General features: G+C 45.8%; 1 protein-coding gene across 1 annotated transcript; it reads left to right on the forward strand.

Moving 5' to 3' along the window:
• Positions 1 to 7,584: 7,584 nt before the first annotated feature.
• On the forward strand, positions 7,585 to 28,432 carry PRPS1 (phosphoribosyl pyrophosphate synthetase 1). Its single transcript, XM_082864337.1, has 7 exons — positions 7,585 to 7,819; positions 17,971 to 18,154; positions 19,596 to 19,694; positions 20,815 to 20,939; positions 23,957 to 24,130; positions 26,230 to 26,389; positions 27,499 to 28,432. Exons 1-7 carry the CDS (start codon positions 7,698 to 7,700, stop codon positions 27,589 to 27,591), a joined length of 957 nt encoding a protein of 318 aa, XP_082720463.1. The 5' UTR covers positions 7,585 to 7,697; the 3' UTR covers positions 27,592 to 28,432.
• The last annotated feature ends 43,468 nt before the right edge of the window (positions 28,433 to 71,900 follow it).

Here is a 71,900-nt window from a genome sequence, read left to right on the forward strand (position 1 = left end):
CTTTGTGGCCAAAAAAACAAAACATAAAACAGAAGCAATATTGTAATGAATTCAATAAAGCCTTTAAAAATGGTTCACATCAAAAAAAACCTTTTAAAAAACTCCCACAAGTGAAAATAAATAAATAAAATAAAATAAAATGCATCTACTCTGAGGGTCTGTGCAAGAGGCTGTGGGAAATGCAGGGTCTCTGGCCTCAAAGAGCTTGCATGCTTGCTGAAGACACAGAGAACATAAGTTTGGGAGTCCAGGTCCTAATGCAAGGGCTGACTCCTGAGAGCTGGTGCTCTCAGCGTGGGCTGCAGCACACTGGGCTGTCTCTACAGATGTGATGTGCTTTCTGGTGGCCTGAAAGCCCTCTGATGTGCTTACAAAAGAGAGACACCCACCTGCCATCAATTTGGCATTGAATTAGGAGTTGGCTGAAAATTCGAAGCTGAGGATATGAATAATGACAGGCCACACTGGCCTCCAGAGGGAAAAATCTGAACATAGGCAGTAGACAGAAAAGAGAAAATGTCTTGAAAGAAATGCTAATACCCAGAAGGAGCAGGAAAGGTTGCTTGAAGATGACAAGGAGGTCCAGCTAGTCAAAGGTGACGCTAGAAGGAGCCTTGCGTGAACTTCCCTGGCGGTCCGGTGGTCAAGACTCTCTGCTTCCCCTGCAGGGGGCGAGGGTTCAGTCCCTGGTCGGGGAAGATCTCAGAAGCCCGCGCGGTGCAGCCAAAAAAAAAAAAAAAGTCCTGTGCGCTGGGATTGAAGTGGCAGGCCCAGGAAAGATTCTGCTGCAACTCCTTCCTTCTAGTCCTACAGGTGGAATTCTTTCTCTCCGCCTGCTGTTAAAGTAGTCATTTATGAGTCTGTAAAGCTTCTCAAGGAAAAGGTCGTGTTTTATTCATTCCTGTAATCCAAAGGCTGAGCACTGTTATTTTGCCCATAGTTGCTGCCGAAGAAATACCTACAGAAGAAGTGACTGATTGAATAAATGGATGAATTTAGACCCTCCTATAATGCCTAGAATTTCAAAAGGAAGCAAAGCCATACCTACCCTATGTGGGGAGGGGAAGGGAGGGGGCCCTTCCAAGGAGGTGGGTGTTTACAAAATTCTCCCAGTGGTCTGAGCTTTGGAGTTAGTTGGAAATGTGAAATATGGACAAGAGGGCATTCCTCAGCCTTTTCTAGAACAAAATAGTCTGCTCCTGCTCCTCCCTTCCTCTCCAATTTGGGGATCAGGATTCCAGCCCTTTACCTTCAGCACCCGGAAACCGGTATTCAAAGCTCTCCACAGGCCTTCCCTGGTGGAGCAGTGGTTGAGAGTCCGCCTGCCGATGCAGGGGACACGGGTTCGTGCCCCGATCCGGGAAGATCCCACATGCCGCAGAGCGGCTGGGCCCGTGAGCCACGGCCGCTGGGCCTGCGCGTCCGGAGCCTGTGCTCCGCAACGGGAGAGGCCACAGCAGTGAGAGGCCCGCGTACAGAAAAAAAAAAAAAAGCTCTCCACAGTCTGGTTTTGTATAGGTCAGGGTCAACCAGAGAAAAAGACCCAGTAGGAAGTGTATATTAAGGGATTTCTTGTAAGGAATTGGCTTATACCTTTGTGGGGCTGGCTCAGCAAGTCTGAAATCTGTGGGCAGGCCATCAGGAAGGGCAGGCTGCAATTCCTTTTTCCTCAGAAAAACTGCAGTTCTGCTCTTAAGACCTTTCAACTGATTGAATCAGACCCACCCAAATTGTCTAGGAAAATCTCCTCTACTTAAAGACAAGCATTAGGAATATTAATCACATCTACAAAATACCGGGACTTCCCCGGTGGTCCAGTGGTTAGAAATCCACCTTCCAACGCAGGTTCGATCCCTGGTCGGGGAACTAAGATCCCACATGCCTCGGGGCAAATATAAGCCCACGCACCGCAACTACTGAGTGTGCTGTAGAGTCTATGTGCCTCAACTAGAGAAGCCTCATACCTTCACAGCAACCCCCAGATTAGTGTTTGATTCAGGAACTGGGACCACAGCCTAGACAAGTTGATACATAAAAGGCTTCTAGTTGCCTTTCTTGCCTCAGCTCCCAACACACCTTCCCTCACCTCACCTCACCCCACTTGTGCATTCGCCTTCCCCAGGGCCTTTGATAAACCTGAGTCAGGAAGGGGGCAGGGCACAACCTTTAAAAGAACGACATAGCCGTTGAGGACACAACATAAACTGGTTAGAACCAACTACGCCGATGGTGGAAGATGCTATTTCCACTAGAAGTTGAGCCTCATTATATGCTCATTGTAATACGTCAGCATGCTAAATGACACACCCAGGAATTCCCTGGTGGTCCAGTGTTTAGGACTCCACGTTTCCATTGCAGGGGGCACGGTTCAATCCCTGGTTGGGGAAGTAAGATCCTGCGTGATCCCTCATGCCGTGCAGCGAGGCCAAAAAAATAAAAAGACACACCCACGAGCGCCCTGACCATAAAAGAACAAAAAGTGGGCGGTGACCCAATTCCTGGAAATCTCCACCCCTTCCCCAAAATAGTTGGAATAATCCTCCCACTCATTAGCCTAGAAGTTAACCAGCCCATAAAACTAACCACCCCATATTTCAGGGCCCACACTCTGTCTGTCAAGTATGTTTCTTCCAAGGCTGCTCTCACTTTCTGAGACGGGCTGCATTCTGTCAATGTGTATCTCTCTAAATAAACCTGCTTTCACTTTACTATGGCTTGAATTCTTTCCTGCGCAAAGCCAAGAACCCATACTTGGCAGCTCGTCCCAGGGATTCACCTGCGACCTGGGACATGACCATCCTTTTGCACCCCTTCTTTCTCTGCAACAACCCTCTTCTCAAGGTTGCAATCCTTGGTCTTAGGAGCCCATTTCCTGCAAGACCCTTCGCACATCCTCTCAATTTGATTGCAATTTCTCACGCCCCACCCCCCATACTTAACCTTATTTCTGTAACTATCTGTCTTGCCTGCTAGGGGGAAAGGATTGTGTACTGTTCATTCTCTGTATACCCACCCTCCAGAGGCCCTGGCATATAGAAGGATCTCAGCACATTTCTTTTTTTTAATAAATTAATTTAATTTAATTTATTTATTTTTGGCTGTGTTGGGTCTTCGTTGCTGCACGCAGGGTTTCTCTAGTTGCGGCGAGCGGGGGCTACTCTTCCTTGCGGTGCGTGGGCTTCTCATTGCGGTGGCCTCTCTCGTTGTGGAGCACGGGCTCTAGGCACGCGGGCTTCAGTAGTTGTGGCACGCGGGCTCTCGAGGGCAGGCTCAGCAGTTGTGGTTCACGGGCTCTAGAGCTCAGGCTCAGTAGTTGTGGCGCATGGGCTTAGTTGCTCTGTGGGATCTTCCAGACCAGGGCTCGAACACGTATCCCCTGCATTGGCAGGCGGGTTCTTAACCACTGCGCCACCAAGGAAGCCCCACAGCACATTTCTTTTGAATGATATCAAACTTACAGAACCCATCACCATTTACATATAACTCAGCATACTCTTTTCAAAACCTCACATCTTAGGATCCTTATGCCAGCTTCGCACACATTGTTCCTATTCTGATGGCCTAATTTGTCCACGTTCATCCATCCCTAAAGGTCTGAGGACATTTTTTTCCTAGATGACTTTAACTCAAGTCTCCTTTAAACTTTCTCCTCAGGACTACCTTACCTTAGATATGGACTAAGACACCTATCTCCCATGCCCTAACATTGCTTACCTTTCTAGATAGAGACAAAAGGAACAAAGACAACAGCATTTTTCCCACATACATTTATATTCCCGAATTCTCTGATTAGATTACTTAGTTTTTGCCCTAATGGGATTATTAGTTTTAATCTAATGAGCACAGGGCTCTTTGATCACTTATCTGGAGAGAAGGTCCCTTGTGCTCATAAAGTTCTCAAAGGGGTCTATGATTTCCAAAAGGTTGAGATTCACATCTCTCATCCCTCTTCTTAAACCCTACAGCTACTGGCCCAATTAAGGACATTACTAACTTACCCTCCCAACCTGATTTGCCTGCCTCCAATCTCTTCCCTATTATTAATTCACACAGTTAAATTTACCAAAAGCACAATTATGATCATGTCATTCCCTTATTCCAGAGTAGTCAGTGGCTTCCCACCACGGGCAGAATAAAATCTCAACATGGTACCTGATACTCCAGCCAAAGCAGACTACTTCCCTTTCCTCAAAACCTCTACTTCTTCACCTTTGCTTCCTGCCAGGGGAGAACCACCTCCTGCCAATCACTGCCTGTTGTCAAAAAAATTTAATCCAACTAAGAAAGAAATGGAAAATTTTATTCAAGCCAACCTGAGGATTATAATGTGGGAGACAATATTTCAGAAAGCTGTGAGGACTGTTCAGCCCGTTAAAGGTCAAAGCACAGTTATATATAAGTTTTTGAGACATAGGGTTATACATCAAATCATATATTGACAGTTTACATAATCCTGATCTGTGCATACAAAGTGAGTAGTGGGTCATGGTGAACCCTTACAAGACTGAGAAGGAAGGTTATTTCCTAGGGAGGTCTGGTTAGTGCAGATACACAATACACACTAAAAGGGAGGGAGGAGGCCCAAACGGGCAGAGAAACATTTAGTCTTGCCACAATATATGCATTTTATTTCATCACTGTCAAAACCCTGCCCATCCTTCAAGGCCTAGCTCATGTGCTTCCACTGCCAGAAATACCTCCAGGATATCTGGACAGGATGTCCCAGGCAGAGGTGATATTTTTTACTGCTGAGTCTGCGTATGACTTTGTTTGGGTCGGATGTCTAGTTGTACCTCCAAAATCCCCTTTTCCTCTGCATCCTGAGTACAGGGCCACCTAACAAGACATTTCTTAGTCTTTCCTGCAGGTAGGTGTGACTTGCAACTAAGCTCTTGCCACGTGACTAAGCTCATTCCAAAGGGATGTGATGGAAAATGAAATGAGCAAATTCCACGTGACTTGTTTAAAAAGAAATCCCTTGCCTCTTCTCTTTCCTCCTTCCCATGGGCTGGAACATGGATGTGCTCATGACCTAGCATGGAGCAGAATTGTTGCATTGGCCTGGGAGCATGTTATGCAAGAGAGAAAGAATCTGTGTTATTTGAGCGACTGTGTTTTAGGGTCTGTGTTACAGCAGCTTACCCTTTACCCAAACACAGGGTTCTCTATGGTAGTGTATTAACTTGTGCCATGTCTTATAAATATTTGTATAAATGTCTCATCTCTACTAGGAAGCCATCTCCTAATTGGTCTCTCTGCTTCTTATCTTGCTGCCTACGCTCTATTCCTTTTAAGAGAGCAGTCAGATCATGTCATTCTTTGGTAAATACCCTTACTCAGTAATAGCAAAACTCCTTAAAATGACCTACAAGGTCCTACATGGTTGGCACCTTCCCACCAATTGCTCTTAGTTCACTGATCGTATTTTTTCTTACTGGTGTGTTCTACTCCTTCGGCCCCAACACTCACTCTGCACCAGACACATCAGCCTCCTTACTATTCCTCAAACAACTTAGATGCACTCCTGTCCTAGGGTTTTTGCTGTACCCTCTGCTTGTCCCAGATATCAACATGGCTCATTCCTTTAACTCCTTGAGGTCTTTGCTCAAATGTCACCTTCCCAGATAGGCCTTCTCTGACTATCCTATTTAAAATTAGACTCCTCCCCTTCACCACCATCATGGCACATTTTGCTACTTCCTTGCTTGATTTTTCTCCACATCGCTTATCACCACTTGATATATTATACAATTTCTTCATTTACATGTTTATTGTTTGAGAATGTAAACTCTATGAGAGCAGGGATTTCTGATTGTTTACTGCTGTATTCTCAGTGCCCACAACATGGCCCGGTGCATTAGAAGTATTCAATAAATATTTCATTAAATATTGAAAGAACAAATTCCTTGGAGGCAAATACTTTATAGTCCCCTCAGTGCCTAGTGTACTGCCTTGTATGCAATGAAGCACTCAGTAAATCTTTGATGAATGAAATATGATGGAAGACTACTAATATTCTGCCTTGCAGTCTACTTCCTTCTTCAAGTATCCCTATACACCTAGGCCTATGTTACCTTTCTGAACTCGTAAAATTATGACAAAAGGTCAGAAGGAGAGGTCCTCTGTGGACACTGCTGAAAATGGCAGGAAGGGAAAGCTAGGATGCTGCTTTAAATATTTTCTGCCTTTGCCACTTGGACAAATTCCTTCCCATCTCTGGTCTCAGTTTCAACCATATGTAAAATGAAGCCAGTAGACTAGATGATTTTTTTTTTTTTTTTTGCGGTACGCGGGCCTCTCACTGCTGTGGCCCCTCCCGTTGCGGAGCACAGGCTCCGGATGCGCAGGCTCAGCGGCCATGGCTCACGGGCCCAGCCGCTCCGTGGCATGTGGGGTCTTCCCGGACCGGGGCACGAACCCGTGTCCCCTGCATCGGCAGGCGGACCCCAACCACTGCGCCACCAGGGAAGCCCAGACTAGATGATTTTTGAAGTCCCTTTTATTTTTACAGCTTGTAGTTATGAGCATTATGGCACTCATAACTAAAATTGTATGATTCTAAAATTGTATGATTTTTCTCTTACTTCTAACCCATGGTTGGAATATGCTTAATGAAAATGTGGTGAGAATAAAGGCCCTCTTTGGTCCAATTAGCAGTTATCATCATAAAAATAATAAAATAGTGGTGTAAAAGGACATATTAGTAACACGCAGAATATGATGCTGAGGACAACATGAGGCAGACAGGACCAAAAACCAGGTTTTCTGATTCCTCCGGGGTTCTTTATCTGAAGTCCCATAAGTATTCTAAATTTTCTCTCCTTTCCAAGGGTCAGATAAATCAGAACTTTATTGCCCAGATATCGTGGAAAATCCATACTTCATCACTTGTTTGAACATACTTGGTTCCAGCGCTGAAAACAAAATGAGACTTCTCTTGCAGTGTCCCTGGATGACTCAGGTAGCCTGCCCTCAGTCACTTTCCCCTTGGGACTTGTCTGCCAGGCAAAGGCGACACTGAAATTGCTTGTTTGCCCTTTGGATGAGCCTGTGCTATGGGCGTCTGTCTGTGATGCAAACGTGCTTTAATTCAGCCCCATCCTTACAAAAAGACAAAAATCATGTTCAGAAACATGCAAACTCAATCACGTTGAGAAATCTCCCCTTCATTCAGACGAACTGTGGCTGCCATCCTGATAAACAGATATTTTTAAAAGAAACTGTAAACCAGAGCCAGGCTTGCTTTCAGGTGCTGAAGAAAAAAAAAAAGCGTGACTTGCGGGAAAGATCTGGCCCTACGCGTCACCAGCACCCCTCCACCCCCAGCCAAGCGCGGGTATCTCAGCGTTTTTTAGTCAGACCTCTCGGACTGCCTCGCTATAGGGGGCGGGGCGATTCCTTAGCCTCGCCCCCTTCAGGGCTTCCAGTCAATCCCTGAGACAGCCGGGGGTAGGCGGAACTACAACAAGGACCCGCCCCTCGCCGGCGCTCAGCTAATCGGAAAGGGCGGGGTGTAAACTTCCCCGCTGACTCCGCCTACCCGGCGCTAGGCAATTTAGAGCCGCGCGCCGGCGGGAATGTAAGATGGCGGAGTAGCAATGCGAAGTGCTTAGTACTGAGTCTCTGGGCCGACTCGGTTCGGGTCTCGGCGGCAGCAGCGATTACTAAGCAGAGAGTGCCTAGGGTAGTTGGCCAAGATGCCAAATATCAAAATCTTCAGCGGCAGCTCCCACCAGGACCTATCCCAGAAGATTGCCGACCGCCTGGGCCTGGAGCTGGGCAAGGTGGTGACTAAGAAATTCAGCAACCAGGAGACCTGGTGAGGATGAAGTTGGGACCCCGACCGGCCTCACCTGCCGGGGCGGCCAGGCGACACTTGGGCAGCAGAGGGTAGGGGGATGGGGCCACCGCGTGAGTTCTGAAGGGCCGGCTTTGGGGGGTGGGGTACGGGGCAGCTCTGTGGCAAGCGTGCCCCACGGGCTGTTTCCGTTATTTTACCTCTCGCGGGAGGGTCACGTTCATTCTCACCGTGCGGTTGGGTGGAGTCAAGATGGAGCAGGAGGCGAAGCTACTGGGTTTGAAGGCAAGGGCTGGAGGACCCAACGCTGCCTAGAGCGGCTAGAGGGAAAAGACGCCTAGGCTCGGCAGTGGGGACACGTGGCTTTGTCGCTTCGCTTTTGAGCCATCCAGACCAGATTGGGTTCTCTTCAGCTCTTAGACCAGCTTGCCTGGGAGATCCTACTGCGTACTGCGCCCTCGTAGTGCTTCTCCTAGAGTCTAAGAAGTAGCTTTTCAATTCGAAACGGTGTCGGTCGGATTTCCTGTTGAGGGAACTTGACATTATGTACTGAGGGCGCCAGAATTAATACTGAGGACTTCCCTTCGATTGGCAAGCGTTGGCTTTTCACATCTTTAGACTCGGAGCCATACTTAAGTTAAATCTAGTTGCTCGGATAAAATGATGCATTAACTGCATCCTGATTGCCAGCATCTCAGTTTGAGCCATCCAGAAAATCTTAGGGAACCTTAATTCTGGAATCCTTGATCTTCCCAAGTGTAGCTACTGGTCTAGACAATACAAAAGCATATTTTTCAGTACCAAAGTCTATCCTGAACTTGCCCACTTCTAACGTTGTGCAGGGGATTTAGGAAACAGTTTTATCCCTGAATATTAAGATAATCGAGAAAAGGTCAGGGAGTGGAAGGCCAGGAATGCATAGAGCATTGCAATGAATTGTTTTCATTGCTTTGCTAATTAAATTTGCACCTTCCCCCCAGTTCTACCGTGCTCCTGCACCTTGGGGCCATCTTAGAGATAGCTTGGTCACCTGATCCTTTCAATACCCCTTCCACCTAAACATAGCATGTTCTGGTTCTGTTAGGTGTTTTTTTGTGTTTCTCGTTGGTACCCTGTTGATCAAATCAGAGCAGTGCCCTTACAGTCTTACAGTCAGTCCTCTATTAAGGGGAAAGTTTACACCAAACCTAATGAATCAGTTAAATTAGTGAAGATTGCTTTGAACATTTTTTCCTAAATGCTTTTGTTCCCTTTTTTCTTTCTTTAAACTGTTTACCAAAGTGTAACTCCCCCTATCCTTTGTAGACTCTGCTAATAAGAGCATTCATCTGTAGTGGACAGCTTCCTTCTGGATTCTTGATCATTGTACCATTGGTTGTGATGCAAATGATAGTGCAAACACTGATGCCATTTGTAACCAGGCAGTACCTTAGTCGAAAGGCTAGCCGAGCTGCTGTCTTTAGCTTTAACCACAGCATTATGACTCATGGGCTGTAATAAAACAAAACAGGACCAGACTTTGCAAGTGGCACTATAGCTAGGGGACAAGAATGATTTTCATTTAGAGGTTTTTTTAGTTCCCCTTAGAGAACTGTGACTATTAAGTCCTTTTCCTATGCTTCATGAAAAAATACAAAGACTTTTTTTTCTTTGTGGACCCTCTGCCTAGTGCAACACATCAGGACCTGAGGCTATGTTGGGAGAGGGGAGGGGGAGAACACTTTAATGTTCTACTGATTGATTTATCGGAATTAGCAGGAGTCCCAATGTACTTCCCTGAGATAAAAAGCTGAATTCATTTTTTTTTTTTTTTTTTTGCGGTAAGCGGGCCTCTCACTGTTGTGGCCTCTCCCGTTGCGGAGCACAGGCTCTGGACGCGTAGGCTCAGCGGCCATGGCTCACGGGCCTAGCCGCTCCGCGGGATGTGGGATCTTCCCGGACCGGGGCACGAACCTGTGTCCCCTGCATCGGCAGGCGGACTCTCAACCACTGCGCCACCAGGGAAGCCCCTGAATTCATTTTTAAACAATTGGACAGTAACATGCTTGGAAACATTGGATAAGATTAAGCCCAGGGCTTCCCTGGTGGCGCAGTGGTTGAGAATCTGCCTACCAATGCAGAGGACACGGGTTCGAGCCCCGGTCTGGGAAAATCCCACATGCCGCGGAGCAACTGGGCCCGTGAGCCACAATTACTGAGCCTGCGCATCTGGAGCCTGTGCTCCGCAACAAGAGAGGCCACAATAGTGAGAGGCCCACGCACAGCGATGAAGAGTGGCCCCCACTTGCCACAACTAGAGAAAGCCCTCGCACAGAAACGAAGACCCAACACAACCATAAATAAATAAAATTTAAAAAAAAAAAAAAAAAAAAAGATCTGCCCCTGATGCTTGTCTGAAAAAAAAAAAAAAAAAAAAAAAGATTAAGCCCAATGTGGAAAATTGCTGACTGGTTAAGTTGCCTTGTTTCTGGCTTAATCATTAGCTTTTTGGTTCCTTAGATGTTCTGAAATCTTCATTGAACATAATCGAATATGTTGCTTATGGAGCTTCCCCTTACCTCCCTCCCCCAACCTTTGGCTTTTCTGCACTGCATAAGTGGTAACTGCTGCCCCGTGTGACTCTTGGGATCTAAAGGTCATGGACAGGGCAGCTCAGTAGGTGCTTTGGGTCATCAGATGGGGAACTGCAGAGCCCATCCTCAATGAGACTGTTTTGCAGCAATTTGGCTGAATCTCAGGGGTTGATGCTCTCTTGAGTAGCTTTCTTCTGAAGTCAGGATCATCCTTTGCTGTCCAGTTTTTTAGTTTTTGTTTTTTCATATATATATAGATTTAATTAATTAATGTATTTATTGGCTGCGTTGGGTCTTCCTTTGCTGTGCGCAGGCTTTCTCTAGTTGCTGCCAGCGGGGGCTACTCTTCGTTGCCATGCGAGGGCTTCTCATTGAGGTGGCTTCTCTTGTTGCAGAGCACAGGGTCTAGGCGCGCAGGCTTCGGTAGTTGTGGCTCGCGCACTCTAGAGCACAGGCTCAGTAGTTGTGGCGCACAGGCTCAGTTGCTCCAAGGCATGGGGGATCTTCCTGGACCAGTGCTCGGACCAGGGCTCAAACCGGTGTCCCCCGCATTGGCAGGCAGATTCTTAACCACTGCGCCACCAGGGAAGCCCCTGCTGTCCTGTTTTTGAGGAAACATACATACATATATGTGGGTGTATGACACACACAAATAACTATGAGAGGTTAAAGGTTCAGGCTCTGGAATCAGAGAAGCTGGGTTTGAATCCTAAGCCTTTCTTTGCCTCAGTAATCTCATCTCTAAAGTAGCATCTACCCAGAGTCTATTGTGACAATTAAATGAGATAGGAGTAAAGTTATTAGAAAATTGTCTAACAAATTCACAGTGTTGGTAAGGGGTGGTGATGGTATTGCAGAAAATGTGGAAAATATAGAAGAGGACAGAGGGGAGAAAAGACATCCCAAATAATTCCACCACCCAAGATAAACTTAACATTTGATTTATGAACTTCCAGATGTTTGCTTGTTTATGTACTTTTTAAAAAAAGTAAGATAGGTTGTTTATAGCTTTCTTCACTCAGCAATATATTTTGAGTAGTTTCTCTTAATATTTAGTCTACATGGTTTTAAATAGCTGTATAGTCTTGTCATGGTTTTACTATAATTTTAGATAAGCAAGTCTCTATTACATATTTAAAAGTTTTGATCTGATTCTTTTATGTGAAAACTCTTGAATGTAAATCTTTTGACTGTTTCTGATTATTTCCTTAGGATAAATATCTAGAAGGGGAATTACTAGGTTAAAGGGTATACACCACTTCTCAGGCTTTTTTATTTTTCGGCTGCGTTGGGTCTTCCTTGCTGCGTGCGGGCTTGCTCTAGTTGCGGTGAGCGGGGGCTACTCGTTGCGGTGCACGGGCTTCTCACTGCGGTGGCTTCTCTTGTTGTGGAGCATGGTCTCTAGGCACGCGGGCTTCAGTAGTTGTGGCACATGGGCTCAGTAGTTGTGGCTCACGGGCTCTAGAGCGCAGGCTCTATAGTTGTGGTGCACGGGCTTAGTTGCTCTGTGGCATGTGGGATCTTCCTGGCCCAGGGTTCGAACCCGTGTCCCCTGCATTGGCAGGCGGATTCTTAACCCCTGTGCCACCAGGGAAGTCCCTCTCAGGCTTTTTAATACCTATTGCCAAATTTGCTTTCTAGAAAAGTTGAACGAGTTCTGCTATCAGCAATGATGATATTAATAATTAATAAATAGTGAATGCTTAAAATGTGCTAGTTCCTATGCTGTGCACTTTATACACATCTAATATTTAATCCCCTCAACACTGCTCTGAGGGGGTACTCTTACTATCCCCATTTTATGGATGAAGGAACTAAGATTCAGAGGTTAAGTAACTTGCCCAACTCTGAGTATTTTCTTTAAATTTTTTGCTGTTACAGTATTCATCTGGCTTTTGAAACTTCTGAATGTACTAAATTTTTTTTTATTGAGGTATAGTTGATGTACAATATTATATGCTTCATGTGTACAACAAAGTGGTTCACAATTTTTAAAGGTTATATTCCGTTTATAGTTATTATAAAATATTGGCTGTATTCCCTGTGTTGTACAATATATCCTTATAACTTATTTATTTTATACATGGTAGTTTGTACCTCTTAAATCCCCTACCCTTATCTTCCCCTTCCCCCTTCCCTCTCCCCACTGGTAACCTCTGGTTTGTTCTCTATATCTGTGAGTCTGTTTCTTTCTTGTTTTATGTACTAAATTTTTGGACTCAATTCTCTTCAATATTGTTAAATAACTTTGGTTTATTTGGTTACTCTGGATAGGCTGAGAGGGGGATGACTTTAACCTTGGTTGCCTAGGATTTTCCTAAGAACTATAACCTTTGTTAGTTAATCCCATATATTTTGCATGTGCCAACATCCATCTAAATTCTTGAGATTTTCTTAAGAATACCACCAATCAAAAGGCACTTTTAGATTCACTTTATTTCCATTTTATGTTTAACATTTTGTGCTTGTCAGATGCAATTATGTCTGATGCTAAAGGAAAGGGTAAAGGAGAAGCCAGTTTTTCTCACTGGATGGACATAGCCAGTCATCTGGCCTCCCCAGAACAGCTGGGAGAATCATTGGCCCAAAGCCATTTGGAGGGCATACCATTGGCTAGAGGGAAAGAACAAGGATTGTTACCCTTTCAATTGCTAAACCAGGTCTTTCCACCTGGTAGATGATTTATATATATATATATATATATAAATTAATTAATTAATTAATTAATTAATTAATTTATGGCTGTGTTTGCACGCTGGCTGGCGCTACTCTTCGTTGCGGTGGTAGATGATATTAAGAGCAAACAGGTTTCAGAAACACCATCAATTCTTCTACCATCCATCACTGCCTAACTTATCATCTCTTTGAGGAAACCATAAGAATAATATTAAGGTTTTTCGGGATTCACTGAACTGTTTATTGACCGAGCTGTATAATCTAAGTGTACTTCATGGGCTTTTTTAAAGGCTTTATGCAAGTCTGTACGTCATAGCACTAACTGGAGGGAAAGATTGGTCTTGATTAGTGGGATTAGAATTATGTACAGTAAAACAAGGCAGTGTCCTAGTTTATGTGTACCACTTTATTTTTAATATAGTTAAATAATTTTTTAAGTTATTAGATACATGTCTGGTCATAACATCCTTTGCTTGAGGGTACGTGCTAGTCCTAAGTGTGGCTTTGGGAAACGGCTGCACTGTTGGTTGCTTATTAGGTGATATAATACAAAAATGGTACTGGTGATTGTTAGGTGGTGAGCTGGTGACTTTTTTTAAGAATTACTTTTCAAACCTTATGTGATGTTAGAATATACTTTTTAAAAATATCACTTCTACTAAAGTTATGTATTTAGCAAATGCTCTCTGATGTTTAAGTTGGCAGTGAAAATTTAATTTTGTAATTAATACCTTACCTGCTTTCAAGAAAGGATTTAAAGTGTTTCATGATAGTCACAGGTACAAAAAGTTTAAGTAGATACATCAGAAGCCTGTTAGAACAAAGGACTATAGTAATTGTGCCAAGAATTTGGCGTAAAGTGATTACTGAATTTGATTTAGTGTTACTTTAACTGTATCCCTTGGCTTCCCGGCAGCCAAAGGGATAAAGGCATATGCAATGGATTATGTAGTTTTCATTTTCATAAAACTCTTTAGATACTTCCAGGCACAAAATTCTACAAATTTTATGGGTGGAATCCTTAAATAGTGATACCGAGTAACATAATGAACAATGTAAGCAATTTTGTGAATATTTTTTATATTGACTTTGGTAGTTGAGGCATTTGTAAAAAGAGATAAGCCACCATGGTCTTAAATATACTGTTTTCTGGTCTTACTTGATAATAAGACAGCTTTACAGTAGATAATTAGCCCATCCCTTATACTGTCTTGGATCAATTATCAAACTGCTCTTCCCTGGCTCCTAATCAAACAGTCTGACTGGTGAGTGAATGTCTGGAGCACAGATGATATTCTGTGTTCTTGACTGGAACAAGAGCCATAGGTTTCCTACGCCAGGTGTAGAGGACACGATTGGCTTTTTATTGGCAATCAATATGCCTGACTTTCATTCTCCCCCAGAGAAGTGGAGAGCTTGGTCAAGGAGGTGAGGTGGCAGGGGGGGGCAGGGAGTGAAAAATAAAATAAAATAAAATGAAATTTTCTTGAAAAATAAAATAAAATTTTCTTGAAAAATAAAATAAAATTTCTTCAGTTTTGAAGTTGCTGGATATTTGAAGTACTCAGTCAGGGCCCTAGAGTTGTGCGCCATAAAATACAGAAGGGACTCAGCCTGGAACCTCTCAAAGGGCAGGCAGCGTTAGTAAAGGAGATCTGGAAGTCTCTTGAAACTCCCGCAGCCTCTTGTTTGGGCCCACCACAGTGAGGAACTTGCAGAGCAGGCTCACCACAAGGTGTTATTTAGTCCTGTCCATTTGAGTGGTTTTTTAAAAAACTTAACATGTAATTAATATAAAAAATCAATATATTTTTATTTTATTTATACCAGCTTCACAGTAAGGTGTGGTATTTCACACTTACTGCGCATCTCAGTTCACCTCGTCAGTCACACTAGCCACATTTCAAGTGCTCAACAACCACTTGAGGCCAGTGACTCCCTTACTGGACAGTGACGCTCTAGGGCCTACACTTTGGATAGCATGCAAGTTGCTCTCCCAGGAAGCCCTCCCTGGCCCTCTCGTGCCTGTCCATTTGAATTTAAAGCAATGTCTCCAGAAAGCAATTTTGGTATTAGCATAGTTGACATTGCTGACGGATTTACTTGTTTCCTAAGGCTGATCTTGGTGATTAATAGATGTCTGTTCAGCTGTGTCTTGGGGTCCACAGAATTGCTGTTCAGTTCATCGTGTTGCTCAGCATCACTATTTCAGGATCCTGCCATAAAATTCTTTGTAGCCATTGCATCCTGGTGGACCCATCAAGTTGTACTTCCACCCAAAATTAAATATCTGTCGGCTGGGTATCTGTAAAAGTGTATGAGCAGATCTGTCAAAACCTTTTGAAGAAACACGTTGGACCCACTTACCTCTAGTGTGAGGTGAGTTACTTTGTGAGGGACGATAAACCTCAGTCTTCTAAATTTTCACGATGGCAGGCCTGCAGAAGGTTCATAAGTGAGCAGATGCAAGAGGCAGCCTAATCCTGAGTGGTATTCATTCATTCATTCATTCATTCTTCCTGTTATAGAACATTTCAAACATGTACAGAAGTAGAGAGAATAGTAAATGATTTCCCTGCCATGCACCCGTCACCCAGTTCAGCAGTTATCAATTCACGGCTAATCTTGTTTCATTTATTATTCCCCCTCCCCCCGCCCCCCCCACAATTGGATTATTTTGAAGCAAACCTTGATATTATGTCATATCACCCATATACATTTCATTAACCACAATACCATTTTCTTGCCTGAAACAAATTAACAGTAATCTCTTAATATCAAATAATTAGCCAGTATTCACATTTGTCTCATAAATGTGGGATTTTTAAACAATTTGCTTGAATTGGTATGCAAATAAGGTCCATACAGTGCAATTGGTTGATTTTTTTTTTATGTATTTATTTGGCTGCATTGGGTCTTCGTTGCTGCACACGGGCTTTCTCTAGTTGCGGTGAGCGGGGGCTACTCATTGCGGGCTTCTCATTGCGGTGAGCGGTGGCTGCTCATGCAGGCTTCTCATTACAGTGGCTTCTCTTGTTGCGGAGCACGGGCTCTAGGCACGCGGGCTTCAGTAGTTGTGGCATGTGGCTCACTAGTTGTGGGTCGCAGGCTCTAGAGCGCAGGCTCGGTAGTTGTGGTGCACGGGCTTAGTTGCTCTGTGGCATGTGGGATCTTCCTGGACCAGGGCTTGAACCCGTGTCCCCTGCATTGGCAGGCAGATTCTTAACCGCTGCGCCACCAGGGAAGTCCCTCTCAGAATTTATTTATTATTTATTTATTTACTTATCTATTTGGCTATATTGGGTCTTAGTTGCAACATGTGGGATCTTCATTGCAGCATGCGAGATCTTTCATTGCAGCGCATGGGCTCTTCATTGTGGCACACGGACTTCTCTCTAGTTGTGGTGCGTGGGGTTCAGAGTGCAAGGGCTCAGTAGTTGTGGTGCACACGGGCTCTCTAGTTGTGCCACGCAGGCTCTAGAGTGCATGGGCTTAGTTGCCCTGCAGCATGTGGGATCTTAGTTCCCTGACCAGGGATTGAACCCACTTCCCCTGTGTTGGAAGGCAGATTCTTAACCACTGGACCACGAGGGGAGGCCCCAAGAGCTAGCTTTTTGTTTCAGTGGTTTTTCTCTATTGTTTTACTGTCTTTAACTTCATTGGTTTTTGCTCTTATGTTTATATTTTCTTCTGTTTACTTTGGGTTTATTTTGCCCATTTTTCAGTGCCTGAAGGTTTACCTCCAAACATCCCGACAAATGATTTTTCCTCTTTGTTCTGGCTACCAGGAATCTCAACTTCCCTGTTCTAATTGCTTTCTGGTTTGATTTTTACTCTTTGCTTTTATTTCTCTTGCTTTACAATATAAGCTAACCCCATTTTTTAAAAAGTAGGATCCTGGGATTGGAGACTCGGTGCTTTCACTGCCGAGGGCGTGGATTCAATCCCTAGTCGGGGAACTAAGTAACAATTGTTACTTGGATTGGAAAGGAATAAATTTTAAATAACAATTAGCTCTTATATCAGCTTCTGGCAATGGAATTACTTCCTGTTGAAGAAGTTTTTCTCTTCATCAGTACAGGTTATCAGCTGTTCTGGTCTACTTGCCTACCCACGCTACACATGCACGCATGCCCGTACACCCACACACACACCCCACCTCACCTAGAGGATTATTTGGGGAAATGGTGTTGCTTTGAGGTGTCACTGAGGTTATTATTTTTTAATAAGTTATTCTTGGTAAGGATCCAAGTATGAATATTAAAACTTTCATTTTATGGTAAAATATAGTGTTACTCCATAATCAGAGTAACTTCCTGTGGAATTTTTTAAAATAAGAATTACTAATTGGACCAGAGTACAGTTAGCATAGAATGAAGGCAGGGACCACATCTGTTCTCCATCGTATCCCTGGCACCAAGCAAAGTGATTGGCGATGAACATTTAATATTTGTTCAGTGAACTGCCAATGTGGTAGATGTAGTACTATCTTCTGTAGAAGGCATCATTATAGAATGGTAGTGATTCATTCCTTATATGAGCTTTCTACTTCTTTTGTTATATATGGATTGTGACAGTCATAGATGCTATATCAGATTTGCATTCAGTATATGAAATGAGATACAGCCTGCCTACTGAAATTATAGTCCAGTCACTTCTAAGTGCCTTAGCCAATCTTTTTCATGTCATGTCACCTATAAAAGCAGGTAATATCTGTATAGTACACTGGAGTAAACTGAGGCAGTAAATAGAGGGACTCCTGGGGAATCTCCTGAAGTCTGAGGGGGATCAAGACCACATGCAGCTGTAACCCATTCATAGCATACTAGTGGGGAAGCTGTGTTTTTTAGACCTTACTGTCTGTAGATATACATTATAGTGCTTTAAAATCTATTGTTTTTGTTGTCCTTCCTTTTCCTGTAGTGTGGAAATTGGCGAAAGTGTGCGTGGAGAGGATGTCTACATTGTTCAGAGTGGCTGCGGTGAAATCAACGACAATCTCATGGAACTTTTGATCATGATTAATGCCTGCAAGATTGCTTCAGCCAGTCGGGTTACTGCAGTCATCCCATGCTTCCCTTATGCCCGGCAGGATAAGAAGGATAAGGTAGGAGCGGAATCTTTTTTTTTTTCTTTAATTCTTTTTTTAAAATCAGGGGAAGCAGGAGCACTTGCCCAAAGTCAAAATCTTCCTTAATTATCAAATGTATATTTAGAGGATATTACTTTTTTTATCGTAGGCATTACCTGATTTTCACAGCAATTGGTGTGATTGGTTTGTATAAAGTAACACATTTGCAGTCTGTCTGTTTTATTCCAGTCATATGTATGTGACTTTTGGCTAACTCACTGCTATTTTTTCATTGTATCAGCAAGACTAAGCACCAGCTCCCATGGAGTAGAATATTTTTTTAAACTATGGTAGCTCCTCTGGGACCCTCTTGGTTCTAGTGGTGACCTCTTCATATAACTTGAAGTCAGTTACATGAATACTCGGTCTCATTACACGCACACGCGCGCACACACACGCACACACACTTCTCACCTTATTTGGAGTATTAGAGGATAAAGCATATATGTAAAACTTTGCAGGTCTGTTGTAATTGATGCCCAAATTTTACATACAATGCCTGGGAGAAGGCCAGATATTTTTATTTCAGTAAAATACAGTGCTCCCACAGAGTAGAGTAAAGGGCATGGGCCTTGCTATTTTATGGTGCAGCCAGGTGTGTTTACCTGTTACTAAAGGGGGTTGAGGTTACTGGAACATTGGCCTCCGGATGAGTAAGGGAGTGGTGTAATTTATAAAATAAAACTATAATTTCCATCCTGTGATGTGTCTTTAATTTTATTTATTTATTTATTTATTTTTGGCTGCGTTGGGTCTTCGTTTCTGTGCGAGGGCTTTCTCTAGTTGCAGCGAGAGGGGGCCACTCTTCATCGCGGTGCGCGGGCATCTCACTATCGCGGCCTCTCTTGTTGCGGAGCACAGGCTCCAGAGGCGCAGGCTCAGTAGTTGTGGCTCACGGGGCTAGTTGCTCCACGGCATGTGGTATCTTCCCAGACGAGGGCTCGAACCCATGTCCCCTGCATTAGCAGGCAGATTCTCAACCACTGTGCCACCAGGGAAGCCCCTAATGTGTCTTTAAATGTTGACACGTTAGATGTTACACAGGTTTGAGTATGTATGTGTTAAAAGAGATTTTAATAAAATTCTTTCAAAAAAGATTTTTAAAGTCTGCATAATTTAAATAATGGAGCATTGGAAACACTTGAATAGGCAGAAAATATGTACGTGAAGAAAAAGAAAGGTAGGGAAGGTATTTTCTTTTCTGAAATATGTATCTTGATTTGGAAAAATGATAATCCACTTCATATTTGTGCCAGATTGTGATCTACTCAAAGTCAGTGGCTATGTCACTTTTTATGAATTTCCTGGTAGCACAGTACCTTAAACACAGTAGGTGCACAGTAAATAAGTGCTTCTTGAGCAAATGAATTGTTTCTCAAATTGGCTTTTTTTTTTTTCTTTCCTCCCCTCCATTTAGAGCCGGGCTCCAATCTCAGCCAAGCTTGTCGCAAATATGCTCTCCGTAGCAGGCGCGGATCATATTATCACCATGGACCTGCATGCTTCTCAAATTCAGGTATCAGTGGAAGCTAAGTATTAGCTTAGGGATTATTAGGGATTAGAAAGTGGGTAGGAGAGGACTGAATGCTGAAAACCGTAGGGAAGCAAAAACTGCCCAAGTACAGCTCAAATAAACTAGACATTGATGACATTTTCAACATCCTCACCTTAAGCATAGATCATGATCTTAGCCACGTGGGGTGGTTGGACAGGGAGGCCGTCTGGGATTCTGGGAAGCATGTAGGCTTTGGCATCAGACTTAGTTTGAATACTGGCTCTGACACTAACTAGCTTTGTAACCTTGGGCAGGTTATTTAACTTCTCTGAACACACACTGCTTTGTTATTGTGAGTATCAAGTAAGATATTAAATTCATAGTATAACACCTGGCTCATGAAAGATACGAAATAAATGGGAGCTGTTATTGTCATCATTAAATTTAGAGCCATAGATATTGGAACCTACCTTCTATCCTAAACAGAGTTAGGGGAGCAGAATACCACCTTATAGTTTATACTTTTTAAAGAGACTTTGAAATCATTATCATTGGAGGCTTCTGGGAATTCAGTGAGATACAGGACAGGTGATTATACCCATTTTATAGAAGAGGAACAGATTAGTTGTGAAATACAACTAATATGTAGCAACTAGTGTTAGAACACAGATCTCCTGACTTCTAGTTACTGTGACCATTTATTGTAAATGGCTTCCATTAAGTTTATATACCATAGCATCTCTAACCTGTTTACCAGTTAGTTTTTGCTCCTTAACAAACCAGCCCAACATTTACTGGCATAAGGTAGTAAGCATTTATTACCTCGTGGGTCTGCACGTTGGCTGGGTAGTTCTGGTCTTGGCTGGACTTGGCCGTTTTTCCCAAGAGCTTGCTCATGTGCCTGTGGTCAGCTGTGGTGTAGCCGAGGCCTGGCTTTGCCCGTCGTGGCTGGGCTCTCTTACATAGCCCAGATTCGAGGAGGCTGTTTTTACAGTCTGCCACACCGGGCATGCCTTCTGATCAGTTTGAATGTTGCAGTAAAGTATTCTGTTGGCAAGTTACTATTCTCTTTGTGTTCATTATTTGTAAATGGAAGAGGAGGAAAACAAGCAAAACTGACCCAGCTTCTTTCTTTCTATAGGGCTTTTTTGATATCCCAGTGGACAATTTGTATGCAGAGCCAGCTGTCCTCAAGTGGATAAGGGAGAACATCTCGGAATGGAGGAACTGCACGATTGTTTCACCCGATGCTGGAGGAGCTAAGAGGTATGGTTGAAAGTCATGTTATTCCCAACGTACTGGGGAAAAGCTTTCAGACAGTTGCGTCAGAAAACGATGTTTCTCTATTGAAGTGAATTTTTCTCTTCTTGAAGTATAGTTGATTTACTATGTTGTGTTAGCATCAGGGGTACAGCAAAGTGATCTGAAAAAGACTATATATATATATATATATATATATATATATATATATATATACACACACATATATATATATATGTATGTATATGTGTATATATATATATGTATATGTGTATATATATACACATATATATATACACATATACATATATATATATAGTCTTTTTCAGATTCTTTTCCATTATAGGTTACTACAAGATACTGAGAAGTGACCGTTTTTAAGTACTTGGGTGTGCCGGTAGCTAGGACATGGGCTGGATATGGTTTTACTCACTCCTCTTCTACTGGCCTGAGTCACTACCTGAAAGACAGCAGAGGTGCACAAAATAGTCTGGCATCGTGGGCTTGACCATAACCCAACAGTGACTCAGCGCTGCAGGGCTAGCAACAGCGCTGTGACCCATCAGGAGGGGGAGGAATTTGGTTTTCTAATGAATGACACCTGCTATCGAAGCCCATGATAATAGTGAACAAGTAAGCTTTTACATACCTCCAAATGGTTGGTTAAACCGTTTTGATCCTTTAGATTAAAATATTAAGCAGGAAGGAAAAGAAAGTGTGGTGATTTTATTTAAGCCAAGCTCTGAACATTCTAAACAAACTGATTGCCAGGGATTGCCAGTTGCAGTGCTTCAGCTCACGTGGTGCAGACTAAGAGCTTTTCATTTCTTTAGCGGCTCACTCGTTAGTAATGCATTCAAAAGCGTGACACATGTTCTTGTTGTGGAAATAGAATGAAGAGCTACAAAACACAGATGATTAGGAAACGCGAATTCAGATCTTTGCAAAAGCCATTCAAACCTTCAATGACTGTTTCTCAACAACCTCTTTGTTTCAGGAACGTCAACAGAACTGATAAGCTGAGAGCTTGAGTTCTGTTCTCCAGCCAGATGTATGGCTTTGTGAGTCCCTTGTCGCTAGTTACCATCTGTAATACTAGAGACGGAGCCTAAAACACATCTCCCTCATGGTGGTTGTCATACTTGGGAAAATCATCTTCCACAGAGACTTAGAAAACAGTCACATTTGAAATAAGTAATCAAGCACGATTTTCTTTCCAAAGTTGGGTACAAAAAAACTGCCTTCAGTAGATGGTTTATTGCTAAATGATTTTGTTTGTTTGTTTATAATTTTCTTTTACTGATGAAAGATTTTCAAAGTGAATGGCTATCACGTCTGTCTTGGCAGGGTTTTTGGACTAGGTAGAGATTCCTGTGTGATTGTGACTTGCACGTAGTTCTACCATCAAGGATATCGGGAGTGGCTTTTTTGAGCCCTTTACACTTAGTCAGTCACTGAGTTTGTTGGCCATTGAGTGTGGACGGTTTGGGATGCTTGAACTAAGTGATCATGCATTTGCCTCGGCTAAATAATCATTCCAAGCAGATTGGTAACTTTTTTTTTTTTGGCTGCACCGTGCGGCATGTGGGATCCTAGTTCCCCAACCAGGGATCGAACCTGTGCTCCCCACTTTGGGAGCACAGAGTCTTAACCACTGGACCACCAGGGAAGTCCCAGGTTGGTAACTCATGTTGTTATGTGCCCATGCAGTAGGAAAGGAGAGCACAGGGTATGGGTTGTTTAGATCAGGTGTAAATGTTGCCTAGGTTGTGGTCCAAGTCTTGTTTGTTCTTTATTATATGGTCACAGGTTCTCCCTTATTCAGCACAAACTCGAGATATGTGACCATAGCCACAAGGGAAATAGGACATAATGCTCTGGTTGGATCAGTATTACATTAAAACACAAAGCGCAAAGCATAGGCCTCTTCACCCATAAGAAGGATGGCATGGTGGAGCGTGGTCGTATGTGTCACTGGGGCACCACAGTCATATACACTGAATGGATTGCTGTTTGAGTGATTACATGGTACTTTGTTGCCAGAAAGATTTGTTTTCTATCCCACCTTCTAGTCTGGTTTGTATTGCCTTGTAATTTTTTTCTTTTTTTTTTTTTGCGTTACGCGGGCCTCTCACTGTTGTGGCCTCTCCCATTGCGGAGCACAGGCTCCGGACGCTCAGGCTCAGCGGCCATGGCTCATGGGCCTAGCCACTCCGCGGCATGTGGGATCTTCCCGGACTGGGGCACGAACCTGTGTCCCCTGTATCGGCAGGCGGACTCTCAACCACTGTGCCACCAGGGAAGCCCTTGCCTTGTCATTTTAAAAAAAGGAATTTTGTTTTGATTTGGAGATGCTTTGCGCTGTACAGCAAGATGCCTGGTTTGCCCACTTAATTGGTAAAACTTTTTTTCTAGCAGTCCTTAAAGGAATTCCCAAGCTTGGTGTCCAGGTACAGTTGACATTGACAGTTGGTGGATCACTGAGGGGAGTGTGATGAGGGCGTGGGCATTGGAATGGGCTGGGTACTGCTCCTCTCCCACCAAGTTCAGGTTCACTTCTCACCACATCCGCATGTCAAATTGGGGTGATCTACACTCCCGGCATTAGTTAACCAAGTCATCTCTCTCTCCCCTTTCACTGCCAGTCTAGTAAACGAACATGCCCTAGCATTCATTATACCGCTTCCTGGGACTGGTGAGGGTGTCTGTCTTCCCCTACAGTAACCCAGAATGAATTGTAATCTAAGTTTGACTAATACATTCATAAACTGCTCTCAGGGTATGGAGGCATTAGTCTATGAAACCCAGTTTGTGATGCCAATCAATTCCGGTTGCTTTCTTCCAACCCTGGGAACTGTTGGGTTTCAAGGAGTCTTCTCCCCCAGAAAACAAGCCCATCCTTTATTTCCTTTCTTTGTCCTAAGACACACACACACACACACACACACACACGCACACGCACAGGCACACGCACATGCACAGGCACATGCACACGTTTTAACTGTGAATACCCTGTGTTGCAGAGTGACCTCCATCGCAGACCGGTTGAATGTGGACTTTGCCTTGATTCACAAAGAACGGAAGAAAGCTAATGAAGTGGACCGCATGGTGCTAGTGGGAGATGTGAAGGACCGGGTGGCCATCCTCGTGGATGACATGGCTGACACTTGTGGTACAATCTGCCACGCAGCTGACAAGTGAGTGCCTAGTGGTGGAGCTGGGGGTTAGAAGTAAAAAACTAACTGCTATCTGAATGCCCTAATCCTGCTGATTCTCTTTGGAACTGAATTGAGGAGATGACAACTAGCTTTCTTTTGTCACCCTAGGCTAAAATTGCAATGCATGTAAATTGATAAGTATTATGTTTTTCTCTAGATTTTCTTAGTTTTATTTTTCCTTGTTATTGTGCTAAACTTTATGTAACATGAAATTTGCTGTTTTAACCATTTTTAAGTGTGCAATTCAGTGGCATTAGTTGCATTCACAGTGTTGTGCAACTGTCACCACTATATTTCCAAAATTATCTCATCATTCTAAGTACTCTACTTTTGATAGTTTTTTTTTTAAGATTTATTTATTATTTATTTTTGGCTGCGTCGGGTCTTAGTTGTGGCACGCGGGATCTTCGTTGAGGCACACGGGATCTTTTGTTGTAGTGCATGGGCTCTTCATTGTGGTGCATGGGCTTCTCTCTAGTTGTGGTGTGCGGGTTTTCTCTTCTCTATTTGTGGCGTGTGGGGTCCAGAGCACATGGGCTCTGTAGTTTGCGGCATGCAGGCTCTAGTTGAGGCGCACGAGCTCAGTAGCTGTGGCACATGGGCTTAGTTGCCCCGTGGCATGTGGGATCTTAGTTCCCTGACCAGGGATTGAACCCATGTCCCCTGCATTGTAAGGGGGATTCTTTACCACTGGACCACCAGGGATGTCCCTTGATAGTTTTTTAAAACAAGTTAAGGTAAAAAAGTCCATATGCCTGAGGAGACAGAAATAGATTCTCATGTTTATATTTTACCTAAGCTAGAATCCCTGGCCTTACCTTTTGACTGTTCGTTTTCGCTGCTACTACCTTCATTCGTATTCCTTCTCATCGTTTGCCTGCACTGTTCTGAATTGGCTTCCCTCTGTTCTCTGCTGCCAGTCACCAGGCTCTTACCTCCCGAGTCCATCTTTCACATTGCCACCATACTCGCTTATCTTCCTAAAACTAAGACTAGATTCCCCTCATGCCTCCTTTAAAACCTTAAGTGGCTCCCCACTGCTTATAATCCAAGCCAGTATGGACAGCATTGTTTCTCATAATTTGTTTTTTAAATCTCCAGGTATCCGTGCCTTGCACAGTGCGTAGCATATATGTATAATAAATGCTTAAAAAAAAGACTTGTGTGCTCTCCTGGTTTGGATCCTGGAGTATACATTTATAAAACTCCTTTTATCATATTAGTAAGTTAATGCTAATTGCTCTTAACAGATCAACTCCCTGAACACGGTAAAGTTTCTTTCTTGTTCATGGTATGCTCCAACGCGAGTATTCCCCTTTCAGTCTCGTGGCGCTGCATCTTTAACATTTCCATTTTGTCCAGCCAGAAAGGGAAAGGAGCATGGAGGATCATCCATGGGAGATTTTACAAGCCTCTGTCCACATTTAGATAGCCAGAATTAAGTCACATGGCCACACCTAGCTATGCAAGGGAGGCTAGGAAATGTCCAGCTGTGTGCTAGGAAGAAGAGGAGACAGATTTTGTTGAGCATAGAAGTCTGTGCCACAGTCCTTCTACACTAATCCAAACCTATTCAGATAAGTTCTTAGTCTGTTTCTCTCTCCTTGCTATCAACTGAATTGTGTCACCCTAAAATTCAGCCCTAACCCCCAGTGTGATGGTGTTTGGAGATGGGATCTTTGGGAGGTTATTAGGTTTAGGTGAGGTCATGAGGGTGGGGCTCTTATGATGATATTGGTGCCCTTATGAGAAGAGACACCAGGGAGCTCCCTCTCAACCCCACCCCCCATTCTCCCTCTTGGTCTATGCACACAAAGAGGTCATGGAAGCATATAGTGAGATGGTGGCCACCACCAAACCAAGAGAAGAGGTCTCAGAATGAAACCTACCTTGCTGACACCTTGATCTTAGAACTCCCAACCTCCAGAAACGAGTGAGAAATAAAATTCTGTTTAAGCCATCCAGTCTGTGGTATTTTGTTGTGGCAGCCCAAGTTGACTAAGACATTCTTCTTCCCTAAGTCGGATTTTATAGTGACAAGTAAGATTATTCCTAATCAACTCTGCTTTTTCCTCTAGACTTCTCTCAGCTGGAGCCACCAGGGTTTATGCTATCCTGACTCATGGAATCTTTTCTGGCCCAGCCATTTCTCGCATTAATAATGCATGCTTTGAAGCAGTAGTTGTCACCAATACCATACCTCAGGAGGATAAGATGAAGCATTGCTCCAAAATACAGGTGAGGCTGAGATTCTTGCAAAACAAGACTCCACTGAGTATTTAGGAGGTGGTTACATGTGTTGAATTAGGTGTCTGGGTGGGTTCTAAAGATTTCCTCCTTTGCTCTCAAGGCTTAGTCATCAGGATTTGTGACCCAAAAGGAAAAAGATCACGTGTCTAAATATTCAAACAGCTAGACCTAGAATCTCTGGAGGAGAGATCAGTACAGATACAGACCCACAATCAAACAGAAACTTTATTAGTTTCTTCTACAAGAGACAGTGACATCAATCTTTTTAACAGAAATCTCAGGTCATCTGAGAGGTCAAATAGATCCAAGGAAGAAAGATGACAATTAAACAGTTAAATTAATCAAAAGGCACTACAACACCACCTAAAACCTACAGAGCCCAGGATTCTACATTTTAACAGGCTCTCCCAGTGATTGTGATGCACACTCAAGTTTCCAGGTCCATGCTTTACAGTTTGTGTGTATCACTCTTAACTATTGGCCCCTGCAAACATAATGTGAAACTTTTAAACTGACGGTATGCTCCTTAGAACTTCAGTGTTTCTCAAAGTGTGCTCTGGAAACCACCTAAGTTAATCACCTAGGGTTCTCGTTAAAATGCAGGTTCCTTTGCTCTACCCAGGGCCTACAAAAACAGAGGTCATGGGACCGGGACTTTAATTTCCCCAGGTAATTGTCAGACAATGAAGTTTGAGTGCTGTTGCACTAAAAGAACAAGGCTTTCCATTAGAAATATGGAAATATAATCCACTAGAAATATATGGAATTGGAGGGTTGATATCATTCTTAAGGATTTCTTTTTCAGCTTAAATATTCTTTTTTCATTCCTAAGAATTTTTAAATGCCAACTTACCACCATCTTGGTGAGTCTGAGTCAGAGTTTTTCCTCCATAAGCATTTTGACTCTTTCCCAAGTGGTTGGTTATATTTAAAATGTGGGTATGAAGAGCATCTGGCTGTGGGCTCCCTTGGGGAAACAGCACAGTGCAGCAGTCTTAAGAGGAAGGACCCTCATCGGGCTGCTCATCAGTGTCTGCAAACTGGCCAGTCATCTCTGTCTGTATGATACTAACCTGATGCTTGCCTTGCCCTCCTAGGTGATCGACATCTCCATGATCCTTGCAGAAGCCATCAGGAGAACTCACAATGGGGAATCTGTCTCCTACCTGTTCAGCCATGTCCCTTTATAATAGAATAAGTTCTGAGGCTTTTAAAAAATAAAGTGAGTCCCGCCCCTTATTTTCCTTTGGTATTTGATGAAAAATCCAGCAGAAGACCCAACTTGTTACAGTGTAGCTTTCTACATCCCACATCAGGTATATGAGTGTTTCTCCTACATTAGAGAAAGATTGAGATTAACTGCTGAGATTTCCTACCTGTATTGTCTCGTCCTGGCTTCTTTGATCTTGTGAGCCTTGCAGCTTTAACTACAGCTCAGCTGCTACAAGATGTCAGACTTTGGAAAAAGTTGTGTAAGGATGTCTGAATGTGTTTGGGGAGCTCAGACTACTTTGCATGTGAATGCTTCAGCGCCCCCCCCCCTCGAAATTGTGACAAGTTCTCTAAAGTCTGTACTAAATTCCAGCATGATCCTGGGGCAGCCTGAACCCAGCTCTGGTTGCTGAGCCCCTCTAAGGCTGGAACAGCTCTAGGGCAGGAGCCTGAGGGGAGGCAACCCACCATGCAACAAATGCTTCTTGGGAGGAAAAAGCCTGATCCATCACCCTTTGCTTGGATTCTGTCACTTGGATTCTCCTTTGTCCCTGTTCCTTTCCATTTGGCCTGACCTTCTTTTCCTGGCCAAATATCAACTTGGTCCCAAGTGATCATTGTGCCATAGTCTTCTGGAAAGCAAACTCGCTTCCTACTATATATAATCTATAACAATTTACATGAGACTATTTCGCTGTAGCTTAATCTTCCTTAGCCCACTACCACTGCGGTAGTAGGTTTTAGGTGGTGTTGTAGTGCCTTTTGATTAATTTAACTGTTTGTCATCTTTCTTCCTTGGATCTGTTTGACCTCTCAGATGACCTGAGATTTCTGTTAAAAAGATTGATGTCACTGTCTCTTGTAGAAGAAACTAATAAAGTTTCTGTTTGATTGTGGGTCTGTATCTGTACTGATCTCTCTGCCAAAGCTTTGGTTTAAGTGTCTTGGCTGCCCAATGATAGCTCTTACTTCTTTGTTTCTGAGCTATTAACTGCATTAACTGCATTGAGTAGACACGGCAGCGGTTTTATTCAACTGTAAGACCTTGAGCTGTCTGGGGTTAACTAAGAACTAGATGTAGTGTAATTCTGTGCATTATACCTGAATTACAGGCTGTATAATGCCTGTTGGATCTCTGGTTCTCATTCCTGGTGATAGGATTTAGGTATTTTCTCAGAGGAAGAGAGTAGTTTCAATTTATTTATTCATTTTGAGCCAATTTATTCATTTTGAGCCAATTTTGCCAAATGTGGTAAGACTTCCCTCCATCAGTAGTTGACACACATTTAGCATTTAATTTCAGCCCTTCTAATTATAACGCATTCCAAAATGTTAAGTGAGTTTCTTTTTGCATCATCAAATAAGGACACTGACTTTTTGGGATGCTAAATGCTTCTGGAGCTTTGTGAAGAGTGCTCCCTTGTCTTTGAAGCCTGGTTCTGCTTTTGTTTTTGCTTTATGTTGAATATTGGGATATTTACAATGATCTTTTGAAAAAAGTGATTGAAAAGGGACTGAATTGAGTTATGAAGCATGTTCTTTTGACCCTCTAGCCCTCTTTCACTTCAAGTCTTTGCTCTGGGAGAAGCTGCCATGGAGCACTGATGCTATAACTTGCTGATTCTGCTATTTCCTGAAGTATTGGGTCAGTTGATCAGGGCTTGCCATGTCAGAATATTTTGACATCAGACCTGTACTCTGGGCCCCCTTGGGCAATCCAGTTCCTAGGATGAGGTTTTGAGGCCCTCAAGAAAGGCCCTCAGTCCCCATCTTTGATCCCTATGCCCAGGGGGAAGGTCAAGATTCAATTCCCTGTGACACCCAGTAAAGTGCCCTAAGTACCACTGAGGCCATTCTTTTTCTCTCCAGTGGGAGAGACCCAAGTGTGCTGGATGGCAAGTGATTCTTGACTGGGGAACAGTAGCAGGAACAGACCTAGAGGGGCCGGGGAGGAGGCACAAAAGCTGGAGTTGCAGGGAGAGCACAGTTGAAAGGAAATAGCTATGTAACTGCTTCTGAGCAAAAGGCATCACCAGGTTCGATTTCCCGTATGCCCTAACCTCCCCTTACCCTCAGAACTGGAGAAAAGAAGATTCCTTGGACCAGGGCTGAGCTGGGCAACCCTCAAACCTAATGCCTTTATCAGAGGTTTCTTTCATCTCAAGTTGGAGCTTTCCACGTTTGGAATAAAAGCGTTTTCTGCTCAAGAGTTTACTTAGCTTGCCCATTAATAGCATGTAGCCCTTAACCTGAGGGTTATTAGAATCATGGAAAACTTGAAATTTTAAAAAGAGAAACGTTGTCTCCCCTATTGACCTGCCCTCCTACCAACCTCCCTCTTAACTAGCTCTTGGGCGGGGGGATGAGGCCTCCGAAAAGGAGTCAGGTTATTGGTGGCACCTCCCCAGCAACTTTTAAGGTGAGGACGGGGGAAGAAAGCTCTGCACTGCTGCCCCCGGGGCCCACCACTCAGACTGGAGACCACTGAGTGGGTATGTGCCCAGTTTGCAAAAAGAGCCATTACGTTCAGTCAGGAAGTAGAGCCAGCCCCCAGCCTCGCCTTAGTCTGCACCTCCAGCCTTGAGACGGCTGGCTCTTCAGTTGATTGGCTCCTGCAGCACTGAGACCCAGTCTCCTCTGTTTCTGGTTTTCCCTTGCCCTGCCTATGCCGGGGATTCACTTCCATTACCCTGACAAGGCCTTTTGCGACCAGTGCATTACAGAACCAAAAGAGATTATAGGAGGGCCCTGTGTCTTTGGAGTCCTCTACAGAGGCCAAAGCATCCCGCCACCCCGGATCATGAGGTAACTGAGGTCACCAGGGTCATCTGTGCTGCCCTCCTATCGGAGCTGCAAATGGGAGAGGGGGGGATTGGAATTCACACAGCCATATGGTGGGAACACACTGAAGTTAATTCACACCTCATTTCCAGGCTGAGGCTTGACCGATCATGTGCCTGTTAGTCATTTGCTGCCTCTTGCCAACAGCTGGCAACAGTAAGGCTGTTCTGAAAGGCTCAGCCTTTTGCACCTGCTTATCCAAAAGCACACTTGGTGGTGTCCCTCCCCTCAGAACCAGTCATTGGCCCCTGGACACTCCTGCCTGAAACAGGTTCTGTCTTGACGGTCATGGTTGAAAGGCAACGGAGCTACAGCTGAAGACTCCCCTTGCTGCTGTATTCTTTCGCCAGGTTTTGAAGCCTGTTTTCTCTTGTAGATTTTTTTGGCGAGTCTCGCACTCCTTGTTTAAGAATAAAGCAAATTCTCCAAATTATGACAGATGAGGCTTGAGGTTCCGCAGCATCTTGCTTGGTTCAAATATTTCTTCTAAATCACCTTTTCCAAAGTCTTGGCCGGACAGCGGCAAGGGAGCTAAGATGTTAACGGGCATATTCGGATCCCTGGTACTAAACACACGTCGGGGTTAGGATCCATCAGGCCTTGCCATTGGTTCTCGGGTTGCTCTTCTGGGATATTTCTGCCGGGGCAGGTGATGTTAGCTGCCTCAGAAGAAAACCTTTGTGCTGTTAAGAAAAACCTGTGTTAGGAAAACTATTATTTCAGGGAGAAGATTGAATGTGAGGCCAGATGTTAGTTTTCAAATCTCAAGGAAATTCCAGCGTAAAGTCAGTTTCTGAGGGTTTGCCTTAAGTCTGCTCACCAGAAGACTGACCTATGGTCACATTTGGTACATTTGCATGGGGGTGAGCTCACTGTTTCTTTGGGTTGGGGGAGCATGCCACCCGGCTTGTGAGATCATAGTTCCCCAACCAGGGATTGAACCCATGCCCCAGCACTGAAACTGCTGAGTCCTAACCACTGGACCGCCAGGAATCCCCGTGAGTGTATATTAATGAGAAGCGTTGAAGTGGAGGGTGAGCGATACAGAGGGTGATACGAAGAAGAAGCGATGGTTCTTTCCTTAAAGCTTTCAGGAAGTTGACTTGGCCCCAGAAGACCCATGGTAATGATGGTTGAGTAGCTGCTCTACACGGCCTCTAAGATTGCAAAGGTAAAGGGTTTGCAGGGACTGGACAGGTCCCCACTGCCTCACCCTTCCTGAGGCTGCTTTCCTGTCTCGGCACTGAGGGCCTGGCCACCACCTTCCATCCCTCCTCCCCCACTCTCCTGTCTGGATGCCCTTAGCCTTTGATGTTCCTAAGGACATTGATCTTGCCATGAAGTTCCTTGGGCCCTCTGTTCTTGAGCGTGTTCCCTTGGTTTTTAGCTTGCAGAGTGAAAGGGAAGGAGACACAGAGCGGCAGGGTAACTTTTTCCATCCCAACCCTTGGTAAACTTACCCGCCCCAGAGCCTCAGAAACCTGGCTGGCTCCTCTTCCAGCTGAGTCCACGTGGTGTGATCCTCTTGGCTGCTGACCTGTTGTACGCCCCTTGGTGACAGCTCACTGTCCCCACCCCATGTCTGGAGGGACACCAAAGCCAGCCACCAGAGTCGGACTCTTCCCCATCTTTCCCTTTCTCCAAGCTCTTTTCCCCAGTACGTTTCTCCAAAAGCTCAGTGGCCAACTATAAAATTAAAAACAGGGAGGGGAAGCCTCTTTTTGAAGCAAAAATGTCTGAAGCCCTGCAGAGTGGCAAGAGGCCTTTCTCCCATTCCTCTCCATCCCGCTTTGTTTTTTCAAATAGCTCAATTCTATATTCTCTAAGTTCACCTCCACACTTGGCGTGTCCACTTGCCGCTGCAGCCGGGTCTTGTTGCTTCTTCACCCGTAACAGTTGCCATGAGCTCACTCACATCTTGGGGTTTTGATTCAGGGTAAATCCCCTACCTACAGACAAGTTCAGTTCCAAGAGCGTGTTCGTAAGTCCAATTTGTTCGTAAGTCCAACAAAGTTAGCCTAGGTACCCAACTAACACAATCGGCTATACAGTACTGTACTGTAATAGGTTTATAATACTTTTCACATAAATAATGCATAAAAACAAAAAATAAAACATTTTTAATCTTACAGGACAGTACCTTGAAAAGTACAGTAGTACAGTACAACAGCTGACATACAGGGGCTGGCATCGAGTGAACAGGCAAGAAGAGTTACTAACTGGAGGAGGGAGGGGAGGTGGGAGATGGTGGAGCTGAAGGACCATCAGCAACAGGAGATGGAGGGCAAGCTGCAGTTTCACTCACGCCTGACGTGGATGGCACAGGTTCTGGTTCCTTGCTGGATTCAATTCTATCTACCCTCTTGAAAAAACGGTCCAGTGATGTCTGGGTAGTACTGTACCAGCTACATCACTGCTGCTTTTACACTTCTTCCAGACATCCTGGGCTTGAAATAAAGATACTGTACCACTGTACTCTATACAGTACTGTACAGTAAAGTACACAAAAGCACAACCACTTGTAGAGGATGCGCGCACGTGACAGTGGACGCCAGACGTGAACTAACTTACGTGACTGGACATGTGAACGCACATTTGCATCTTTGAAAGTTCGCAACTTAAAGGTTCGTATGTAGGGGACTTACTGTGAAACAAACAGGGCAGCCAGGCTTATCCATTCACCCGGGCGATACACAGCAGAGGTTCTCTGTATGTAAGCAAGCCTGGAGCCACTCCACCCAACTGTAGCCCTCATCCTCAAAGTTCTTGGGGTAGGGCCTCTGATGACACGGTGGGTGGGGACTCAGTGTGCCGGAGGGGCTGCAGCGAGGCAGGGGAGGAGCACAATGAGAGGAGGTCTGCTGCAGCCCAGATGAGGACCCGTCCCAGCCTGGATGAGGACCCTTCCCCCTCCCATGGTTTTCCTGCAGCCACCAACCACGGGGCCTGTCACTACTGTCCGACTTCCACCAGGGGGAGCCAAGCGGGCTGGAGGGAAGGGAGACATGCTCAGGGCTCTAAACACCTGCCGGAACTCCAGGTCCCCTCTTCCCTTTTATGTCCCCAGCAGTCAGGGTGACAACGTGGTGCCCAATTCCCACTCATTCAGCAGACAGGAAAGTGCACACAGTGTAAGCGTATTCCAAGTGCTGTGCTAGATGCTAGGAACACAGAGGAAACTGCCTTGGTTCTCTACCCGAGGCACTCGTCTAGAGGGCGAAACAGGACATTACAACTTGGTGTGATAGGAACTCTGATGAGGGAAGAGCAAAGTACGCTAGGAGTACAGAAGGGGCACCTGAGTCAGTGGTGGAAGTCAGGGAAGGCTTCCTCGTGAAAATTATTTTGACTCAAAGCAGTTGATTACAAGTTGGCCAAAGGGGGACTGGGGAGAAGGGTGTTTCAGGTGAACAGAATAGCATGTGCTTACCTGGACATCCAAAAGAATGCAGCTGGTGTGTGTGTGTGTGTGTGTGTGTGTGTGTGTGTGTGTGTGTGTGTGTGTGTTTAGGGGTAAGATGGGGAGCCGCGATGAGGAACGGGGCTGGTGAGACCAGACCATGAAGGATCTTATAAGTAGAATGACCGGACGCCTATTGTCCCAGGGTACTTATTAATAGCACGCCCTTACACACTGTCCTGGTGTGGTTAACTGAGGACCCTATCATATGGTACCCTACTTGTAAGACATGCTTACGAGTGTGAACTTTATCCTAGGAGCAGAGAGAAGCCACTGAAAGTTTTAAGCAGGGTACTGACAGGATAAGATCCACACAGTTAAAATAGACTGGCAGCATGTGAAGAATGGATCAGGTGAGGGTGAGTGTGGAGGAAGGAGATCAGTTACAGGGCCGTGCAGTTGTCCAAGGGAGAGATGAGGGCAGCCAGGGCGAGAGAAGTGCTGGTAGAGAGACCAATCTGCAATATATTTGGCAGGAAAGTGCAACAGAACTTGGTGATGTTTCGATGCATGGGTTGAGGGAGGAGGGGGTCCAGGACAACTTCCATTTTTCTGGCTTGAGTGCCTGGTGGATGCTGGTACTGTGGAGGATGGGGCGTGATGCTGAAGTTCAGCTGAGGAACTGCTAAGTTTAAGGTGCCTGGGGGAGGGCCCAACGGGCAGCCGTTGCTGCCAGCGGAGAGGTTGTGCTCATCAATACATTTCTGCCCAAATGCCCTCTCCAGATAGTCATGAGGCAGTGGGGCTGTAAACCAGGCCAGCCTTAAGGATGCTGGGTGTTTGAATCCAAAGGATAAGGAAAAGTGGGGGGAAGTTGTGGGATGGGAGGAAAGCTAGGGAACGATGAAGAAAGGTAAGAAGTGTTTTAAATGCACAAGATAAAAATCTGGATTATAGGTTATCTAAAGGAGAACGATAAATAGAAGCCAACAAAGAAGACTCTAAACGAAAGAAATGTGGATATTTTAAAAATTACAGACAGTTTACAACAGCATTATAGACAAGGAGACGTGTGTAAAAAGCCTTAACCTGTAATCTGCCACCCCATGACAGTGATGATTATTTTGGTGTATTTGGGAGGTATGCATGAGTGAAGCAAGAGCAGCAACAGCAGGTTAACTAAAGAAAATCTATGGTAACAGTTTAACAGGGTCCAAGGCCAGATTTAGAAGGCTACGTCAGCAACCCAGCTAGGGAATGGCAATCAGGGACTCGCTGAAAGCGGGGGGCAAGGGCTTCAGAGCCTTGTGTCCACGCTGAACGGAATCCTTATGTTTTTCTTCTTAATTAAAATGTCTATTTTGAGATGATTATAGATTCACATGCAGCTGTGAAAAATAATTCAAAGAGATCCCATATGCCCTTTGCCCACTTTCTCCCAGTAGGCACATCTTGCAGAACTAGAGTGTAATATACAACCAGAATCAATATATTGATACAAGCAAGATACAAACAGTGCCATCACCACCAGGAGCCCTCACAGCCACTTCCCTCCCACCCCTGCCCCCTCCTTAATCCCTGGCAACTACTAATATGTTCTTCATTTCTATAATTTGGTCATTTCAAGAATGTTATATAAATAGAATCATACAGCACGTCACCTTTAGGGATAGTTATCAATAGTTTGTTCCATGGTATGTATGTACAGTTCAGCCATTCACCCATCGAAGGACATATGTATTTCCAGTTTGGGGCTGTTAAGAATAAAACTGCTATGAACATTCATGTACAGGTTTTTGTGTGAACACAAGTTTTTATTTCTCTGGGATAAATGCCCAGAAACACAGTTGCTGAGTCGTATGGTGGTTGCACGTTTAGTTTTTTTTTAGAAACTGCCAAACTGGTTTCCACAGTGGCTGCATCATTTCGCATTCCCAGCAGCAGTGTACGAATGGTCCAGTTTCTCTGCATCCTCACCAGCCTTTGGTGGTATCACCGTTTGGTTTTTGGCTTTTGTTTACACACCTCTGAGAGGTGTGTAGTGATGTCTCCTGGTTTTCATTTGCGTTTCCCTAATGGCTGATGATATTGCCCATCTTTTCTTGTGCTTATTTGCCACCCTTAGATCCTCTTTGCTGTAGTGTCTGATCAAATCTTTGTGGATCTTTTCTAAGCCTTCTGTTTCAGCTGGCTCCCTCTGACATGGCTCCAGCACAGAAAGGGGGGGATAGGGCGCCACCGCAGGACTGCCAGCTGGGGGTCGAAATACAGGTCGCCACTCAGCCTCCACTGACAACCAAGTAGGGAGCCTCCCTGTTACTGGTGGTCAGGATTGGTAGTTCCAGCCTCCACTGATACCTCCTGGCTGGGAGGGGTAGGAGTTCCTCGTTACTGCTCCCCACATGGCCTCCACTGACATCACAGGGTGGGAAGGGTGTGTCTCCGTTACTGCTGGGTGACAGAGAAAGTCTTAGCTCTCTACTAAAGCTTTTTTTTTTAATTTATTTTTGGCTGCATTGGGTCTTTGTTGCAGTGCAGCGGGCTTCTCATTGCAGTGGCTTCTCTTGTTGTGGAGCACGGGCTCTAGGCGCACGGGCTTCAGTAGTTGTGGCACATGGGCTCAGTAGTTGTAGCTCGCGGGCTCTAGAGCACAGGCTCAGTAGTTGTGGCACACAGACTTAGTTGCTCCCCGGCATGTGGGATCTTCCTGGACCAGGGTTCGAACCCATGTCCCCCGCATTGGCAGGCGGATTCTTAACTACTGTGTCACCAGGGAAGTCCTCCTAGAGCTTCTGACACCACCCAGCCAGGAAGGGAAGAGTAGTCGCATTACCGCCTTGTGGGTGTGGAAGTCGTCCGTCCCCACTGATGCCTGAGGAGGGACCACATTACCACCCAGTGAGGATGACAATCCAGCTCCCTCCTCTGCCTCCTCTCCCTCCCCATCTGGCAGGGGACTCGGGTGGGAGCTTGGGGGCCCGAAGCTGAAGTCTCTGCTCCCCCCTCGGCCTTTGCTGGTAGCGATGGGGCCACAGTTTTTCCTGTGGTGTTTAGCAACAGTAGAGAGGTTCATATCTAAAATGTTCTGTCTTCCTAGGCTGCCCCTTTCCTAGAGAGAGACAACTTTTGCTGGGGCTTTTTAATCTGCAACCATTAGCCTTTCCAGGTTGTCAGCTTCTTCAGCCCAAAGTCTGGGAAAATGAGGCAAGAAGAAAACTGAGGGAACTCACCACCATGTCGTTCCTTGAGTCCAAAAAACCCTAGCCTGCCTGCCTTCTCCACCTTTCAGAATCTCCTGTGGTTGTTTCGTACATACTCTCCAGAGTTTTCAGATGTACTTAGCAGAAGGAATCGACAAAAGCACATCTACACCATCTTCCCAGACCTCCTTTTGCTTTTGAAAAAAACACAACTTTGTATTGACGAGCAACATATCGGAAAATGTGCAATTCATAAGTTTGCAGCTCAATGAATTTTCACACACTGGACACACCTAACACCTAGATCAAAGCAACAGAACATTACCGGCACTTCATGAGTCCCCTCGTGGCCCTCCTCGGCCACACTTTCCACACTGGAGCAGCTACTGCCTCTGTGGCTCTCACCTGGCTAGCCCAGCAGAAGGGCAGCAACAGCTGGAGATCCACTCTGGCTTGTAGCTCTCTCCTGTGTTGTGTGCGTGTGTGTGTGTATGCCTCCTCACGTGCAGGCTGGTGGGGTTTTGCACACCACTCTATCCATCTGACCTCCTCGCCTGGGCACCTTAGGTTTGCAAGTTCTTCACAGACCTGAGTTCAAATTTGAGTTCCATTACTTACCCAAAGTTCAGTGTAGTGACTAAGAACATGGGCATTGGAATCAAACCTGAGTTCAAATCCCAGCTCTCCCATTTGTCGGCTGTGTGGTCCAGAAAAGGGTAATAACAGTAGGCCCTTACGTGGTGCTGTGAGGATTAAATGAAACAACTCATGAAGTGCTTAGAAAAGCACTTGACACACAAGCCAACCCTCAATCAATGTAGGTATTACCACGGTTAGTATTAGCACTTGTGTGAATCTTAAGGGATATCAATTATGTCAAGTGCCCGATACAGTTCCTGACACTCGGTAAGTGTTAGCTCTCCTCCTTCCTGCCTGCAGGGGAACACTAAGGAGTTGGTACCTATTGTAATTTTGTTCTCATGGGTCAGAGGAAAAGAGGGAAAAGCTTCAGTGGGGAAGATCCTGTGGTTTCATACATACTCTCCAGAGTTTTCAGCACACACCGTGGCTGTGCTGTGATGTCCTTCCCAGGGCCTCCTGGGAATATGCATCAGGCTCCCTTGGGACAGACTTCCTTCCCCTGCTTGGGAGCAAGGTCAGGTTCCAGTGCCTTCCTTCATGCCCCGACTCTGCACTCTTCTCAGTGAAGGCCTGGATGGAGCAGAAGGTAATGCTCGTGGGAAAGCCAGCCCCCTCTCCACAGGTTGAGGTCTGCCTGGCCCCCCAGCTCTGACACTACTGTACTTCCTTCTTAATATGGCAGAGTAAAGGCCCTGGAGAGTTCCGGGCCAGTACAACTCCATGTCCTAGCTTGGTCCCTGTGAGTCCTTTCCTTTCTCTGGCAAATGGTACTGGCCGCCATGCCCAGGCCTGCCTCGGGGAAGTCCCAAGGTGTCTCCCAGCACCCCAATCTGGGGGTTAAGGAGAGAGCTTGTCAATAAATAACCAAAATGTAGTCTGACATAACCTTCATTTCCAAACTATGTCACTACACATTTCTGTTAGGAGAGAAGGAAAGAGTATTTTGAAGTTGAACAGAGCTAGGGCATTACAACTCCCCAAAGTTTGGGGATCAGCTACTGTAATACCTGAATGTAATTTATGAACTCGTGCTCTGCCTTGTTCCAGTGCAGAGATTTGCTACAGCCTCTGGATTTATGGCGTTGCCCTTCTCTCTGCAGACAGCAGGGGGCCTCATTAGCACAAACTCAATGTCACTGACAAATATATGGGAAGGGATGTTTGCCAAGGTTCTTGAAGCAAAGTAAAACTTTAACAGAAATGTGCAAGAAAATTGGCTGTTCGGCTTAATTCCCTTAAAAAAAAAAAGGATTTTCTGAGTTAATAGGGGTTAAGGAGAACCTTCTTATTGTTCCACTCCATGTGGTTGCAAATTTATCCAAAATTCACAAGTTGTCTTCACTGCCTCAATTTGGAATTGGGATCCTGGGTAGGGCTGCCAGATTTAGAAAGTAAAAATACAGGATGTCAAATAACAACCCTTGACATTTCGTTGTTTCTTTTTTAAATAAGACTCTGAAAGATGGAGACAGGAAGGCAGAGCAGCTAGGGAGCTCAGGACCTGAGGAAAAGCATAGTGGTGAGTTCCTTGGGTTTCCTTTTTTTTTTTTTTAATAGCTTTTATGTCCCAACATTTCATTGGGTTTCTTTTTTGTCTCATATATGCTGGACTTGGTGCTGGGGAGGAAGGCAATCCAGAAGTGCCAGTGGGCACAGACAAAAAAAGCCCTTACAAAACCCAGCTCTCTCTAGGCAAAGGAACAGGAAAGAGACAGCCTGAGACAGAAAACTTTCAGATAAAAACTGCTCTACAGCAACCAAACACCACAAAGAAAAGGGAAGACCTAGTGAGACACCACAATTGCAGACCATAAGGAGGTGTCCCAACACGCCCACACACACACACACACACACACACACACACACACACACCAGGGTGGTTTCATGAAAGACCTAGCATGGGGCCGCGGTTTTCACTGCCACCAGACCATAAGGAGGTCCTTCACCCCATGGTGCCAATGGAGATACCCTCTCCCCTCCCAGTGCAGGCCTAGTGGGGAGCCTGAGCTCCCACTCCTACCTGGCCTCTGGATGTCAGTGGAGCCTGAGTGGGGACCTTGTCCTCCTTCTCCCAGCAAGATGGTGTCTGAGCAGGTTGACTAAAACAGAAGGTTTAAATGAGATCCAGAATCTCCTAATACCCCAAATGTGCAAAGTGCAATAAAAAAATGACTCATCTCTCCAAGAGCCAGGAAGATCTCAAACTGACTGAAAAGTGACCGTCAACAGACGCCAACACCAGGATGATGGAGATGTTAGAATTATCTGGTAAAGATTTTAAAGCAGCCATCATAAAAGCGCTTCTATGAGCAAATATGAACACGCTCGAAACAAATTAAAAAATAGTAAGTCTCAGCAAAGAAATAGAGACATAAAGAGACGATTGGAAATTTCAGAACTGAAAAATACCAAAACCTCAAAGGATGGGCTCAACAGCAGAGTGCAGGGGCCAGAGAGAAAGTGTCAGCGCACTCCAAGATAGAACAGTAGACATGACCCACTCTGAACATCAGAGAGAAAGTAGATGGAAATGGAAGAAAAAGAACAGAACCTTGCCGACTTGTGCGACTATAATAACGAAAACCTAACATTCATGACATTGGAGTTCTGGAAGGAAAGGAGAAAGAGGATGGGGCTAAAAAGATACTAGAAGAAATAATGGCTGTAAACTTCCTAAATTTGGCAGAAGACACACACCCACAGATTCAAGAAGCTGGGTGAACCCCAATCAGGATAAACCCCAATATAATCCACACCCAAACACATCAAAACCAAAGACAGAAAAAGTCTTAAAGACAGGGAGGGAGAATTGGGATTGACATATATACACTATTGATACTATGTATAAAATAGATAACTAATGAGAACCTACTGTATAGCACAAGGAACTCTACTCCATGCTCTGTGGTGACCTAAATGGGAAGAAAATCCAAAAAAGAGGATTATACATATATACATATACGTATAAAAATTAATTAAAAAAAATAAAACACAGGGAGGAAGAAACAACACCTTACCCATAGAGGGAAAACAATTCAAATGACAGCAGATTTCTCATCAGAAAGCAAGGGGGGCAGGAGGCAGTGCTGAAAGAAAAGGAATGTCAACCCAGAATCCAGCGCAAATATCCTTCAGGAATCAAGGTGAAGAATCAAGACGTTCTTAAATGAAGGAAAATTAAGGACAATTTGTCACCAGTAGACCTACTCTGAAAGAATGAATGACTAAAGGAAGTTCTCTAAATAGAAAGGAGTCGATTAAAGAAGGAATAGAATCACAGAACATCAGAAAAAAGGAAAGAACATGGTAAGCAAAAACATGGGTAAATACAATAGGCTTTCTTTCTCCTCTTGAGTTTTCTAAATTATGTTTGATGGTTGAAGCAAAACTGGTAACCCTGTCTGATGTGGTTCTCAATGTATGTAGAAGTGATATTTAAGACAATTATATGCTTATAAATCATACTTTAATAAAGCTAGAAAAAAATAAAAGAAAATAAGAAAACAGCCCACTATATTATAAATGATGGAGTGTAAAAGGAGATAAGATTTCTATACTTCACTCAAACTGGAAAAATGTCAATACCAGTAGGCTGTGATAAGTTACGTGCATATTATATAATGCTTAGAGCAACCACTAGAAAAGTCATGCAAAGAGATACACCCCAAAGCACTATAGATAATTAAAATAGAATTCTAAAAATGGTACAAGTAACCCACAGGAATTTGGAAAAAGAAAACAAAAAACAGAACAAACAAGAAACAAACAATAAAATGGTGGTCTCGATCTCCAGAATATATAGCAAATAATCCCATTTGATGTATATGGTTTAAATACACCAAATAAAAGTATTAGAGTTACACAGTAGATTAAAAAACATGAAAAGAATACTGGATGGATGTTAACTAGATTTATTGTGGTGATCATTCTGAAATATATACATGTAGTGAATCATATTGCTTACCTGAAACTAATATAATGTTATCTGTCAATTGTATCTGCATTTTTTAAAAGTTAAAAAAAAATACTGGATGGCCAGCTAAATTTGAATTTCAGATAGAAATGAATAATTTTTTTTTTTTTTTGGTACGCGGGCCTCTCACTGTTGTGGCTTCTCCCATTGCAGAGCACAGGCTCCGGACACGCAGGCTCAGTGGCCATGGCTCACGGGCCCAGCCGCTCCGCGGCATGTGGGATCCTCCCGGACCGGGACATGAACCCGCGTCCCCTGCAGCGGCAGGCGGACTCTCAACCACTGCGCCACCAGGGAAGCCCCAAAGTGAATAATTTTTGTAGTGTAAGTATGTCCCATGCAACTGCTATTTTAAGTTCCCCATAGCTGCTTGTTTTCTTCCCAATTTGCTCACCTCTCCTACAAAAAGCAATAGTCCGACGAAAAATAAGCAGTTTAACTCAGGTCTCTTCTCCAAGGAAACTGACTTGATTGTCTATGAGGTAGATTTCTCTCACAAGATTATTGTGTGGATTAGGCGAGCTAATGGAAGTGAAAGCCCTTAGCACCCAGGAGTTGCTCAATAAATATCGTTAACTTCTTTCCTGAATCGTCAAGGAGAACTTCCCAACATCCTGGGCCTGTCTGTGGCTCAGAGATAAAACCCAGCTGACCCTCTGAACTCTGAATGTCATTATTATTTTAGTAACGAATGCTTTTATTGAAAAGATAAAACATGGTTAACAAAAATCCAGGCAGTACAAAATTGTATACGATGAAAAGGAAGTCTCTCCTATCCCAGCCACAGTCCTCCACTTCCTCTCCCTAGAGGCAACCGCTGTTACCAATTTATGCTTCCAGAGGAGCTCTATGCATATGTATGCCTATATATAACCCTCTTTTTTCCCACCAGTGTGAACATACTAGCCGCACTGTTCTGCACCTTCACACGCTATTTTTAGCATCTAATTGCCTGGCTGCAGTGGGATACAGGCCCCGATCCTGAGGGTCCTTATGAAAAACAGCCCTTTGAAACTTGTTGCTACCGCTGTTGTAAGGATGTCGTCAAGGATGTCGTTCATTGTATCCCACAACATCCTCTCTGAGGACCCCCGGGAGGAATTCCTGTCTGATCTGAGTACTGGGAACAGTTGCCCTTCTGAGCAACGACTTTGTTTTTATCTCCTGGACATTGTGAATTGTGTAACAAGGTTTCCCCTTTCCTGTTGGCTGCTAGAAAGCTTAGAGCCAACTTTCAGGCCCACCCTTCGTGGGAGCAGAGGTTTTGATGGTATGCATTCCTACCCTTATTCTTGGCTCCACGTCCTGCCCACTCTTGTTTTTCTTTCCATCTTTAATTTATGCTGCCTTGACTTATCTTGTGTGCCCTTGTAAGCTGCTGGAAATCTTTTCTGAGAAAAGGCGAAGTTGGAATAATTAAATGACCGCCTGACTTTATTTGCTCACTCACTCACTCCGGTCCCCACCCCACACCCGCCTTAACCCCCATCGTATCCTTTCAGTGGCTTCTGGCGCTCTCCTCTGGCCTGCTTGACTCTTACTCTCCCCTCCAACCTTCTATTTAAGCTGGCTTTCATTGCACTTGGCCTTGGGGAGCCTCTCTTGCTTGTCATTGTCCCCCCCTGCCCCCATCCCTCACCATCGTCCCCACCTCCATATACGTTGTGGGCAGCCTTTCCATGCTTGATTTGATCATTCTAGGACCAAAGACTGTGGCGCCTGGCCACACATCCGAACAACTCTCCATCCGCTCCAGGTTCCAGCTTGCACCCTTGGCAGCGGGCCTGTGTTGGATGATGTCAGTGGTGTGTGCTACAAGAACAGAGCCATCACGGGCTCAGGTTACGTCTCAGGACCAACTTGGTCAAAGCTTTGAGGGAGGGTTCCATAGAAGAGAAGAATTCATTCTGAAGGGCGCTGCATCCTTGTTTCCCAGGTAAAGGGTTTGCAAGACCAGGAAGGCAGAGTGGTCTCTGGAAAAGACCGCGAAGACCGTACAGAAAAATTAGGAGTCTTGAGTTCTGTTCCCACACCTGCCACTGAATGGCTAGGCAATGTCGGACAAGTCCTGTCTCCTCCCTGGACCCTGGTCTTTGAATTCATAAAGATAGAAAGATTAGATGATCTCTAAGGTCCCTTCCAGCTTTAACAGTTCATAGTTTCATGCTTGGTACTGCTCTTTTTAGGGCCTCTACACACGCCTCCTGCCCCGGGGTGTTTCCCAGCCTCTGTTAGCCACCCCACAGATCTAAGCAGGTTGACTGATTCCGCTCCCACCGGAGGGTGTGCTCACTCCACTCATCTGCTGCAGGTCTGCCTGTCCTGGCCTTGCTACTGAGACACTTCTACTCCTCGGCCACAGAAAAGCGGTTCCGGCAATTGCCAATCATCTAAACTGGCAGAGATGCTCCTATAGACCATAATAGTCTGAATTCAAGTTGAAAAGCATAGTAAGTTCAAGGGAGACGCAGCTAGAAGGTCTGATGGGTCCACTGCTTAGCTAGTTGTGTTTTTCTTTCTACGCCTCTGCAGTATTGTCCGTTTCACACTGCAGTGCTGCGGCGGGTAGATGGTCTGGATCATAATGAATGGTATTAATTAGCACAGTGATCATTCCCATCGGAGCTCAAAGTGCTCAGAAGTTAATCGTTACTTTTTCCATGGAGTAGAAATACATATTTATTAAATTTAGAAATCCTTCAAACACACAGAAAAATACAGAAACAATAATAGCTGATTTGAATAGTTCATACTTGAGTGCAGTAATGTACTAGGCCTGTTCAAAGTACTTTTGGTACATTAACCCATTCTTCACAACAACCCAGTGAAGGTGGTACCGTAGCCACAAGTCAGATTTAACAAATGTTCACTTTTTGCCATACTTACCTGAAATCTTTTAAACAAGCAAACAAAAAAGAAATACAACATGGCAGAACAGTTAACATTCTCCCTACCCTGTTCCTCTTCTACCCTCCCCATTGACAACCATTATTCTGAAGTTGGTGGTTGGTGAGGTAGGGTCTTTGCTAGCTGTGTTTCACAGTTTTACTACATGGTGTATATCTATAAACATTCTGTAGTATTGATTCCCGGTTTTTTATTTTACATTAAGTGGAGTCATGATGTACATTTCCTTTGGAAACTTGAGTGGTTAATTTTGTATCTTGCTCTAGTGAATGGCCTCATTCAAGCAGTTTCCAGATCAAAAAATGTCAAGCGTTAGGGCCCATCTAGACCTGCCTTAACAGAGAGCTCCCAATTCCCTCACAGCCTTGGGCTTCAAGAGGTCTTCCCATCAGCCTTCCATGGACCAGCTTTATGTCCCTTCCAACAGAGCCAAGCTATCTCCTATCAGGCCGCCAGCCAGGAATTTCCTCAACATCAAGCTGCCCCCCTACAAAATCCCCTGTATCTTTACTCGCCACCTTAACTTTCTTCATCCAATTTCACCAATCCCCAGAGCTTCAGTGATTACCCATTGAATGACTGGCTCACAAAACTGTATACAACCCAGATTTTCTCCCAATCTCCAGGCCTATATCTCCACCTGCTGAACTGGACACTCTGTCTGGATGTCTTAAAGGCACCTCCGATTCAACTTGCCTCAAGGCGAACTTATTTCCACCCTCCTCTCTAAAACAAAACACAACTCTTGAAAGAATTGTCGGCACACATGGGTTCAATGTCTTGCTTCCCATTCGCTCTTCTTTTTGAATCCATTCATTCTTCAACCCTTTCCCATCTAGCTTCCAGCCCTACCACTTCACCAAAACTGTTCTTTTCAAGGTTCCTGGTTCTCTCCAAGTTACCAACTCCAGTGATCAGTTGTCTGTCCTCAACTTATTAGGCCCCTTAGCGCCAGTTGTCCCACTGATCACTTACTCCTTGTTGATATTCTTTCTTCACGTCGTTTTGGGGGCCCCTCCACACTTTCCTGGTTTCCCTACCTCACTGGTTGCTCCTTTTCGATCTGCTTTGCCAGGCCCTTCTCATCTTTGTGCTCGCTAAACATTGGGGTGCCTAGAGCTCAGCCCTCAGGTCCTCCTCCTCTCTCCCTGCTTTCAGTCTGACAGGGAGCTCATTCAGTCTCATTACTGATGAACCCCAAATCTGCAGCCACACTCCACACCTCCTCTCTGAACTCCAGACTCATACAGCCAAGCACTTACAAGGCGTTTCGGAGGTCTCACAGCCCCAGCGAGTGTGGTCAAAACTGAGCTCAAGTCACTGCCCAAATCAGATTTCCCCACTTCAGGAAATGGCCCTAAGCAGAAACCTAGAAGTCACACTTGACATCTTCTACCTGACCTCCCATGTCCTATCCATTGCCAGGTCCTGCCAATTCTGCTTCCTAAACCTAGCCTTGTCCCCACCACGTCTCAACACCTCTATAGCTTTCACCCCAGACTGGGCCACCATATTCTCTTTCTTGGACTTGTAATTGTTTTCTCTGCCTCTGCTCTTGTCCTCCTGTAATCCATTCTCCATACATATAGCAGATATATCTATACCTCTATCTCCATCTCTATCTATCTGTATAAATTTTGATATTTAAAAACTGCTGCTGTGGACAATGGGCAGATACTAAAGGATCTGGAGTAGGCAAGTTGATATATTTGACTTACATATATATTCGATGTATCATAATCTTTGATTGATCATACATATGTGTATATATGTGAGAAAGCATATATAACAAGTCCCCTATGTCAAATCCTTTGACATCTGCCCATTGTCCACAGCAATGGTTTGCAAACTTGTGTGTGTTTTTTTTGTTGTTTTGTTTTGTTTTGTTTTTGCGGTACGTGGGCCTCTCACTGTTGTGGCCTCTCCCGTTGCAGAGCACAGGCTCCGGACGCGCAGGTTCAGCGGCCATGGCTCACGGGCCCAGCCGCTCTGCGGCATGTGGGATCCTCCCGGACCGGGGCACGAACCCGTGTCCCCTGCATCGGCAGGCAGACTTTCAACCACTGCGCCACCAGGGAAGCCCAGGTGGTGTTTTTTTTTTAAGCAGTGAAACTTTGATTATAAAAAAGGTTTTTATGGAAACAAATGAAACTTGTTAACACAGGTCAACGTGGAGCTCTTCTAGTTGGAGAGGGGCAAAGATCCTACAGCCCCTTTCACTCAGTGTCCATCCTCGTCCCTTCCTCCCTCTCACCCCCACAGAGGCTCCACGGAGGCCTCTCTGTGGAAGCTTAGCACTCCACGGAACACAGTGGGAAAATCTGCAGCATAAAAAGTCCAAACTCTAACAAAACAAACAGCAGCAATAAGAAAGTACTCTACGCTCTGGGTCCCGCTCCCCTGCCCGTCTTGCCACCCTACAGCATTCCTTCTGCATGGGCCACCCCCAGCAGTTTCAGCCCTCAGTGCACAAACGTCCTGTCCCCTGGGAGAGTCCCCCATCATGCCTGCTTTGCCTCAGTCCGACAAACTTCTCTTTCAAGAGTCAACACAAAAGTCAGCACTGCCCCTGCGAAGTCTTGCCTCACTCCTCCAGGAGGACTTGCGGGGGCGGTGGCCGGCTTCAGTCTCAGAGCTCCCGGAGTGTTAACTTTCTTGGCCTGGGTGCCTCAAGGGCAGGCATCTTCCTCTGCTTATCTGTGTGTACCACGGCGCCTGCTTTGTAACAGGTGCTTGATTAGTGTTTGGAGAATGGCAGAGGAGACAGAAGTGATGGTCTTGACCCTATTAATAGACCCTATTAATATGTCACTGTGACCAACAGGACTACCTAGATAGGGCTATCTTTACGATAAGAATGAACTCCCGGGAGCCTGGTTTCTTCTCTCCCAGCCTGGAAACCGTAAACACTGTATCCGCACTGTCTCAGGTTCCTGAGGGGAGAGAGAGGTTTCTTCAAGCCAGCTGCCTTGGCCGCTTTCCTGAGCCATATCTGCCTGTTTGAGAGCCCAACAGCAACTCCAGGTTAATGAGCACACAATGGCCACAATGCGCTGGGCTGCGGGTGAAGAGAACAGTCTCTCTAGTCTCTATATTATTTACACCAACTTAACAAAAGCACTGCGCACAGGTGGAGGGGCACCAGCCTGAGAAGCCCCAGGGAAGGGGGTGGGGGATGGTGGAGGATGGAGCCTAAAAATTCAACACCAACCCTCCCTGGAAAACAGACTGAGGTGGCTCCTGCCATCTCCTGATGGTTTTTTTGTTACTGGTGCTTGCTTTTGTTTCGCTTTGTTTTGGGATTTTTTTTTTTTTAGTCAAGGAGGCACTCAGGGGGAGAAAGGGACTCAACAGCTCCCATTTATTTAAAGTTTACTAGGCACCAGGCACTGCAGTGATGGTTTTGTGTCTATTAGATCATTTAATTCCTCATAACCCCTTGCGATAGACACTATCCTTATTGTCCCCATTTTACAGATGGAGAAACTGAGGCGTGGCAAGGCCAAGTAGCTTGCCCCAAGTTACGCTAGGAGTGAGCCAGGATTCAAACCCCTGCAGTCTGCCCCCAGAGCCCACGCCCTTTACCATTGCACTACGCTGCCTCCCACTGGCTGTACAAAGGCCATGGCAGCTGTGGTCATGGTCCTGGGGAGCTGACAAAGAGGGCAACCAAAACTGACATGGTCTTCAAGGGGAGAGAATATGACCATAAGTACACAGGGCAGAAATAGTAAATGAAAGCCAGAGAGGCTCACCAGTCAGAGCTGGTGCCGGGGATCTTTGGCAGCAGCGTGGCGGTAGGATGGAACGAAGTGAGGAGATTTTCCTAGAGGGGCTGACAGGTGTGCTGAGACAAAGCAGAGTCAGGGTAGAAATGTGTGATGGCAAGCTTCCTCCGAGGAGGACCAGGCCACCAGCCTGCTGCGGGGAATGGACTAATACCCCAACAGCCACTCCTAGGCAGATTTCCCAAAGTGAAAGCAGAGACTCAAACAGATTCTTGAACACCCATGTTCCCAGTATTATTCACAATAGCCCAAAGGTGGAAACCCAAATGTCTATCAACGGATGAGTGGGTAACCGAAATGTGCTCTATACACCCAGTGGAATATTGCTCAGCCTTAAAAAAGAATGAAATGCCAACACATGCTACACCTGGATGAACACTGATGATATTATGCTAAGTGAAGGAAGTCAGTCACAAAAGGACAACTGCTGTATGATTCCACCTACATGAGGTACCTAGAATAGTCATATTCATTGAGACAGAAAGTATCATAGTGGTTGCTAGGGGCCGAGAAGAGGGAGGAGTGGGAAGTTATTTAGTGTTTAATGGGTACAGAGTTTCAGTTTGGGATGATGAAAAAGTCTGGAGATGGATAGAGGTGGCAGTTGTTCAATAGGTGAATGTACTTGATGCCACTGAACTGTACACTCAAAATGGTTAAAAAATAAAATAAAATAAAATAAACAGGCCCAGCAGCGGTCTGGTCCACTGAGCTTGCAGCCCACAAGGAATGGTGATGGGTTTTGAGGTCCAGGGACAGAGCCTCAGATGGCCGAAGCTCGTCAGAGAGAGGAGCGGCAGTGAGTGTGCATTACCTAAAGAGGGTGCCAGAGAGCTCTGGGATGACGCGTTTCCTCAGACACCTCCTTCCCCCACCACACCCCCAGTCTGCGCCTGTATACATACACACACACACACACACACACACACACTCACCTACCCTCTGCAGAGAAGACATTGCCTGCCAAGCCAGCAGGAGCAGCGTCGGGTGTGGCCTGACTCCCAGGGAGTCCTGGGGAATCCCTATAACTGGGCAAAGGTCGTGCCTGCTTGTCTCAGCTTCTCCAGGGAGTGTGTCCTCCCCTCCAAGGCCCAAGTCAGTTTATTCTCCAGTGAAAAGATTGCTAGCAGGTGCTACCTGCCCAGTCCTCAGGATCATTCTGGGGGAAAAGGAGGCAGTCCAGTCCAAGGGGAAAGATCAGGGACTCAGACTTGGGTTCAAATCCTGATTCTGCCACTTGGCAGTGTATGACCTTGGGCACAGTGTTCAACCTCTCTGTGCCTCAGTTTCCTAGTCTGTACAATGTGATTGCTAATAGCTCAGGGACTTCTCTTCAGTTGTGAGGATTAAATGAGATATGTCAAGTGCTTACAGCAGTGCCCGCACGTAGTGAGGAAAGCTATGGTTCGCGGTGTCTGGGGAAGACAGTGACAGCCAGTCTCCAAAGACCACTGCCTTGCATCCCCCTAGGCGGTTGCTGGGTGGATCTCAGGAGGCCGTCTGGAAAGGCGTGGGGGAGGGAAGCGAAGAACCAGCCGTAGAGAGCTGGTGACACTGCTGGCCTTCCGCGCCTGGGATGCCTTCAGGGAAGGGGAAGGGGGCGGGTCCATCTCGGAGTCTCCAGGGGCCAGCTGTACAGTAACAGCCTCTGTTTCAATTCCTCCCCTCTTGGTGTCTAAGCTTGTTTTTGTGTCTGGAGAGGAAAGGCATGGGCGGGGCTCTGCTGCACAGCACCAAGAACCACAAACACGCCCCCGGAGTGAGGGTACAGAATGTACCCAGACTGCAAACCACACCCTTGTGGCTTGGGGAGGCCCCTGGGGTGGGCTGGAGAGTTGTCACACTACATTGTTTGAGAGCCCTGTGCCTAGCAACCGGCCTGGGATTCCACAGCCTTCAGACAATGGGATGTCCTAAGGGGGCCAGGACTGAGTTAAGGGACCTCCCATCAAAGCGTCTTCCTGGATTGAGGGTGCCTCTGATCTGAAGAGAGGTCCACGGACCCCTGGCACCCTCCTGGGCCAAACTAGGTCTGGAGCTGGCCTAGGAGAGCTTCCAGCCTAAGGCCACCATGAGGGAACTTTCCCAGCCACAGCCAGACCCTCCTCACACCCCAACCCACTTATGGGAACAGATTCTGCCTCTCTCCACCTGTCTGCACCATCCCCAGGAGGCCTCACTAGGGTTCCCAGAGCAGTGGAAGGAGGGAGACAGATGGGACATTTGGGGAGGGTGGAGACAGTTTCCCAAAGGCTGAAGTGACTTGAAAATGAAAGACAATTGGGAGGAGGCCAAACCCACAGAAGATGAGGAAAGGACTTCTGGTCGGACGGGTTGGAGAGAGAAGGTCCTTTGAAACCAGATGAAATTCTGTGGGGACAAGTGCAAGGGGATCATTAGCGACAAAACCTAACAACATAATTTGGCTCAACACAAATAAACAAGAAAACACTGAGTAAAGGAGGGAGTTGACCACAAGCTGAAGATGAATCAGCCTCAAAATAGAGCGTGGCTCACTTATGTTGGCCCCATTTTCCAAACCAAAGATCAGGATGCATATTTGACAAGGATGAGTGTACTTAGGCTAAACAAGCTTCAGTGTTTGGAATTGAGACTCTCTCCCCAGGAAACCTAGGTCCTAGGCTCCCTGAGACCATGCTCAGTAACAGTCTAGTCTTCATCAGAGAGATATGTCCAGAATCTGGTGGAAATGAAGAAGGTTCAGAAGAAGAAAAAGATGAAAAATGGGACCTCTGGGCAAACATGAGCAAAGGAGAGGCAGCGTGATGAGGTGGAAAGAACCCAGGCACCCATGTCCAGGAGCTGGACTCTTAGCTACTGTGCAACATCAGGGAAGTTACTGAACCTCTCTGAGCTCGTTTCCTTGTCTTTAAAGGTGGAATCATAATATCTGCCATAAAGATTTTTGTGAAGATTTAAGGGATTCAAGAGCTGTAAAGCACAAAACACACAGTAGGTCCTCAATAAATGCATAGCTGTCGGTTTGGAGAAGGGAAGCATAAGATACCAGAGGATTTTATGAGGGGGCTACGAAGTAGTTGTTCTCCCACATCCATGGAACAAGGAGAAATGGAAGATAACTGGAGTAGCAAGGACTTTGCTGGGTGTGGGTAGGTAAGAACCTGGTGACCATCAGAAGTTGCAAACTGGCAGCTGACAGGCTGAATCCAGCCCTCAGGCATGTCTTGTTTGGCTCAAACAGTGTTTTCCAAAAACTTGAATTAGTTGCCAACCATTTAAAAAGTGGAAGATTTCACATAAAAATCCGTATTTCTGGCTTCTCTTGAAAAAGAAAATCTAGCAACTCTGGACCCACATGCCTGCATGACAGCGATTGTGGGAGGGGAGTGAGAGAGGGCTGCTTCCAGAAGGTCTCTCACACCACTGTTTCTCAAACTGTAATTCTCGGAGTAATCACCTGGGAGTTCTGTTAAAATGGACATGCTAATACCCAGCATAGGCAAATCCATAGAGACAGAAAGTATAAGAGTGGTTGCCCATGGCTGGGAGGGAGGAGGGAATGGGCGGGAGGGGAAGTGGGGGGTGGAACAGGGTGATTGCTAATGAGTACCAGATTTCTTTTGGGGGTAATGAAAATTAAACCAGATAAGGGGTGGTGGTTGGGACTTCCCAGGTGGTGCAGCAGTTAAGAATCCGCCTGCCAACGCAGGGGACACAGGTTCGAGCCCTGGTCGGGGAAGATCCCACATGCCACGGAGCAACATCGCCCGTGCGCCACAGCTACTGAGCCTGCGCTCTAGAGCCCGCGAGCCACAACTACTGAAGCCCGCGTGCCTAGAGCCGGTGCTCCACAACAAGAGAAGCCACTGCAATGAGAAGCCTGCCCAGGGCAACGAAGAGTAGCCCCCTCTCATCACAACTAGAGAAAGCCCGCGCGCAGCAACGAAGACCCAACGCAGCCAAAAATAAAATACATAAATAAATTTATTTTTTAAAAAAATAGGTGGTGGTTGCACAAGATTGTGAATCTAATTCTAGAAACAACTGAGTTGTCCTCTTTCAAAGGGTGAATTTTGTGGTATGTGAATCATATCTTAATAAAGCGGTTACTTTAAAAATGCAGATGCTGATTCAGTAGGGCCAAGGTGGGGCTGGGGAGTCTGCAGTTTAAACGAGCTCCCAAGCGTGGTCAGCGAGCTCTTCACACCACCGGGTTTCAACCTGTGCTGCACGCTGGAACCACGTGGGGAGTTTTAAAAACTACTCACGCCCGGGTCCCACCCCCCGTGATTCTAATAACTTTGGTCTGGGGTGAAGCCCGGGCATCAGGATTTTTTTTTAAAGCCCCTCACTTGATTCTACTTTGCAGCCAACTTTGAGAACCACTGACACCCCCTGGCCGCTTTCCCCTTTCCTTACTCGGGGGCGCCCTGAGGCATTTGACCCCTGCTTTGCTCCAAGCCCCTGGAGGCCAGCCTGGCCCTGCCCACTCCCCTCATCCCACCCTAGTTCTGGGATTCTGAAGCCAAACATTTCCTCCCCCAACTCCTCCCAAGTCCCTTGTTAGTGTAGGTTGTTTGGTTTTCTTGGGCAGCTTTGGGTGAGGACATCTGTCAGAGGCTTTTGGAAAATCAAAAGAACCCCGATCTTCCCAGGTGCCTTGGTAACTAAGCCGGGACTCGCTGCCTGGACCCAGGCAGGGCTCCGCGGCCGCCCGGCCTCCCCGCCCCGCCCTCGTCTGGCTGCCGCAGGGCCCACGCGCCCTCCCGCTCTCCGGTGGCGCCGCAGGGAAGCCATGTGCTCGAAGGGGAGGGTGAGCGAGAGGCAAGGGATGCCGATTAGCCTTGACGCCCCCTAAGAACCAACCACAGGGACTCTTCCAGTGGGACAAGGACAGCAGGAGGGGAGGAGAGAGGGCGGGGGCTGGGGCGAGACCGTCCACGGAGGTTTACTGGGTAATTGACGATTGCGTGAGAGCATCTTAGAGCAGCAGCCCTGAGCAAGGTCCAGGCGTGGGCAAGTCATTCCAAGTGAAAAGAGGTTATAACCACAAAAAGGCAGAACATTTCGTTCTGAGTGGGAGGAAGGCAGCTGGGCAAGGCCAATGGAACGCCCCCCCCCCCCCCCCGCGCCTCCAGCCAGCCTTGCTTTTACAGGACTGATACCATTTCCCAGATGTTTTAAGCATAACATCTGTATTTTTCCCCCCACTGACTACTTATTTTCTCTGTGCAGTCGGCTTGAATATAGCTATTTGTGTCCTCTTTCTCTCAAGTGCTTGTCTCTTTTCCTAGAGATTGGAAAGGATTTAATTAGATTCTACCTAGAAGGTGCAGTGAAAGCTGGGGAAAAAGCTGGTGTTAACTCAAAGGCTAGATTGCTATAGCGATCCGAATTGATTTAGCACCGGGGCCATTTTCACACTTGCTCTTGATAACTCCTGGGAGGTGCAGGGACAAGGAGGTGCCTTTGGAGGCCTGGTGTACAGTTCGGAAAGCGAACAAACACCTCCAGTGGTGGGTCACTGCCTGGCCCTCCAGGATCCCCTCTCTTTTCAAGACTAGCTTTGCCCCTTGGGTTTTCGGTGTGTGGTGTGAATCGGGGCACATGGGTGCCTGCACTGGAGGATGATAGCTGAGGGGCCACCGGGAGGGCTATGTAGGAGGTGATTTTTTGAGTTCTTTGAGCTCCTGTTCCTTCCTTCCACCCAGGAGATGATCAGAGATCAGCGCTGTGAGGGGACCCCACCCCTGCCCCCGTGCACAGGCCTGCTTTGGGCAAGAGCAGGGTTGGACATTCTCACAAAGCTCACTCCGTGGCGGCAGCTGCTCTCCCGCACTGAAAAACTTCTGACCAGACAGACCCTTAGCATCTCCTCGGCCCCGCCCCGCGTAGCCATCTTGCTCTCTGCCCCTGCCCTTTGCCCTTTCTCTGGCTTCTTCTCCCACAATGGCACAAGAGATAAAAGGCAAAAGGCTGAGCTGTAGAGGCAAGTGGCTCTGAATTAGGATGAGAGGTCCCGGGAGGAGGCAAAGGTGGCCTGAGGGGGACAGTTCTGAGCTGTGACTCTGGGAAAAAAATCTGACAGGGGAGATGGGCGTAAAGTCAAAGGGGGGTAATTATACTTCTTAAGATTTATTGAATGCTTACTAAGTGCCAGGTACAGGGCTAAATGCTTTACATGGATAATCTCATTTAATCCTCTCAACTATCCTAATTGCCACCATTTTACACCTGGGTAGTAGCAATTGTGGCTCGGAGAGGTTGAGTAACTTGTCCAAGGTCCACAGCTAGTAAAGGGAGAGTGAAGCCTAGACCTCAGCGCCATCTGAGTTTAGAGCCACTGCCCTTAGCTAGAGAGCCTCTTCACTGACGACATAATGGCCTCAGAGGTTACCAAGGAAGGTGCTGGCAACTCCAGCCCAGGCCCTGAGGGACAACTGCGTCCCACAGATCCTGAGGAAAGACAGCGGGGCTTGTGGGAAAAATCTCCCCCCACCCTCTGTGACCAGCTTTGCAGCCCGAGAGGATCCCTTCCCTTCTGTCAGCCGTAGGTCCCTGCCCTAGCCTGTGTAGAGCCACGTGCGGTGGGAGGAGCCTGAGATGGGGCAGGATCAGAGGGCGGTGCAAGTTTCTGGGCAAGCTGGAAACAAATCAACACGCAGAAGCAGGCTCTTCCTTCTCGACTCTTGCGTCCCCAGGGAGTGCTAGGCTTGAGCTAGGAGAGTGTTCTAGATGTTCCTGGCCAGCAGGGCTAAGATGGGGCATCTCTTTCATCAGCCGTGCTAAAAATCGCCCCAGAAAAGGCCAGCACTGTTTAGACACCTGTTGTTTTCCTCGATGCGAACCTTTCTGTAAGGGTTGGCAGTGGAGACCCTTCGGAATGTTCTTCGGGGTTGCCTGGTCCTTGCCCGGCAGGCAGGCCCTTCTGGCCAGGGACAGTGAATCACCCAGACCAGAACTGATGCATCTGCGTGGGAGAACACTGTGTGCTCTGGACTGGTGCCGGAGCCCGAGGGGAAAGGGAAGTGTGCAGGACTGAGCGGACCAGGAAGGACTGGGAGGGGCTTCTGCTCTGGCAGCTGCTCAGGCTCCTCCCCCTAAGCTTCGCCAGTGTCACCTCAACTCCCTCCCTTGTGTGGCAGGAGGTAGTGGGAGAAGTCGCTCGATGCCCGCGCTTGGAGGCAGCTCCCCCGCTGGCCCTGGGCGTTGAGTCACAATCCCCATAACTTACTTCCCCAGTGTGTATTTAGCATTAGTGGAGCGTCATCTGATTTGAGCTGGGTTCTCCTGGACTCCACCCTTTCTCTCTGCTCACCATTTCTGCCATGACTCAGGCCTTGAGCATCTGTCTCCTGCATTACCGTCAAAGCCTCAAGCTACCACCACCACCCCCTCAGCCCATTCCCCTTGCCACTACCTGAACCATTGTTCTGAAAGGTATCTGTCAGTCCTGTGGTTGAAACCCTTCAGTGGTTCCTCATCACCCCCCAGGGCACGGGGTAAACGTTTTGACGTGGCATTCAAGGTTTTCCAGGTTTGGCCCAATCGTGCTCTCCACCAGTGTAGGGATGCCGGATAAATGCAAGGGTGCTCAGTTAAATGTGAATTTCAAATACACAAAAAATAATTTTTTAGTTTAAGTACGTCCCTGGCATTGTGTCCGGTATTTTTATTTGTTAAATCTGGAAACCCTACTCCAGCCACATAGCCATTCTTACTGATATAGCCCTACTTCAGGCGCTTAGCATCACTCTCTTGGATGAAGTCGCCAGCATCCAGACTGACTCCTTCACCCCTGGGCTCTCCCTCTTCCAAACCATCCTCCTGTCCGCCCCAAGATGTCGCTCAGGCCATTCTCTCGCTGCCATCCAAGAATGCTCTTTGCATTTCCCACTCCTGTCCAAATCTTTCTCCACATTCGATTTCTTCCTCCATTATGCTCTGTCACAGTGTCCCAACAACAGTCACTCCCCCCTCTTCTGGGCTCTTGACACACCCTACTCTCCCACCTAACATTTGGTTATGTCATTGCTTCCGTTGCAACGCGCTGATCTGTGGAGAGTGTATCTTCTACACATCATGATGGCCAGCATCATGCCTCGTCCTTTTTATTCTCTCCCTCCTCCCACCATCGCAGAGTGGGGCCTCAGTCACTGTAGGTCGGTGGATCAATGCTTTCTTTGCTCCCTCACGAGACTGTGAGCTCCTCAAGGGCAGTCTCTGGACTGAGTCTTCGTGCAGTTCTGTTTGGTTTAACAAACATTTCTTGAGTGTGTCTTCTGAGCCAGGATCTGTTCCCAACGTGAGGGTACAGAGATGGCATACAGGGGGCATAGCGGTGCTGCCCTCAGGGAACTCACGGTCTGTCTAGGGAGTTCTGATATGTATGGTTACTTACAAGGCAATGTGAACTGTGCAATGAATAAAGCATATACAAGGTGTAAAGTGCTTACAGAGGTGGAAGTGATGAACAGAATTTGGGAAATGGGATGTCGGAGACATTATAGCAGAGGTTGTGCCTCTTTGGAGGGAGGGTAAGAGCATTCCAGGCAGGGGAACTTTATGTGTAAGCACAAAAGCTTGGAGGCAGGAAAGAGCGTGGTGTGTGTTAGGGAACCATAGGGTCCGGTATGAAGGACCTGGAACAGTAACATGAGGTGTTTGGATGGTGAATGATGAGGAGCTGTTCAAGGGTTTTATCCCCAGTTTTATTGAGATATAATTGATATATAATATAGTATAAACTTAAGGTGTATGTGCTGATTTAATACACGTTTATATTGCAAAATGATTACCACAGTAAGGTTAGTTAACACATTCATCACCTAGTTTTCATCTCATTCATTTCATCTCATTGGGCAGACTTGTGTATTAAGAGAGGCAATCAAAGCCCAACACAAAGCACCACACACTGCATGATTCCACTTATATGAAATGCCCAAAAAAGGCAAGTCCGTGGAGACAGAAAGTAGATTAGTGATTGTCTGAGGCTGGGGGTGGGAACAGGAAGTGACTGCTAATGGGCACGAGGGACCTTTTTGGGGTGATGGAAAGGTTCTAAAATTGGATTGTGGTGATGGTTACACAACTCTAAATATACAAAGATCACTGAATTGTACGCTTAAAGCAGGTGAATTGTATGGTATGTAAACTGTATCTCGATAAAGCTGTTTCAAAATAAGAGACCATCAGTCTGGCCACAGTGTGGGAGATGGAGCGGAGTGAGGCAAGCCTGTGTGGGGCGAGAGCAGTGAAGAAACTTCTGCAAAGGTCCGGGAAAGAATTAGTGAGCTCCGGTGCTAAGGCAGTGGCAGAGGGGCTGGGGAAGGAGGGTTGGAATTGACAGACACTTAGGAGGTGGAATCAATGAGATTTGGTAAACAAATTGCCTGGAGGGCATAAGTAAGAGAGACGGAAGGGTCTAGGGTGACACTCTGGTTTCTGGCTTTGATGGTGGGCAGGTGGTAGCACCATCGAGCCTCACAGCGCTTGGTATAGTGCCTGGCCCTCAGCACAGGTCTGTGGAATGAATAAATGATTGGACGAATGAATGAAGCGCATTCGTATCATCTCCTCCTGCTCTATTGCTCCCTCTCAGCCGTAGGCTAGGCCTTTGGACCCCGGTGTACTTGTTTCCATCACTGCCTATTTGGAGGCATGGAGCAGCCTGGAGATTCCGCTGTTCCCAATTTACCTCTAGGAAACCTGCATCTTATTTCTTCCCTTCCGGCCCAGAAACCACCCAAGCACACAAGGGGTCCCTGGTCTGGGGTGGGAGGCACTTGGGAATGGATGGCCACCTAGGCCCTGAGGACTCTTGCCATTGGCTCAGGACTCTTACACCCTTAAGCCCCACCCTCAACCAGACTCTCTCACTTATCCGCAAACCCACTCCCTCTCCCATCAATCAGCGATGCATCCCAAATGCTCAGGGAGCACTGCGTTCTTAGGCTTCCACTTAAGTTGCCACTCGCATCATTGACCTGCCAGACCAATGGACCAGTGTTCCTCTAAGTGTTCTGTTTGGACCACCTGCCTCAAAATGATGTGGCGGGGGGCGACTTCCCTGGTGGCGCGGTGGTTAAGAATCCGCCTGCCAATGCAGGGGACATGGGTTTGAGCCCTGGTCCGGGAAGATCCCACATGCCGCAGGAGCAACTAAGCCCGTGTGCTACAAGTATTGAGCCTGCGTGCCGCAACTACTGAGCCCGCACGCCTAGAGCCCATGCTCTGCAACAAGAGAAGCCACTGCAATGAGAAGCCTGCGCACCACAGTGAAGAGTAGCCCCCGCTCACTGCAACTAGAGAAAGCCTGCATGTAGCAACGAAGACCCAACGCAGCCAAAAATAAATAAATTAATTAAATTAAATAACAAATTGACAGCAAAGTCCTTGGTCTATCCATTACTACTTGTTTCCTTTATATAAAAAAATGACTTGGGGCGTGTTTATTCAACACACAGATAGCTGGACCCCACACTTGACCTATTCTATCAGAATCTGCAGGGCTACTTTGGTTAGGGACTTCCCTGGCGGTCCAGTGGTTAGGACTCTGTGCTTCCAATGCAGGGGGTGAGGGTTCAATCCCTGACTGGGGAACTAAGATCCCACATGCCGCGCGGTGCAGCCAAAAAGATTAAAAAAAAAAAAAAGAATCTACAGGGCTGAGTAGGAGGAAGGAATGTGTGCTGCATATTTCTCCCTGGATGGTTGTGAGACCCAATAATGTGTGAGCGTGGATTGGGGGTTCTTGTGGCCGTGCCGCCCCAGCAAGCAGCCCCTGGTGGCCACCCGATGGACAGAGAGTCCTCCCCAAATGCTCCCTCCCGCGGACATGGTTGTCCTTCCCCTGATGTTCACCTTCCTATCAGGAAAAGCACTCGTGCCCTGCCGCTAATCAGGTCACCCTCTTGCACAATCTTCTGCCCCTCCTCCTTCCTCCACTAAGTTTCCACAGGACAGTCAGTGCTCAATGGCTCTCTCCTCTGTACTCCTGGCACTCAGCACAGTCTGCCATGCGTGAGAATTGTTTGTTTACATGGGAGCTCTTGAAGAGCCCAGACCAAGTCTGGGAAGACTAATACATTTAGACCAGCAGTCTCAAGGACACAGCCGGGCATAGAGTAGGTGCCTGATAGATACTAGGAGGGACTGAATCACTAAGGAAAGGAGCAAGAGGACTGAATGACATAAACCAAAGTCTTTCGCATTTGGCTTTAGGAACGACCACATTTGCCTGACAGTGAGGTCAATAGGTCAACACCTCTGCGTTAGAGCCCCAGAGAGGGTGGGGACCTAGTGACCAAGCTAAGGGGCTATGGGGGTGATACTGTGGGCTGCAAGGAGCTTCATTCATTCATTCATTCATTGAAGCAATTTTTAGTGAGCTCCTCCTATGTGCCAGGCACTGCACAAGGTACCAAAGATAAAATGGGTGACAGGACAGACAAGCTTCCTGCCCTCACAGAGCTTACAGTTTAGTGGGGAAGACAGATGTTAAATAATTGCAGAAAGAATTATAGCTGGGAGAGGGCTATGAAGGCAAAACACAGTGTCCAGTAAAAGCGTATATGACAGGATGACTTGAATTCGCCTGTTGGGAGTGGAGGGGCAGCACTGTTCAAGGAGGTTTACCCAAGGAGGTGACCTTGAACCAAGATCATAAGCATGACCAGGAGGTAAACAGGCAAAAAACTGGGGAAGGGCATCTCAGGCAGAGGGTACAGCCACGTGAGGACCTGAGGCAGTTACAAGCTTGGTGTGTTTGTGGAACGTGCAGGAAGGCTGGTGTGGCTGGAACAGAGGGAGTGACAGGCTGGGGGTGCAGGAGATGACACTAGGCCAGATCACGTAGGGCCTTGTGGGTCTTCAAATTTTACTTAAAGCGAGATGGAGGGTTTTAAGCTGGGGAGAGGTACAATCTAATCTGTAGTTTCAAGAGGGTCTCCTGGCTGCTGTGTTCATAATGGATTGAAGGGGCATGGGAGTGGAAGCAGAGAGACAAATCAGGAGGTTGTGATGGTCACCTGGCCGGGGATGGTGGCTATGGAGACCTCAGTGAAGGAGTTCAGCCCGCACATTTTACAGATGAGGAAACTGAGGCCCCGAGAAGGGGAATGACTTGCCCCTGGTCACCCCGCCCCCTGGTCGTGTTGTCCCACAAGAGGGTTATCAGAGAACCAAGCAGAGAAGGCTAAGTGGATTCTGGTAGGATGAATTCATGGATGCCTCGTGGCACATCTGGGGTTCTGGAAGCCGATGCAGATGCTTGGAGTGGGAAGGAAATGAAGTGTCTCTGGTATCCATTATTTGGGGTGCTCTGTAGTTCTACTGCCTGGGGGTGCAGTGAAGCCAGCACCAGCTCTCAGTCCCATATCCCAACTCTGTGTAGTCTGGCCATTGCCCAGCCAGGAGCTAAGTACTTACTGGCCAGTTCCTTCCTGCCTCCATAGTATAACGAAGTGCTGAGCTGGGCAGAACTCCCAGAGCTCCTGGGTCTGGGAGCAAGCAAGCAGCAACCTCATGCAGGGCCATGTGAGGTCAGGGGGCGGGGCCTACACGCCTGAGCTTGTGTGGAATTGGCTGCTCGTTGACACACCACTTGTGTGGATGGCCAATCACAAGAGCCACAGCATCCTTGCTCTTTTTTTCCCCTCTGCACTTATCCTTGTGAAAGCCACAGAACTTCCCACCACAAAGTGAGCTGGGGAGAGAAGTCCCTTCCCTCCACTGTCCCACGCCAGGCCCAAAAGGCCTTGGGGCGAGGCACCCTGCTCACAGCCCAAGGAGGATGAATGCTTTGCTTTCCAAAGCAAAATGTTTGCTCTTTGGGGGGAACTCTGTTGAAGACCAGTTAGGGAGAAATGACAGCAAATGGATGGTCAACCAAGGCTTTGCTGAAATAGCCTTGGCTGTAGATAATCATGAACCCTAGACAGGAGAATTCTCACAAGTCATCACTTGCTAGTCAGCATGGGCGCCCACATACACTGCACCAGCCAAAGTGGCATTTGTCATCTGCCTTCCCTGGGCTCCAGCAGGTCAGGCCTCTCCTCAGTACCTACCCATCTGCTTTGGGAGTTCCCTTCCTTGGGCAAGAGAGGCATTGAAAAAGTGGATTGAAAAGGGTCAGGGAATCTTTTCTTTTTTCAATTGAATTAGAGTTGATTTACAATATTACATAAGTTTCAGGTATACAACATGGTGATTCAATATTTTTATAGATTTTATAGATTTTATTTATAAAATATATTATATATATATTATATTATATATTAATAAATATATTATATTTATAAAATATATTTTATTTATTTTATAGATTTTATAGATTACTCCATTTATAGTTATTATAAAAAATTGGTTATTTTATAACCAATATTCCCTGTGCTGTACAATATATCCTTGTAGCTTATTTGTTTTATACATACTAGTTTGTACCTCTTAACCCCCTACCCCTATCTTGCCCCCCCCTTCCCTCTTCCCGCTGGTAACCACTAGTTTGTTCTCTATATCTGTGAGTCTGCTTCTCTTTAATCCTGTTCTTTCATTAGCAGGGTGAATAACCTCTCCCTACGTCCATTTCACCATGTAGAAAATAAGAGGTCCAAGTAAATGCTCTCCAAGTTCCCTTCCAGTAGGGACATGCTAGGAGTCTAGTAGCTGCTGTGCACCAGATACCAGGCCAAGCATTTTACATTCCTCAACTCATTTAATCCCCACAGCAACTCCTGTGACATAGATACTATTATGCCCCACCTCCCCCGACTTTACAGATAAAGAAAATGAGGCTCAGAGAGGTTAAGCAACTTACTCAAGAACACACAGCTAGCAAAGGGCAGAGCCGGGATCTGAGTTCAGGTCTGTCTGATCCCACACCCCACACTTGTAACTGCTTCCTTAAGCAGTGGCTTTACAGGCTCTACACCAAGGGCACCAAACTGTCCTTGAAGCCCTGCGAAGCTGGGAAGGCCCAAGAGACAAAATGACCTTGCCTCGTCATTTTACATTTTGTGTGCCAGCCTGACAGGTTGGTAGAAGCAGGTGGACCCTTTGCTGCCATGAGCTGAGGGGTCAAGAGAAGGCCTCTTTCAATTAGTTCCTGGCAATGGTGCAATGGTGGGGTGTCCTGGGAGCCCAGGGAGAAGCAGAAGGGCACTGCCAGCTGGGAAAGTTGGCAGGAGGAATGCCTCATGAGGGCATCACCCGATTTATAGCTTTGGATCCCTCCCCTGGGTTCTGGGATGTCTGACAAATACTGGCCAGGTTCTCAGGTCTATACCCTAATGATATTAATGAGGGCAGGGGAGCCTAGTGAAAATTCAATAGACAAATATAAAAAGTTTCACAGACTCTGTCTGCAGTTCTTTTGAAGGTCTGCACAAAGCCGCAAGGCCTGCTTGGAAATCTTCGTCCAAGGAAATTATTAACCTTCCTCATTTCTGGAGAACGATGCTATTGGTTTATTAAATGCCTAAATTAAAGGGAGAGGATACAGTGCAGTTGGGGGTTTTCCATCATAATTCATCTGAGGCTCTCAGTCAGGGAAGTTCGAGCCTGGGGCTGACTGGGCTTCCTGACCACTTCCTGCTCCCAGGCTCCCTCCAACCCTGTGCCTCTAACAAGTTCAGGTCACTGGGAGTTCAGGTCTCATTAACCCTTTGAAGTCTGGGTGGATAAATCACAATTGAAGTCCACGAACCACGTCATGTACATCAAAGATTGGCCAAGGAAGCAATTGTTCCAGCATGGACGCTTTTATTGTAAGGATCAAATGAGATAATGTGTGTGTGTGTGTGTGTGTGTGTGTGTGTGTGTGTGTATGTGTGTGTGTGAGAAAGCACTTTGTGATCCTGGAAGCACAGTAAACTACTTTTATTATTATTTTTCTCAATAGGATGGTTTATTTATTTACAAGATGCATGCCTGCCCTCATTAGGCACCTATAAACAAACCACGTTGGTACTCGTTGAGCCTGGAAAAGTACTAAACATTCTTTGTATTTCCTCCTGCGTTCCTCAAGCTAATTGACACTTAAGAAATTTCTGATAGGCCTGGAGCCTTGCGCATGTGGAGCCAGTGTAATTTGCTGATTGTTTCTCCTTCACAAAGAATGTGAATCGCGGGAAGATGCAGGAGCATTACCCAGCAATGCAGGGCGTGGGTTTGTCCGTTGCCCCACCCAGGAGGAGAAATCTCAAAGGGCAGAATTGTGTGCTGAGTGGCCGAGCAGCCTTCGTAGGCATTGGGATGGATCAGTCACAAAGTCAGGGCAGCTAGGAAACGGAGCTAATGTCCTGAGGAAACCCTCTTCCAAAAATGCCTGAGGTGACTCTCATACATTACTGGTGGAAAAGAAAATGGATACAATCCTTTGGGGGAGAATTTGACAATATCTCACAAAATTATAGATGCATTTACCTTTTGACTCACCAATTGTATTTCCAGGGATTTACCCTGACAGTACACCTCCAACAATATAGAAATGCATATGCATGAGGTTATTCATGACAGCGTTGTTTATAACTGCAAAATATTTGAAATTACCTAAGCGTCCATACATAAGAGACTGGTTGTATAGACTTTGGTACAGCCAAAGAATGGAGTACCACGCTGCTGTAAAAAGGGAGGAGGACCGTCTCTATGAACTGATAGGGAGTGATTTCTAGGATATGTTGGTAAGTAAAAAGAGCAAAAAGCAAAAAAATATATATATCTGTAATATGCTTCCTTTTGTGTAAAAAGAAGAGGAAGTAAGAAAATATAGCTGCATCTGCTCACTTGTACAGAAATGCAAGAAGCATAATAGAATTTGTTACCTACAGAGTGGATGGGAACAGCACATAGTAGGTGCTTCATAGGCATTTCCTGATAATGACTGACAGGTGCTATGGAGGACACTGTGGAAGGAATGGTAGATTCAGCCTGGAGTATCAGGAAGAGTTTCTATTGCTGTCTTGAAACATGAGTATGTAGTCACTTGGTTGTCTGGCCATTATGGGAGATTGTTCCAGGCAGAGAGAAAACTTATGAGCAAAGATCCAGACAGGGGAGATAGCCCGGTGTGGAAAGTGGCTGGGACATTGGGTGGGAGGGGGGACTATTGTGAGAAAGGCTGGACAGGGCAGGCGGGAACCAGAATGTGGACTTTCCTTTATGTAATGATAGTGAGTTTGAATTTTATTCTATGTAACATGAGAAGCCATTGGAATATTTTGAGCAGAGGAATGATATGGGTCAGTTTCTGCTGCATCGATCCCTCTGGCTATGATGTAGGGTGTGGACAGAAGCGGGAGAGAGTAGAAGCAGGGGGCCAGTTCGGAGGCTACTGCAACCAGCCAGGTGAGAGGGGACAGTGACTTGGACCAGGAAGGTAGGAGTAGAGAGGGAACGGAGTGGTCCTGTTCTGGATATATTTGAAGGTGCAGCTGGTGAGACAAATTGATAGACTGGGTGTAGGGGAGGATGAACAAGAAAGAGGAGTCTGGGATAACTCCTGGATATCTGGCTTTAGTGACTGGGTGTCTGATGAAGCCATTCGGCAAGATGCGGAACACGGTAGAAGGAGCAGAATGTATGGGGAAAGGTCATGAGTCACCTTGGATGTTTCAAGTGTGAAGTGTCAGTGGATTGGGTCAGTTGGAAGTATGGGTCTGGGGCTCAGGGGAGAGACCTGCGCTGGGGCCATAGATGTGGGACCATATAGATGGAGGTTGAAAAGATGAGGCCAAAATGGGAGAGGTGTGTATCACAGTGAGGAGAAGAGGTCTGAGGGCAGAGTCCTGGGGAACACTAACAGGAAAGAGGGGCAGAAGATGAAAACCTCATGAAGGTGGCTAAAGAGAAATCATAGTAGAAACAGCAGGAGGACCAGAAGAGGGCCATGGAGGCCCAGGGCAGGGAGTTGCAAGGGGAACACGCTCAGCAGTGCCCAGGGCTGCAGGGGGACCCCCAAGACAGGAGTTGCAAAGGGTCCATTGTGTCTGGCAGTCACTTCTGATCTTTGAGCAGATGGGAATGGGGGCTGGGTTAGGGGAAGCCAAACTACAAGGACTGCGGAGTGAGAGGAAGGGCTCAGTGAGGGGGGCTCTTCTTCAAGAACCTCTCACTGTGAAGGGAAGGAGTGAGGTGGGATGGCAGCTGGGGGAGGGGAGGATAAAGGGTTGGAGGAGTGTCATTATTATAAGGAAGAAACAAGGGAGCTCATTTTAGCTCCAGAGTTAGTAGGCACACAATACTGAAAACCCAGAAGAGGAAGGACTTCACCAGTGGAGTTGGGTAGGGATGGGTGAGGGCCTAGGTGGCACAGAGAGCCCACAGATTGGGGTTAGGGTTGAGCAGGAAAAGGCAGACCTCTCTCTGAAGAGTTACTTCTCATGGAATCATTTTCAGCACGAAGGAAGCAGCGAAGATCAGATTATCCACGTGTGACTTGGGGCTCTTTGTAAACTCTGAGAGTGTGGGTGTAGTCATGTGTTAGTTCAAATAAGACCCTGCGCCGGGGTCACGAGCATCCGCAGAGGACGGTGTTGACAGAGGCACTAGTCGCCCGCTGGAAGCTGCAGACAGTGCACACTTCAGGTGCATTTGTACAGACTCAAACGCAGCTTCATGTACGCTTGAGAGCCTCGGATATTAATCAAGGTGAAAAGTCTCCCTTAAAACAAATTATGAGACTTTACAATTAATAAATAGGACCTAATGAGTGGGTTTGCCAATTGTTCTTTCCTGCTCTGGACTTTGGCCAGAAGCTGGAGGGCTGAGAACAGGACAGATAAACCTACATTGATAAACCTACATTGACACGTCATTATCACTTAAAGTCCATGTTCGTGTTGCACATCTTATGGGTTCTGACAGATGTATCCACCATCATAGAATAGTTTCACTGCCCTAAAAATACTCTATACCCCAAGAATTTGTCCATCCCTCCCCTCAATCCCTAGCAACCACTGACCTTTTTCCTGTCTCCTTAGTTTCGCCTTTTCCAGAATATCATATAATTGAAATCACACAGTATGTAGCTTTTTCAGATTGGCTTCTTTCACTTAGTTATAAGCATTTAGATTCTTCCCTGTCTTTTCATGGCTTGATAGCTCATTTATTTTTAGTGCTGAATAATATCCCATTGTCTGGATATACCTCAGTTTATCTATCCATTCACCTACTGAAGGATATCTTGGTTGCCTCCCAGTTTTGAGAATTCTGAATAAAGCTGCTATAAACATCCATGTGCAGATTTTTGTGTGGACATAAGTTTTCAACTCATTTGGGTAAATACCAAGGAGCATGACTGTGTGTGTTTAGTTTTATAAGAAACTGTTTTTTCCACATCCTCTCCAGCATTTGACGTTGTCAGTGTTTTGGATTTTGGCCATTCTAATAGGTGTGTAGTGGTATCTCGTTGCTGTTTTGATTTGCATTTTCCGGATGGTATATGATGTTGAACATCTTTTCATATGCTTACTTCCCATCTGTACGGTGTCTGTTCAGGTGAGATGTCGCTTCAGGTCTTTTGTCCATTTTTATTTTTTTATTTTAAAAAAATTTTTGGCTGCAGCATGCACCTTGTGGGATCCTAGTTGCCCGACTAGGGATCGAACCTGGGCCCTCGGCAGTGAAAGTGCGGAGTCCTAACCACTGGACTGCCAGGGAATTCCCGGTCTTTTGTCCATTTTTAAATAGGGTTGTTCATTTTCTTCTTCTTTTTTTATTTATTGGAGTAAAATTGCTTTACAATGTTGTGTTAGTTTCTGCTGTACAATGAAGTGAATCAGCAATATGTATACCTACATCCCCTCCCTCTTGGACTGACCTCCCCCCTCCGCCCCCCCATCCCACCCATCTAGGTCGTCACAGAGCACCGAGCTGAGCTCCCTGTTCTACACAGCAGGTTCCCACTAGCTATCTATTTTACACGTGGTAGTATATTTTTGTCAAACTTAATCTCCCAATTCGCCCCACCCTCCTCTCCCCACCCTGTGTCCACATGTTCATTCTCTACATGTCCACATGTCTATGTCTCTCTTCCTGCCCTACAAATAGGTTCACCTGTACCATTTTTGTAGATTCTACATATATGCGTTAATATATGATATTTGTTTTTCTCTTTCTGGCTTACTTCACTCTGTATGACAGTCTCTAGGTCCATCCACATCCACAAATGACCCAATTTTGTTCCTTTTTATGGCTGAGTAATATTCAGTATATATGTACCACATCTCTTTTTTTTTTAACATCTTTATTGGAGTATAATTGCTTTACAATGGTGTGTTAGTTTCTGCTTTATAGCAAAGTGAATCAGCTATACATATACATATATCCCCGTATCTCATCCTTCTTGTCTCTCCCACCCTCCCTATCCCACCCCTCTAGGTGGTCACAAAGCACTGAGCTGATCTCCCTGTGCCATGCGGCTGCTTCCCACTAGCTATCTAGTTTGCATTTGGTAGTGTATATATGTCCATGCCACTCTCTCACTTCGTCCCAGCTTACCCTTCCCCCTCCCCGTGTCCTCAAGTCCATTCTCTACGTCTGTGCCTGTATTCCTGTCCTGCCCCTAGGTTCTTCAGAACCATTTTTTTTTTAGATTCCATATATATGTGTTAGCATACGGTATTTGTTTTTCTCTTTCTGACTTACTTCACTCTGTATGACAGACTCTAAGTCCATCCACCTCACTACAAATAACTCATTTTCGTCTCTTTTTATGGCTGAGTAATATTCCATTGTATATATGCACCACATATTCTTTATCCATTCATCTGTCGATGGACACTTAGGTTGCTTGCATGTCCTGGCTATTGTAAATAGAGCTGCAATGAACATTGGGATACATGACTCTTTTTGAATTACGGTTTTCTCAGGATATATGCCCAGTAGTGGGATTGCTGGGTTATATGGTAGTTCTATTTTCAGTTTTTTAAGGAACCTCCATACTGTTCTCCATAGTGGCTGTATCAATTTACATTCCCACCAACAGTGCAAGAGTGTTCCCTTTTCTCCACACCCTCTCCAGCATTTATTGTTTGTAGATTTTTTGATGATGGCCATTCTTACCGGTGAGAGGTGGTACCTCATCGTAGTTTTGATTTGCATTTCTCTAACAATTAGTGATGTTGAGCATATTTTCATGTGCCTCTTGGGCATCTGTATAGCTTCTAGAACTCGATATTGTCATAGTTTTATGTTTTACATTTACATGTAAAGTCAGAGGACTGATACTATCTGACTTGAAGACTTACTATGAAGCTACAGTAATCAAGATCTTTGTCTAGACTCATCTTCTTTTCTATGTGGATGTCCAGTTGTTTGAGTACCATTTGTTGAAGAGAATACCTTTGCTCTGCTGTGTTGCCTCTGCTCCTTTGTCAAAGATCAGTTGAGTATATTTATTTGGGTCTATTTATAGGGCTGTCTTTTCTGTTCCGCTGATCTCTTTGTGTATTCTTTCACCAATACCGTACTGCCTTGATTACTTTAGCATTATATCAATAGTAGGTCTTAAAGTCAGATAGCGTCAGTCCTCTTTGTCCTTCTTCCATCTTGAGTTGCCCTAGAGTTTGCAATATACATTTACAACTAATCCAAGTCAACTTTCAAATAATGCCATACCATCCCGTGGGCAGTGCAGGTACCGGGTTGGCCAAAAAGTTTGTTCGGGTTTTTCCACAACATCTTAGGGAAAAACCCCATAGAGCTTTTTGGCCAACCCAATATCTTATAATAACAAAACATCCTAATCCTCCCTCCCGTCCCTTGTATTATTACTATCAATCATTTTACTTATACATAAACACACATAATCAAATACATTATTGCTATTATTATTTTGAAAAAAAATGTTATTGTAAGATCAATTAAGCATAAGAAAAATATTTATTTTACCTTAATTTCTTCATTCTCTGATGCTCTTCCTTTTGTCATGTAGATCTGAGTTTCTGACCTGTATTATTTTCCTTGTCACTGAAGAACTTCTTTTAATGTTTCTTGCAAAATAGGTCTACTGGCAACAAATTACCTCAATTTTCATTTGTCTGAGAAAGTATTTCTCCTTCACTTTTGAAGGATGATTTTACAGGGTACAGAATTCTATGTTGGTGCCTTTTTTCTCACAATACTTTAAATATTTCACTCCATTCTCTTCTTGCATGCATGGTATGTGGGGAGAAGTCAGATGTAATCCTTATCTTCGCTCCTCTATGGAGAAGGTGTTTTTTTCCTCTGGCTTTCTTCAAGATCTTTTTGTTTGTATATGATTTTCAGCAGTTCGTATATGATTTGTCCTTGTGTAGTTTTGTCAGCATTTGTCCACTTGGTGTTCTCTGAGCTTCCTGGATCTGTAGTTTGGTGTCTGACATTAATTATTGCTTTAAACATTTCTTTTTTCTCTCTTCGTTTTCCTTCTGGTATTACCACTTCATGTACGTCGCACCTTTTGTAGTTGTTCCACAGTTCTTGGATATTCTGTTGTTTTTTTCACTCTTTTTTCCCTTTGCTTTTCAGTTTTAAAAGTTTCTTTTGTCATATCCTCAAGCTCAGAGATTTCTTCCTCAGCTGTGTCCAGTCTACTAATGAGTGCATCAAAGGCATGCTTCATTTCTGTTACAGTGTGTTTGATCTCTAGTGTTTCTTTTTTTTTTTTTTTGCAATACACAGGCCTCTCACTGTAGTGGCCTCTCCCGTTGCAGAGCACAGGCTCCAGACGCGCAGGTTCAACGGCCATGGCTCACGGGCCCAGCCGCTCCGCGGCATGTGGGATCTCCCCGGACTGGGGCATGAACCCGTGCCCCCTGCATCAGCAGGCAGACTCTCAACCACTGCTCCACCAGGGAAGCCCTCTAGTGTTTCTTTTTGATTCTTTCTTAGACTTTCCATCCCTCTGCCTGCATCATCCATCTGTTCTTGTATGTTGTCTACTTTATCCATTAAAGCCCTTAGCATGTTATTCATACTTTTAAAAAATTCCTGGTCTGATAATTCCAACATTCCTGCCATATCTGAGTCTGGTCTCTGATGCTTGTTCAGTGTCTTCAAACTGTGTTTTTTGCCTTTTAGTATGCTTTTTTTGTTGTTGTTGTTGTTGTTGTTGAAAGGGATACATGATGCACCGGGTAAAAGGAAGCAGGGTAAGTAGTCCTTTAGTGACATGGTGGTAAGGCATGGGGGAGGGGAAGCATTCCACAGCCCTATGATTAGGTCTCAGTCCTTCATGATGCTGTGCCCCTCAACTATGAACGTCACCAGTGTGTCTCAGTTTTTTCCCCAACTTTGGTTGGAGTCGGTTGGAGTTGAGTACTTCCTTCCCCCAAGCTCAGCTAGGCTCTGGTAAAACCCCAGAAGGTTAGGCACTGGTTAATTGGCTTCTCCAGAAGGCAGATCTTTTTAAGAAGAACAGAATGCTCTGGTGTATTTCAAAATTACTTTTCACCTCCCCGCTGCCTGAGCACAGGGAGTTTTGTTTTTTCTTTTTTTCCAACATTCACTCTAAGGACCTGGTTGAGCTCCTGGAGATAAAGTTCACAAAAGTATGATGGCTTCCCTATGGCTGGGTCCCCTGGAGTTTTAAAATCTCAGGCTTGTCCACACTGAGCCACCGGCAATTCATCAATTACACTTTAGGTTTTCCTACCCCATACTGGTTCCCATGGAGGTTTCTGCTCTAAGTTGTGAGTCTGTATCTGCTTGCCTGTCTCTCCAGTTTGGGGGGCAGCAGTTTACCCAGTGATCTGACTTGTCTTATGAATCTAAGCCTTTTACTTGTTGTTGGATGGAGTGGTGACTTCTAAGCTCCTTACATACTGGACTAGAAACAGTAAGTCTCTATGGTTTTCTGTGTGTTTATTTATGGTTGGTTTCCCTGACTATACTATAGGCTCTGTAAGGACAGGAACCTTGCCTGTCTTATTTGTCTTATATCCTCAGCGCCTAGCATTATGCCTGGCACATGGTAGGTCCTCAACACTCAGTGTATGTTCAATGAAAAAATAAGGGACCAGGAGTCAGAAGACATGGACCGTGTGATCTTGGGCAAGTCCCTTCCTCTCTCACAGCCTCAGCTTCCTCTCTACCTGATGTTGCTCTTGTTTGTTTCTTGATTGTCTGTCTCCCTCCACTAGAATGTAGGCTCCAGGAGATCAGGAACCTCATCTGTCAGAGAGCCTGGCACACAATATATTCTCTATTAATATTTATTGAACGAACAAGTGGGTGACTGAATGACTGAATCTACAAAGGGCGGGGGTGGCTTTGGTAATTTGATGACAGGGATTTCTGGGAACTTTCCCTTTTCCATACCCTAACGGTGTGCCTGTCTGGGCTAGTTTTACGTACTCCCAAGAGAGCTTAATGCCTCGCTAGTAGAGGAACGGAAATAGGTCTCATGGGTTAAGATGATCAGAAGTGTATGGAAAAACAACTTGCCGAACTTTGGAACTCAGCAGCTTCCCTTCGTGTCGCCCAGGAGAACGCAGGCTGTGCTCCAACATGTGTGTCTGACAACAATTTGAAGCTTGATGTCGAGCCCTTCTAAACCACATAGACTTAGATAATG

The sequence above is a fragment of the Leucopleurus acutus genome (assembly GCF_964270905.1).
Source record: "Leucopleurus acutus genome assembly, chromosome: X".
Taxonomy (NCBI): Eukaryota; Metazoa; Chordata; class Mammalia; order Artiodactyla; family Delphinidae; genus Leucopleurus; species Leucopleurus acutus.

What these genes read in the sequence shown, in the direction of transcription:
- PRPS1 (XM_082864337.1), top strand. Translation starts at nt 7,698, where the DNA reads ATGCCAAATATCAAAATCTTCAGCGGCAGCTCCCACCAGGACCTATCC. An exon ending in TGCATGCTTCTCAAATTCAG is followed by an intron (nt 19,695 to 20,814) that starts GTATCAGTGGAA and finishes TTCTTTCTATAG; the next exon opens with GGCTTTTTTGATATCCCAGT. An exon ending in AGCATTGCTCCAAAATACAG is followed by an intron (nt 26,390 to 27,498) that starts GTGAGGCTGAGA and finishes TTGCCCTCCTAG; the next exon opens with GTGATCGACATCTCCATGAT.